Source organism: Phaseolus vulgaris, chromosome 1, assembly GCF_051622355.1.
Source record: "Phaseolus vulgaris cultivar YP4 chromosome 1, ASM5162235v1, whole genome shotgun sequence".
NCBI classification, from domain to species: domain Eukaryota; kingdom Viridiplantae; phylum Streptophyta; class Magnoliopsida; order Fabales; family Fabaceae; genus Phaseolus; species Phaseolus vulgaris.
Genome location: NC_143498.1, coordinates 12625139 through 12694441, shown reverse-complemented (window position 1 = coordinate 12694441; position 69303 = coordinate 12625139). Strand labels below are relative to the sequence as shown.

General features: G+C 33.9%; 1 protein-coding gene across 2 annotated transcripts; it reads left to right on the top strand.

Annotated features, from left to right (window-relative positions):
* Window positions 1-52768: 52768 nt before the first annotated feature.
* On the top strand, window positions 52769-66218 carry LOC137813569 (basic leucine zipper 9). 2 transcript variants are annotated; one of them, XR_016519561.1, is made up of 6 exons: window positions 52769-52999; window positions 59018-59147; window positions 59884-60040; window positions 64825-64896; window positions 65481-65606; window positions 65699-66218. XR_016519561.1 is itself a non-coding variant. In XM_068615903.2 (6 exons), the coding sequence occupies exons 1-6, from the start codon at window positions 52829-52831 to the stop codon at window positions 65999-66001; spliced, it is 963 nt and encodes a 320-aa protein (XP_068472004.1). In that variant the 5' UTR covers window positions 52770-52828; the 3' UTR covers window positions 66002-66218. The 2 variants fall into 2 exon arrangements, 1 of the variants encoding a protein (XP_068472004.1); XM_068615903.2 differs by having other exon boundaries at window positions 52770-52999; window positions 64825-64900.
* The last annotated feature ends 3085 nt before the right edge of the window (window positions 66219-69303 follow it).

Here is a 69303-nt window from a genome sequence, read left to right as displayed (position 1 = left end):
TGAATGTCCCTTCTAAGACCACTAACAAATCTAGCCATCTTAGCATCTTCGCTCTCATTCATATTAACTTTAATTAAAAGCGTGTCGAGTTCTTTAAAATAATCATCCACACTTAGCGTGCCTCGATGAAACCTTTGGAGTTTCAACAATAGGTCTTTCCTAAAGTGTGGAGGAACAAATCTATCGTGCATACAAGCTTTTAAATCGTTCCAAGAGACCACGGGCGGTCTCTTGTTTAGCCCAATGTCCACGAGAGTTTGATGCCACCATTGCATGGCATAGTCTAAGAATTCTAAGGATGCTAGTCTAACCCTTTGATCATCTAAAACCCCATTTACATCAAATATTTGCTCAACCTTGGCTTCCCACCCTAAGTACACATTAGGATCACCCTCACCACTAAAACTAGGCAACTTTACACAAGGTAAATAAGGCATAGCCACATGTTGGCGCCTTTCTTCATGATGATGGGGCCTCCTACGGTCATTGCCTCCATGAGAGTTGTGAGAACTTCATCTTTATATTTTCTAATGGAAAATGTTTTGAGGACTTGTTTATTAACTTCATCTTTGTCAAAATTACTTCTAAATCTTTGAAGTATTCATCTACACTCATAGGTCTTTGATGAAGCCATATGAGCTTCAACAAGAGTTCCTTCCTATAATGAGGAGGAACAAACCGCGCACACATGCATTCGTTTAAATCATACCAAGAGACCACGGTTGACATCTTGTTCAAACTAATGTTCATTACAACTTGATGCCACCATTGCATGGCATAGTCTAAAAACTCCAAGGAAGCTAACTTAAGTTTTGGTCCTCTTCGACCTCATACACATTAAAGATTTGTTCTACTTTAGCTTCCCATCCTAAATACAAATTGGGGTCACTTTCCCTGCTAAAGCTAGGTAATTCTACAAAAGGAAAAGAAGTCTTTGGTGGTTGGTGTCACTTGTATCACTCGGCTATTTAGTAAATGGAGGAGGAGGGGAGGATTAATTCACTCAAGAAACATTTGCACTCCAAAAGGTCTACACTTGGTAGCAACACTTCAAGTGAAAGATATCAAAGCTCTTATCACTTGCTCACCAAAGAACTCCCAACAAAACTTAAGAAATATTTGAAGACAAGAAAAAAAAGTTAAAAGAAAGAAAGCTAAACCAATTTGGAATTAAGATGACGACAAAACTTAAGATAAGACAAACAAGAAAAGCACTTTTGAAAACTCAAAGAAACTTACTTAAACTTTTAACTATGAAGTTTTTGATTTTTTTGAAATTGTAAAAGCAAAATATGAACACAATTTGCCACATAAAAAGAATTCTCTTTTGCACTTAAAACTTGAAATGTGAATTGCACTCCAAATTATTTTTTTCCTCTTTTTTATGGATTCAAAATATCAACATTGTTGGCATGCACTTATTTAATTCACTTTCAATTTTTTGCAAATTATTGGGATTCAATTCATAAGATCACTTGAATTCTTTGTTTATAACTAAATCAACTACCACTTAAACAAATTCTAATTGCTTTTAGTTCTTCACAATTAAAGTTAAAATAAGTAGAATGGATAAAAGACTCCTAGAATACTAAGAACAAAAGACTCAAGCAAAAAGTAAGGAAAGAAAAAAATGAAACAAATAATTCAAAAGTAGAATTTAAATTGCTTAATGAATAAAAAACGAAATTGTAAATGACAAAGAATTTAAAGGCGGAATTGAAATTGCTTGAAGATAAAAGCAAGAATTAAAATGTGCTACAATTTTAAAGGCAGAAATCAACTCAAAAGCAATTAAGCACAAAATAACCATGCTCTGAATACCACACGATGTGAGTTGACTTTAGGATTTTTCACATTTTATGGGTTTCACTTTTTTTTATGATTTTTGGATTATCAATTATGGTGAGAATCCTAGGAAGATTCCCACTGGACACGAACTTAATAAAGTGGTTAAGTAAGTGTGAAGGTGCACTTCAGAAAAACAATGAAAAAAGACAATTATATCTTGACAATGATGATGCAAGGTGTGGAAATTAAGACAAGGAACAAGTAAAGAAGAAGAGCAAAGAAAAAAAAAATTAAAGATTAGAAAAATACATATATGGAATGGAAAGGTTGGTGTAAAGAAAAATAAAAAGATCCAAGATGAGTGGTGCAAAGAGCCGCCACTTGAGATGTTACCCACCAAGGTAAGACCCAAATTTTAGAGTTCACAAGTCTCACAAAATCACTCTTGCAGAGTTTGTTTACTATATCAAATTCAATGTGTAAATACATGAGGCAAGACACTTTATTTATAGGAGAGAGTGTCTTGAAGAACAAGATAGAGGAGTAAGGTGTCATTTGTGATAAGCCTTCTAGAACGTAGGTTAATGAAACCCTAAACCTAGAAACACTTGTCATGAAAGGTGGGCTTGGCACAAGCCCAAATTACTAAGCACACCGTACTCAAATTACTAAGCACACCTTACTCTAGTTTATTCTTCTATTTGGACCTCTAAAGTGAGCCCAATTTATTTACAAACATTTTTGTCTTCTAAGAAGACCAGAAGGAAGAACATATGATTCTCTGGTCTATGTCCAGTTCTTCTTCTAGTGAGGTCCTTCGATATTTGATGGGGCCTTGTCTTGAATGCTGAGATGACTAATCACAGTGTGAATTGTATCTTGTGTCCTTTGTCATCTGCTTGGCTAATTGAGTTGTATCATCCACCTTCTCATTTTATATTTTGCATAAACTTAATTGTGTTACATTCACACTGATGGCAATTTTCATGAAGGTCTTCTTGAATCATGTAAGAAAAGGGTGCAAAAGCTATGAAGGTGTGTGAGCAAGATCCTCCTAAGAGTGGTGTTGATTTTGAAGGTGCATGATAGGTATGATCATAGGGAGGTTCGGCCAGCCCAAGGAAAGGGGAAGGATGTGAAGTTTAGAGCCTAGAGTTCTAGGGAGAAGCAAAGCTTGGCACAAAATGGCAGCATAACTTTACTCACAATAAACTTGCAAATACAAGGTGTAGGCCTTCCTATTTATAAGCTACATGGTCGTGGAAACTAAGCTAATAGCTAATGAAATGAAAGCCAAATGAAATGCAAATCACCAAGCACATGGCACATGTGCTCATGACCGGCCAAAACCAAGAGTTTCTAGAAAGTTCACTCAAATATGCTTTCTACACTACTCTAATTACTAAGCACCCCTAATGGGCCTCCATGTAACATGTACAAGGCTTTCTCTCTTCCATCCGTGGCTTCATTTAATTGGGCATGAATGTGCTTAGCCATTGATCTTGTAATTGGGCCTAGACGGTCTAGGTCTCCCCCTAGACGCTCCATGTGTAGCCTCCCCTCTTCACGTCCTAGACGCTCCTTCCTTGGGTCTAGATGCTCATCATGGTCTAGCTTTGGGTCTTGGCTTTCATGGTGAGATGTGCTTGGCCCTCCTCCATCATCCCCTCCCCCTTGGAAAGGATTTGTCCTCAAATCCAGCTCGTCATCGTCATTGGTACCTACAAATGGACAAAGATTAATTACATTAAAAGTGTCATGAACTCCATATTCAAGAGGTAGGTCCAATTTATATGCATTGTTATTGACTCGCTTGAGGACTTGAAAGGGTCCATCACCTCGGGGACTTAGTTTGGACTTCCTTTGAGTTGGAAATCTATCTTTGCGAAGGTGAAGCCAAACTAAGTCTCCTTCCTCAAAAATTATTTCTTTCTTCCCTTTATTGTTGTATTTTGTGTACTTCTCATTTTGTTGTTGTATTTGGAGTTTAATCTTCTCATGCATTTTTTTTACAAAGTCGGCCTTGATTACTCCTTCCTTATGCACAAAATCTTGTGGATTAGGAAGAGGTATCAAATCCATGGGTGTGAGAGGATTAAAACCATATACTACTTCAAAAGGAGAAGCATTAGTAGTTGTGTGAACTACCCTATTGTAAGCAAATTCAATGTGGGGAAGATATTCATCCCAAGATTTATGGTTGCCCTTCATGATAGCCCTAAGCATAGTCCCAAGAGATCTATTGACTACTTCGGTTTGACCATCCGTTTGAGGATGACAAGAAGTTGAAAATTGTAGTCTTGTTCCAAGTTTGCCCCAAAGAGTTTTCCAAAAGTGGCTGATAAACTTGGGATCTCTATCGGATACTATACTTCTAGGGAGACCGTGAAGTCTCACCACTTCTCTAAAGAAGAGTCTAGAAATATTTTTAGCATCATCTACCTTGTGGCATGGAATAAAATGGGACATTTTGCTAAAACGGTGCACTACCACAAAGATAGAGTCATGGCCTCTTGCAGTCCTAGGAAGTCCTAAAATGAAATCCATGCTAATGTCTTCCCAAGGAGCATTTGCAATCGGCAAAGGGGTGTAGAGTCCATGAGGCATTGTTCTAGACTTTGCTTTTAAACATGAGATGCATCTAGAACAATGTCTTTGGACATCTTTCCTCATGTGTGGCCAACAAAATTTTGCTTTTAAAAGATCTAGAGTCTTATCAACTCCAAAATGGCCCATGAATCCCCCCTCATGTGATTCTTTGACAAGGAGTTTCCTATGTGTTCCTTGGGGAATGCAAAGTTTTCCCTCTTTAAAAAGATATCCCTCGGACACATAGTAACCTCCTTGCGCTCTATGTAGACATTGGGCATAGATGGATGAGAGTTCTTGATCTTCTTGGTAAAGCTCTCTTATGTGGTCAAATCCAAGAATTTGGGCACCCAATTTTTAAAAGAGTGTATGCCGTCTTGAAAGAGCATCGGCCACTATATTGGTGCTTCCTTTCTTGTATTTGATTACATAAGGAAATTGTTCAAGAAATTCCATCCATTTAGCATGTCTCTTGTTGAGCTTGTGTTGGCCCTTTAAATATTTTAATGACTCGTGATCACTATGGATGACAAATTCTTTGGACACAAGATAGTGTTCCCAAGTCTTTAGGGCTCTCACAAGAGCATAGAGCTCTTTGTCATAGGTGGGGTAGTTGAGGGTGGCACCATGGAGTTTTTCACTAAAATAAGCAATGGGGTGTCCACCTTGCAACAAAACCGCACCTATGCCTACCCCCGATGCATCACACTCTATCTCAAAAGTTTTGGAAAAATTTGGGAGAGATAGAATTAGTGCATTGGTGAGTTGATCTTTTAGCCTTTGGAAGGCTTGCTCATGCTTTTCATTCCAACAAAATGCAACATCTTTTTTAACAAGTTTATTCAAAGGAGAAGCTAGACTAGAAAAATTAGGCACAAACCTTCTATAGAAGCTAGCTAACCCATGAAAACTTCTTACATCACTTACATTTTGTGGAGTGGGCCACTCGCGGATGGCTTTGATTTTCTCGGGATCTACATGCACCCCCTTCTTATTTACTATGAAGCCTAAGAAAACTACACTATCTACACAAAAGGTACACTTATCCCTATTTGCAAAAAGACTATTTTTCCTAAGCACTAGAAGAACTTCCCTAAGGTGACTTAGATGGTCTTCTAGGGTTTTACTATATACTAAGATATCATCAAAATAAACTACTACATATTTACCTATACAATCTCTCAAGGTGTGATTCATAAGCCTCATGAATGTACTTGGGGCATTAGTAAGCCCAAAGGGCATCACCAACCACTCATAGAATCCAAATTTGGTCTTAAAAGCGGTTTTCCACTCATCACCCTCCTTGATTCGAATTTGGTGATATTCACTTTTAAGGTCAATTTTGGAGAATAGAGTTGACCTATGCAATTCATCAAGCATATCGTCAAGCCTTGGGATTGGATGCCTATACTTGATGGTGATGTTGTTGATTGCTCGACAATCACAACACATGCGCCATTTTCCATCCTTTTTGGGCACCAACAAGACAGGTACAGCACAAGGGCTTAGGCTCTTTTGAACCCAACCCTTCTCCAACAAGTCTTGAACTTGTGATTCTATCTCCTTTGTTTCCTCGGGGTTGGTTCTATAAGCGGGCCTATTTGGTAGGCTTGCCCCCGGAATGAAGTCAATTTGATGTTCTATACCTCTAAAGGGAGGAAGCCCAATGGGACCCTCACTAGAGAATATATCTTCAAATTCACTTAAAAGGTTTTCTATGTGAGGAGGTAAATTCATAAGTTCACTACTTGTGGCAGTGCATGTAAGTGCTCCTTTACAAAAGATAAGGCTTGGTTGTTCAACAAGAAGCAAATTTTAAAAAACGTTTTCAAGAGGCTTTTCTTGTTGACCAACCTTGTGGGAAGGAACACTCTTCTCCCACGCCTTTCTATCCCTAAGGATTTTCTCTTTTTCTAGCGCTCTTTTTTTGTTTGTTTTCCTCATCCCTCTTTTGCTTCATTTGTATTTGGTCTTTTACCACTTGAGAATGTGGTAAAGGACTAAGTACAAACTTTTTATACTTGTGGGTGAAGGAAATCTCGTTAGTGAGACCATCATGCAAGGTTTTCTTATCAAATTGCCATGGTCTCCCTAATAAGATATGACAAGCTTCCATAGGTACTACATCACATAAAACCTTATCTTTGTAGTTCCCTATGGAAAACTTGATTTCCACTTGCTTGTCTACATGTAGTTCCCCATTTTCATTAAGCCATTGAAGTTTATAAGGTTTTGGGTGAGGAACTACTTGTAGCTTAAGCTTCTCCACCATCCTAGCACTACAACAATTGCAACTAGATCCACTATCCACAATGAGAGAGCATATGTTTTCTAAAACATTGCATCTTCTATGAAATATGTTCTCTCTTTGTGTTTCAATGGATGTGCTAGGGTGATTGTTGAGGGTTCTCCTAATCATAAGTAATTCTCCCTCTAGTGGAGCTACCCTCTCATCCTCTCCCCCCTCCTCTCTCTCACTAGGCTCATCCTCGCCATTAGTGTACTCATCTACACCCTTGAGAAACAAAGTCCTTTGGTTTGGACATTGTGCTTGCACATGCCCTCTACCATAGCACTTGAAACACTTGACATCTCTAGCTCGGATGGGTGGGGTGGAGGTTTCTTTGGTAAAAGGTTTGGTAGGTTCTTTTGGTTTTTCTTTTGATGTACTACCCTCCCTTCTAAACTCTTTCTTGGGATAAAAGTTAGAGTAAGGGCTCACCTTTTGACTTGACGTTTTGCGTAAATTTTGTTGCTAAACTTTAATGCAAAGTTGAACCAAATCATTCAAGTCTTGGTAAGGTAAGAGCTCCACTCTATCTCTTATCTCAAGTGATAGGCCACTAAGGAACCTAGCTATTGTGGTATCCTCCTCTTCTCTAATGGAGGCTCTCATCATGTAGAGCTCCATTTTTTGTCTATACTCTCCACACTCATGTTTTTTTGTTGGATTCTTTGGAGCTTGTCCATCAACTCCCTATGGTAGTAGGAAGGTATGTGTCGACGTCTTAGGGCTCCCCTAAGGTCATTCCAATATGTAATGGGAGGTTCCCTATGAAGACGCCTTTCTCTTTCGAGAGAGGTCCACCAATACATGGCGTTCCCTTGGAAGCTAAGGGCGGCTAAGGGTACTTTACGTTCCTCACTTACCCTATGGCAAGCAAAGAGTTGTTGTACCTTCATCTCCCAATCTAGATAGATTTCTACATTTTCCTTTCCATGAAAATGAGGTAGGTCTACTCTAGTTTCCCTTGGCACCTCTTGCTCCCTTTGCCTATTCCTTCTAGGGGGTGGTTGGTAGTAGTCATTAATTCTAAGGCTTCCCTCCCCTAGAGACTCATTACTCCTAGATGCATGAGTATGAGTTTTTTTTTATTTTTGTGAATTTTGGGATTTTTCCTCTTGGGCTTTAGCCAATTCATTGATTTTATTCTCATTCTCCAATTGTCTAAAGGAAATCATTTGTACAGCTTGTGAAACTTCTTTTAAAAGAGATTTTATAGATTTGACTTCACTTTCAATAGACTTTGGAGAGTGAGGAGTAGAAGACATGGCTAAAGTTTTTGTGTATATAAGTGTTTTACCTTGAGGAAATTTAGGAAAGTCAAAGAAGGTAGTTTTCCAGGTAAGGGAGGTGAGTCAATTAAGAGGTAATTAACACAAATTAAGTTGTAAGGAAATTAAGAAAAGCTCCCTTTGTTGATCCTCTTTTTGCTAAATGCACTCCTTGTTGTCTTTGCTTGTTGACCCTCCAAGTGTTTGTAGTGTTTTTCAAGAATGCTTGTTTCGGCCTTGGCTTTGTTTCCCCTTAGAATGAAGGTTTTTAATTCTCCAATTCCAGCACCTATCAAAAGACTAGACCTTACCCAAGTCAAGTTTCCATTCAATTAAGCACCAAGGGAGAATAAATTCCAGCACCAAATTAGAGGTCAAAGAACAAAAGCAAGAAACAATTTAATTGAATAAAACAGTACCACCAAAAGGAGTTAGATTATGACAACTAGAAAGAGGTCCAAGAAATATTAAGCAAGCAAATAAAAGGTACTCAAATAAAGGTAGGCACACAAAAGAATTCCTAAGAATGGCACTAGAATTAGATGACCAAATAAAAAAACAGCACCACTGGAAAATGTTGTGGGCCAGAAACGTGTTTTTCCCCAATTTATGCTGAGTTGTGTTTTTAAGATATGATTCTTAAATTTGATATGAAAGATATTCAAAATCTTAGCTAAAATCTGGCTTTGGAATCACTCAAAACGCATGCACCAATTTGTTTTAATAAATTTTGCAATTTTGGTGTTCAGTTACGCCAGCTGTAGCGCCTCAGATTTGCACACTGATTTTAAAAGATTTATCATTTTTTTTCTGTTGATTCTTTTGGACTAATTCTTTTTTTGTCCTTTCTATAACACTTCAAACTTGCAAATTCCAGAGAATCAAAATTTTCCTATGAGTGGAAATATTTTTCTGGAACAAAACAGCCAGCACAGAAAATTTGAAACAGGGGATTCTGGAAACTGGAAACAAAAACAGCAAGATACCAAAATTTAAACACAATGGAATTTGTGAAATAGAATTGTGTAGGATCTAAACACAATATGAACTCAAACTAAAATTAAAAAGGCACCAAAAGATCAAAGAACAGCAGATTCAAAGCAATTAAAGATACCCAAAATCAAGAAACAATCAAGCCAAATAAAGGACTACTAAGAATTGTTGACATTGTGGATGAACATGACTTGACAAAACATATAAGATTCAGAAATTAAAGACTCAAAAGCATAATGTGAACCAAATAAGAAAGCAATAAAGACTCAAAAGCCTAAAAGAAAATAAAAACTCAAAGGTGTATGGAATCCTATCACAATTTGCACAAGAACTTGTTCAAGATCAATTGAACAAAAGTGCTTCGGTTGGATCTTCCATAAAGCACACCAAAACAAAATAAAATGCAAAAAAACAGCAAGACAATTATGGAAATAAGATAAACAACATGAAATAAAGAAGATCTAGAAATGAAAAGACCAAAAGCAACTCATCTGGAAGAACCCAAGCTCATGATACCAAATGATGGCAATTTTCATGAAGGTCTTCTTGAATCATGTAAGAAAAGGGTGCGGAAGCTATGAAGGTGTGTGAGCAAGATCCTCCTAAGAGTGGTGTTGATCTTGAAGGTGCATGATAGGTATGATCATAGGGAGGTTCGGCCAGCCCAAGGAAAGGTGAAGGATGTGAAGTTTAGAGCCTAGAGTTCTAGGGAGAAGCAAAGCTTGGTACAAAATGGCAGCATAACTTTACTGACAATAAACTTGCAAATACAAGGTGTAGGCCTTCCTATTTATAAGCTACATGGCCGTGGAAACTAAGCTAATAGCTAACGAAATGAAAGCCAAATGAAATGCAAATCACCAAGCACATGGCACATGTGCTCATGACCGGCCAAAACCAAGAGTTTCTAGAAAGTTCACTCAAATATGCTTTCTACACTACTCTAATTACTAAGCACCCCTAATGGGTCTCCATGTAACATGTACAAGGCTTTCTCTCTTCCATCCGTGGCTTCATTTAATTGGGCATGAATGTGCTTAGCCATTGATCTTGTAATTGGGCCTAGACGGTCTAGGTCTCCCCTTAGACGCTCCATGTGTAGCCTCCCCTCTTCACGTCCTAGACGCTCCTTCCTTGGGTCTAGACGCTCATCATGGTCTAGCTTTGGGTCTTGGCTTTCATGGTGAGATGTGCTTGGCCCTCCTCCATCATACACATTACAAACACAAAATGCAAAGTGGATATAATGTTGCATCTTATAAGCCAAGTTCAAATTTGCGAAATATTAATAGTTTATGAAATGTTTAACTAATTCATCTCTCATTGTGGAAGTCTATGAAGAAGAAGGTTATCATGGAGGTCCAGTGGTCCAGTGGATGGGTAACTGTTGAAAGGTTATGAAGACCATGTGGCCATGCAATTATGGAATGATGTGGCAAGTAAATATGGTACTTGTTGATTGTTAATTTTATATGATTTTGCTTGGTTAAATTACAATCGAGGGGAGTTAAAATTGGTATCTCATGGTCGAAAAATGAATAAGATGGGTGCTCCTCATCCCCGGATACTACCTATAGTTGAATTGTCAAGTTTAACTGGGCTTGTTGGGGCAAGCTATGAGACGGTAGACAAAGGATTGTTGTGTGCGTTTGTAGAGAGGTGGCACAAAGAGACAAATTCATTTCATCTGTCTGTTGGTGAGTTGACCATCACATTGGATGATGTGTTGAATTTGAGCTTAGATGCAATTGTGACGACCAATTTGTTGGTTGATTTACTTTGCGTAGATCTAACAACTGCTAAGATTCGTCATTTTCAAAGTGAGCATGTGCGTCTAAGCTAGTTAAGAGAGGTTTATGAGGACACATGTACCGGAAAATAGTGGATCGTAGTTGCACAGATGATGATGGTGATCCCTCCACATCTGAGATCAACTAACGATGGTTAGATTTTAATGATAATCTCGTACAGGATATCACCTTAGCAGCTGATGTTGGAGCCTGTGTGCCTGCGTATATGGAGTGGTTTTGGTCTATATTACATTCATATATCATTCATATGGATGAGGATTGATATGATTCCAATAACATGATAGGGATATTCTGAGGACATGTTATGGATTCAACTTGAGTTGGAATATGATTAGGCACTTTTTAAGAATTGGATCAATGTTCTTAACATTCAAGAACTCACCAAAACACAAGTAACCAAGCCAAACTCACATAGAAACTCATTTTGAACAACAAACCCATGGATAGAAACTCAAGAACACAACATATAGCAATTATACCTATGGAGGACATGACAAAAATAGCAAGAACAACCAATTTGCACCGATTAAAATTGAATATAAGTGCAGCAAATGAAAGAGGACATCATAAGGAAGAGATTGCACCGATTGAAAGTGAAAACAAACAAGTAGAACAAAAATGGGTAATTTGGAATGAAGGGAAAATGGATGAAGAAGATGAAATGAAATAGGGAACTTATGTGGTTGGAGTTCTTGGAGATGAACACGCCACTTGAAGGATGTAAGGCTCCAAGATGAGTGTAGATGCCGCCCCTTGAGGTTCCAAGATGCACTCAAGATGAGACTAGAAGAAGAGAAGACACAAGTCTCGCAATCACTCACCAATTTGGGAGAATTTCTTTACTCAAAATATCAAATCTGTATTCAGAAGGACTCAAACCCTCCTTATATAGGAGAAGGACCGGTCATGTAAGTACAAGAGGCTTACAAAAGAAGCTAACTAAAGTTCCATTGTAACTCTCCCACTTCTACCACCTAAAGTGAAAGAGGAAGGGATATCTTCTAGAATTTTCTAAAGCTAATATCTAAAGATGCTTTACACAAGAGGTATTTAGCACCTACCTAAACACTATTCTATATTATTTACAAATTTATACAAAAGAAACTATAAAGAGAGATATTAATTGAAGCTCATTCTTAAAAGCTTGTAGTCTTCTTTTGGTTTTAGGCTTGGTCCTCTCTTTATTTAAATTCTTCTTTAATTTTTTAGAAGACTAGAAGGAAGAACTTCAAATGTTTGGGTGAATGACCTCTTCCTCCATTAGTAAAATCCTCTCTTATTTGATCTCTATCAAGGATAATCGACCTCCGGTGATTGCCCCTGATGAACGACGTCAGGAGGCGAATGATACTGACTTTAAGCATCCCAAAGTGCTAATAACATATTACTTGTTTATTTAAATAATACATGTTGAGGGGTAATGAAGATAAGTTTTTGTATGATTGTAAGGTCTCTGTAGAAAAATTGCATCCACCTTGTTGTTGATTGTAGACGATAATCATGTCATCGAGGGTTTATGTGAGAAGGCATACAAAAAACTTTGATTCTAGCCCAATCAGCCACCAAGGATATGTCTATGTATGTCCATAGATGAAGATGATGATCATTTTAGTTGTTGTTGTGTTTTGTAATTTGATGAAGGAACATTTTGTTTACGTTTTTTGTGAATTTGATGAAGGAACACTTTGGTTATGAAATTAGTGAATTTCTTCTTTCACATATATAATAGTCACAATGTATGTTTACATATTCAAGTATCAATTCTATTACCACTAATAACTACAAATGTCGCCTAATGGACATAATAACTACAAACTTAAATATTTTTCAAGTACCAAGCTCTTGATGTCAATTGTTAGAATATATGGCCTTAAACGAGAGAGGGGGGGGGGGTGAATTGTTTAAGAGGGTTTTTGATAACTTTTTCAGGTTTAACGAAATTCTTTGTATAAATCTAGAACAGGAATCAAGTTAGCCAAGAACTTAAGCAATTATTCAGCAATACACAGAAAAACAATCGGTTGTTTATATCAGTTAAGCTTAAAACAAAATTTAAATGAGTTCAAAGTAAGAGAGAAATACACAAACAGTTTATACTGGTTCACTCTTAAGCCAAGAGCTACATCCAGTCCCCAGAAAACCACTGGGTAATCCATTAAGCAATCAAACCAGATTACAAAACACAAACCACCAAAGTAGTGACCTTGAACCCTTCAAGAAACACACTACCTTTGGCAAACCACACCAAGAGTATTGATCTTGAACACCTCAAGAACACACAATACTCCTTGGCAACACAACACCATAAATACAATAGGTTTAGAAAGGATTACACCTGATCACAGTACAATCTGAATTGAATACAATTGTAATCCTATTCCACTCTCTCTTGAAAATCCAAAGCTTGGTGTGAATCTTGAAATCTTAGAATCAAATCTGTCAAACTGAATTTCTCTAAGCTGTTTTTTTTTTTTTGAAAACATAAACAAACCATTTATATTTTCCAAAGATTGGTCAAAGCTTTTAATGAAGGAGTGTATTCAGTTAGAAAACATTTAAAACATATTCACCATTCAAAACAGAATTATGTTAGGATTTTCAAAGAAACAATCGGTTGAAACCACGAAACAACCAATTGTTTTAGCTTGATTGTTAAGTCAACCAAACCAAAACAATTTTCAACCTTTTCAAAACTCCTAAGAGCAAAACAACCGGTTGATTCGACAAAACAACAAGTTGTTTTCACTTAGTTGAAAAAACACATGATTTCAAAAAGGTTTTAAATCACATCAGTTTTAGATTCAACAAAGGAGTGGATCACAGCAGCAACACCAGCCTTTCATCAAACACCTTGGATTTGGTTTCTTCAAAGCACATGATCACCCTTGTTCAACACAATCCACTATTGTTGGATAGACAACTTTGCTGAAGTATCACGAATTGAAATATCTAAAAGGCTTAATTATGTCCATATGAAATGCACTAACTGCAATGGTATACTACCTACACCAAAGGTATCCAATTCACAAGCACAAGGAAGCCCATGAGTAGATCTAATGGTGCACCGACAACGAGATCTATCTAAACCAACATATTCAACTCGATCACTCTCTTCTGCAATATTCTGCAAAGCATATTTCGATACAAAGGCAAGCAATTTCTTATATCTTGTCACATTAAGGACATGAGCCACCACCTGCAAACTCTTTTCAAATGAAAATTTAATTACATTGTTGCAAGATGATCATCTTGTTCACGGAATCCAACAAAAGCATAAGTCCCCCATTGACGTCTCAAGGATCCTTTTTAGAATCTAATGTGCAGACTCAACCCTATTACTTGTCGTGTTGCCTAAGTGCATTACCTTATCCGTCCAAGCCTTAACAAACTTTTCTTTGTATGGATTTAACCAGGTACTAATCACCTATTCAGTAAATATAGGCCATGGTGAACAAACAACATTAAATGCCACCACACGATGTTCATAGTGTTGGGTTCAATAGTGTCAAAGTTCAAGAGGGGGGTGAATTGACCTTTTAAAAGTTTTGCGCAGAATCAAATTTTATCACAGTACACAGAAAATAAATCGATTTATTTGGCAATGAACAGATTTATTTTGACACTGTTTATGTTTGAAAACGTTTATATCAATCAAGTTATTCTTGAGATTATACAGATTAGTTTGCAAGCCACACACACTGATATTAGAGAGAAAAACAATGAACAAAAAAACCAGTAACCTTCAATTTTTAAGCAAGTGATTAAGGTTCAATTATTAGCTTGACAATCAATTGGGTAACCTATCACAATCAACCTGTTCCAGTTGTATTTAACAGATCATATATCTTCTTCACAGAACTAAACTGATTTTCCAGAAAATAATAACTGTATGAACAAGCCCAGAAAGAAAAGATTTATTTTTAATTGAACAGATTCAATTTCTGGCATATTAGCAGATAAGCAAGAATTCGAGTGCAAGGATGAAGAGAAATGAACACACAACAGTTATACTGGTTCACTCAAATGAGCTACATCCAGTCTCACCTAATCCAAGGTGAAATCCACTAAACAAAATGTACCCAACACACTTACACAGCCACTATTCTTGAACCCTACAAGAAACTTGACACACTTGCTGAAAAACACTATTTCAACACACACACTCTTCAAGAAACCCTATCAAAAAGAGTTTACAATCACCCTTTTACAAGAAAACAAAAATGAAACGAATACACCTGATAGAGGATGCAGAAATCTGCCTTAAACCAGTAGAACAGATTGCTCAAACAGTAGCAGCACCTCTCACCAAGCTTTAGAACCAAACAAGAACAAACACACTTTTGATTTTTGAAATCTTTCAAGAACATATGCTAATTCTCTGATGTAAAACTTGTTTTCTCAATTGCGTGATTCTTATCTAAACGCAGGAACACGTTTTCTTTTTATAGAAAAACAACTTATAACAGATTTTCAAAAAACAGTTAAAGCTGTTATGAAAAGAAAAGATTGAAAATAAAAAGAACAGATTTATTTTCAAAAGCAGTTAGAGAATTTGTTATGTGAAGGAGACTCAGTCAACCATTCTGGTGTAGGGACAAAATGAAAAAATCGTTTAAGATAAACATGGCACAAGACTAAAAAGAATCTATTCATTTACAGATGAACAAATTTATTTTTCAAAACGATAACAGAAAAGACTTAACTATTGAAACACAGTCGTTTTGAAAGAGTGAAGACTTAGTCAAAATACTTGATGCACAAAACCTGATTTTCAAAAGCCTTAGTCAATGCATCAGTTTAAAAAAGAATCTGTTAATTTACAGATGAACAAATTTATTTTTCAAAACGATAACAGAAAAGACTTAACTATTGAAACACAGCCGTTTTGAAAGAGTGAAGACTTAGTCAAAATACTTGATGCACAAAACCTGATTTTCAAAAGCCTTAGTCAATGCATCAGTTTAAAAAAGAATCTGTTTATTTAGAAAAGAACAGATTTATTTTTATGTGGTAAAGGTGTTTTTGCAAAACATGTGAAAAACAGTTTCAGAAAATTTATGCTCGCTCTTATGACATGGTCAGGGGTTAAGAGGTGAGTTACCTAGCAAAAAGTCTACTCTTAAACAACCTCTAAACTATACCTAAGACATTCTTAAAGCAAATACAACTATACATGAAATGTACACAAATGGCTTCATCAAACACATGTCTTGAAGAGGCAGCAACCATCTTCAACACATAGGACTCTACATTATGATAATTGACAATAGCTCCCCAAGATTTCATCACTTGATCGCATGCCTCTTTTGGATGAACAATCATTTTACATTTTGCTTTAACATTTTTATCAATGTGGAAACGACATAACAAATGAGCAGCTTCGGAAAACACAACATTTATTGCATTCATTAGAACAATATCTCCATCACTAACCACAACCTTTGGGTATGAATCAACTCTAAAAAATAAACCTCTAAATTTCTCAAAGGCCCATACAAAGTTATGTTAACATTCTGATGCGAGTAACATAGATGCAACACTGAAGGTGATGTGAGTTGATTTTAGAATTGCACATATTAGGAGTTGCACTTGTGTTTATGATTTTTTTTATTTAGCAATTATGGTGATAAGCTCAAAGAAGATTTTCATTAGACACGAATAAGTAAGTGTGAAGGTTCTCTTCTAAAGAGCAAAGAGAAAACACAATTATATGGTGATGATGATGAGATGCAGAATTTAAGATAATATAAGATAGAAATGGAAAAAGATGACCGGATGGAAAAAAACATTAAAAGGACATGAAATGGAAAGGAAACAATGGTGCAAAAAGGAAAGGGTATAGAGAAAGAGCAAGAGAAGCTTATAGATGATGGAGGTGTGGTCATGCCACTTGGAGTGGTGGGAGACTCCAAAATGAGTGGTGAAGAACCACCACTTGAAGTGCATTACACTCAAGATAAGACCCAATTTGAGAGTATTCAAGACTCACTAAACACTTTGACAGAGTTTCTTTTCTATTCAGAATTCAAGGTTATTTACAAGAGGGGAGGCACCCTATTTATAGAAATGAGTGCCCTAGAGAGGAAGAGAGGAAGGGTAGAGGTGTAAATGACTACAAGCTTCTAGAAACTAGGTCAAATGTGAACACATGGGGTATTCTTTTAGAATCTAGGTCAAAGTTAAGCACATGGGTGTGTTTCTAGATGCTAAGTTAAGGTGGGTTTTGGTACAACCCAATTTATACTAAGTATACCATAATCTAGCTTATTCTTCTATTTGAACCCCCAAAGTGAGTCCTATTTATTCACTTAAACTAGTCTTGTAAAAAGACTAGAAGGAAGAACAATCGATATTCTAGTTCATTTTCGGTTTTCCCTTTGCTGAGGTTTTTCTGAGGTTTGGTGGGGCCTTGTCTTGTATGTTGAGATGACTGACCTGGCCGTGAAGAGTATGTGGTGTCCTTAGTCATCTGCTTGTCAAGGTGGTTTGTATTAGAAGGTCAACCCCATTGAGGTAACACCAACAACTTCAAGCAAGACTGATGGAGGAGGGCCAAGCACACCTACCCAAGGAAGCCAAGGCACAAGCCAAGGAGAGCGTCTAGACCAAGACCAAGACCACGGTGAGCGTCTAGGCCGTGAAGGAGGGAGGCTATCCATGGAGCTAGACCGTCTAGGACCCCTTACAAGATCAATGGCCAAACATATTCAAACACAAGCAAATGAGGCCACGGATGGAAGAGAGAAGGCTTTGTATATGTTTGCATAAAGGCCCATTGGGGGTACTTAGTAGATAGGATAGTGTAGGAAGCATTTTTGATGGAAACATTCTAGAAACTAGGTTAGTGTGGCCGGTCATTGCACATGGCACATGGCTTAGGTTTTACATTTAATTTTTGTTTTCTTTTCATTAGAAAGTAGCTTACCTTTTACGTCCAAGAAGGCCTATAAATAGGAAGGCTATCTCATTGTATTTTTCAAGTTTAATTGAGTATTGTTATGCTGCCCATTTTGTGCACTAGCTTTACTTCTCCTAGAAATCTAGGCTATAAACTTCACTCCTTTCACCTTTCTCCATAGAGCTGGCCGAACCTCTCTAACCCATACTCATCATGCACCTTCAAAGCCATCACAACTCCTAGGAGGGCTTTGTTTCACTCACCCATTGCTTCCGCATCACTTTTACTACTTTGATTCAAGAAGAACACATGAAATGCCATCATTTGGTATCAGAGCTTTTGGTTCTTCAAGATGAGTAGCTTGTCTTTTTAATTTCAGTTCTTCTTTATTTCATCTTTGTCATTTCAATTCCTTACATGTCTTGCTGTTTTTATATTTTAATTTGTTCTTGGTGTGCTTTGTGGAAGATCCAACCCAAGCACTCTTGTTCATTTGATCTTGAACAAGTTCTTGTGCAATTTGTGATAGGATTCCATACACCTTTGTGTTGCTATTTTGTTTTAGGCTTTGAGTCTTTATTGCTTTCATTATTTTGCTTCATATTATGCTTTGAGTCTTTAATTTTCTGAATCTATACATGTTTTGTCAAGTCATGTTCATCCATATTGTCATCAATTCTTAGTAGTCCTATTTTTTGGCTTGATTGTTTCTTGTTTTGGGTCTCTTTATATTGCTTTAATCTGCTGTTATTTTGATCCTTTGGTGCTTTTTATTTTTAGTTTGAGTTCATAATTGTGTCTTAGTTCATACACAATTTCCATTCTCACTTTTCCATTGTGTTAATTTTGGTTATCTTGCTGTTTTCTTCCAGTTTTCCAGATTTCCCCTGTAACACCTCTCTGTTCTGGGCTGTTTTGTTTACAAAATTTTTTCCACCCATAGGAAAATTCTGAATTTCTGGAAAATGCAAGTTTAAGGTGTTATAGAAAAGACAAAAAAAGAATGAGGTCAAAAGAAGCAACAGAAAAAAAATGATAAATCTCACAAAATCAGAGTGCGAATCTTGAGCGTTCCAGCTGGCCTAACTGCACACCAAATTTGCAAAAATTATTAAAAAAAAATGGTGCATGCGTTTTAGGTGATTCCAAAGCCAAAATTTAGCTAAGATCCTGAATTTTCTTGTATCCAAATTTCAGAAACAAATCTTACAATTACAGCTCAGCATAAATCGGGGAACAATCACGTTTTCTGGCCCACAACATTTTCCAGTGGTGCTGTTTTTTTATTTGGTCATCTAATCTAGTGCTTTTCTTTAGGAATTCCTTTTGTGTGCCAACTTTTATTGAGTACCTTTAATTGTTTGCTTTAATTCCTTGAATCTCTTTCTAAGTTGTCATATTATAAATCCTTTTGGTGGTACTGTTTTCTTTCAATTAAATTTGTTTCTTGCTTTTGTTTCTTGATCTCTCTTTTGTGGGTGCTGGAATTTAATTCTCTCTTGGTGCTTATGTGCATGGAAATTGACTTGGTTTAAGGTTAAGCCCTTGTGAATAGGTGCTGGAAATTGGAGAATTAAAGCCAACTTTCTAAGGAGGAGTCAAGCTAAGGCCGAAACAAGCTTCTTGAAACAAACACTACAAACACCTAGAAGATCAACAATCAAGACAACAAAGAAAGTGCACTAACCAAAAAGAGGAACAACAAAGGGGGTTTTCTTATCTCCTTTACAACTTGGTTTTTGTTAATTACCTCTTTTAAATTACGTTTTAGACGGTGAGTGTGTCTTCAAGGGCTCAAAGTGTCCAAGAAGCCTCACCTAGGTTCGAATAGCATATTAAATTTTGCTTAGTAATTTGTGCTTGTTTAAACTTGTTTTTCTTTGTTTCGGTAGAAAATTTTTGCATGTTTAGCTTTGTTTAACTTTGTGCTATACCGACTAGTTTTGCTGCATATCTAGCTTACATAGTTTTCTTGCTTTTTGATTTCTCAACTTCTTGTGTTCTAAGTGTTCTACTAAGAGAAAATTTTGTGTGAAGTCATTGGAGGAAAAGTTTTTGGCAAGGAAAAGGCTTGGTACTTAAGTAGTCCATTGTGACTCACCTCCCTTACCTGGAAAACTCCCTTCTCTAACTTTCCTAAACTTTCTCCAAGTAAAACACCTATATACACAAAGTTTTAGCCATGTCTTCTTCCTCTCACTCTCCAAAGTCTATAGAAAGTGAAGTAAAATCTTTGAAAACTCTTTTAAAAGAAGTATCCCAAGCGGTACAATTGATCTCTTTTAGACAATTGGAGAATGAGAACAAAATCAATGAGTTGGCTAAAGCTCAAGAAGAGAAGTCACAAAAATCACAAAAATCAAAAAAAACTCATGCATCCCATTCTCAAAGTATTGAATCTCTAGGGGAGGGAAGCCGTAGAATCAATGATTATTACCAACCACCCCCTAGAAGAACTAGGCAAAGGGAACAAGAGGTGCCAAGGGAAACAAGAGTAGACCTACCTCATTTCCATGGAAAGGAAAATGTAGAAGTATATCTAGATTGGGAGATGAAGGTAGAGCAACTTTTTGCTTGCCATAGGGTAAGTGAGGAACGAAAAGTACCCTTAGCCACCCTTAGTTTCCAAGGGAATGCCATGTATTGGTGGACCTCTCTTGAAAGAGATAGACGTCTTCATAGGGAACCTTCCATTACATATTGGAATGACCTTAGGGGAGCCCTAAGACGTCGACATATACCCTCTTACTACCATAGGGAGTTGATGGACAAGCTCCAAAGACTCCAACAAAGAAATATGAGCGTAGAGGAGTATAGACAAAAGATGGAGCTCTATATGATGAGAGCCTCTATTAGAGAGGAAGAGGAAACCACCATTGCTAGGTTCCTTAGTGGCCTATCACTTGAGATAAGAGATAGAGTAGAGCTCTTACCTTATCAAGACTTGAATGATTTGGTTCAACTTTGCATTAAAGTTGAGCAACAAAACTTGCGCAAAACCTCAAGTCAAAAGGTGAGCCCCTATTCTAGCTTTTATCCCAAGAAAGAGTTTAGAAGGGAGGGTAGTACATCCAAGGAAAAACCAAAAGAGCCTACCAAGCCCTTCACCAAAGAAACCTCAACCCCACCCATCCGAGCTAGAGATGTCAAGTGTTTTAAGTGCTATGGTAGGGGGCATGTGCAAGCACAATGTCCAAACCAAAGGACTTTGTTTTTAAAAGGTGTAGACGAGTACACTAGTGGCGAGGATGAGCCTAGTGAGAAAGAGGAAGGGGGAGAGGATGAGAGGGTAGCTCCACTAGAGGGAGAATTGCTTATGATTAGGAGAACCCTCAACAATCACCCTAGCACATCCATGGAAACACAAAGGGAGAACATCTTTCATACAAGATGCAATGTTTTAGAAAATATATGTTCTCTCATTGTGGATAGTGGATCTAGTTGTAATTGTTGTAGTGCTAGGATGGTTGAAAAGCTTAAGCTACAAGTAGTTCCTCACCCAAAACCTTACAAACTTCAATGGCTTAATGAAAATGGGGAACTACATGTAGACAAGCAAGTGGAAATCAAGTTTTCCATAGGGAACTACAAAGACAAAGTTTTATGTGATGTAGTGCCTATGGAAGCTTGCCATATCTTATTAGGGAGGCCATGGCAATTTGACAAGAAAACCTTGCATGATGGTCTCACTAACGAGATTTCCTTCACCCATAAATATAAGAAGTTTGTACTTAGTCCTTTACCACATTCTCAAGTGGTGAAAGACCAAATACAAATGAAACAAAAGAGGGATGAGGAAAACAAAAAAAAAAAAGAGCTAGAAAAAGAGAAAATCCTTAGGGATAGAAAGGCGTGGGAGAAGAGTGTTCCTTCCCACAAGGTTGGTCAACAAGAAAAACCTCTTGAAAATGTTTTTGAAAACTTGCTTCTTGTTGAACAACCAAGCCTTATCTTTTGTAAAGGAGCACTTACATGCACTGCCACAAGTAGTGAACTCATGGTTTTACCTCCTCAAGTAGAAAACCTTTTGAGTGAATTTGAAGATCTATTCTCCCAAGAAGGATCCATTGGGCTTCCTCCTCTTAGGGGGATAGAACATCAAATTGACTTCATACCGGGGGCAAGCCTACCAAATAGGCCTGCTTATAGAACCAACCCCGAAGAAACAAAGGAGATAGAATCACAAGTTCAAGACTTGTTGGAGAAGGGTTGGGTTCAAAAGAGCCTAAGCCCTTGTGCTGTACCTGTCTTGTTGGTGCCAAAAAAAGATGGAAAATGGCGTATGTGTTGTGATTGTAGAGCAATCAACAACATCACCATCAAGTATAGGCATCCAATCCCAAGGCTTGATGATATGCTTGATGAATTGCATGGGTCAACTCTATTCTCCAAAATTGACCTTAAAAGTGGATATCACCAAATTCGAATCAAGGAGGGTGATGAGTGGAAAACCGCTTTTAAGACCAAATTTGGATTATACGAGTGGTTGGTGATGCCCTTTGGGCTTACTAATGCTCCAAGCACATTCCTGAGGCTTATGAATCACACCTTGAGGGATTGTATAGGTAAATATGTAGTAGTTTACTTTGATGATATCTTAGTCTATAGTAAAAGCCTAGAAGACCATCTAAGTCACCTTAGGGAAGTTCTTCTAGTTCTTAGGAAAAATAGTCTTTTTGCCAATAGGGATAAGTGTACCTTTTGTGTAGATAGTGTAGTTTTCTTAGGATTCATAGTTAACAAAAAGGGGGTGCATGTAGATCCCGAGAAAATCAAAGCCATCCGCGAGTGGCCAACTCCACAAAATGTAAGTGATGTAAGAAGTTTTCATGGGTTAGCTAGCTTCTATAGAAGGTTTGTACCTAATTTTTCTAGTCTAGCTTCTCCTTTGAATGAACTTGTGAAAAAAGATGTTGCATTTTGTTGGAATGAAAAGCATGAGCAAGCCTTTCAAAGGCTCAAAGCTCAACTCACCAATGCACCCATTCTATCTCTTCCAAATTTTTCCAAAACTTTTGAGATAGAGTGTGATGCATCGGGGGTAGGCATAGGTGCGGTTTTGTTGCAAGGTGGACACCCCATTGCTTATTTTAGTGAAAAACTCCATGGTGCCACCCTCAACTACCCCACCTATGACAAAGAGCTCTATGCTCTTGTGCGAGCCCTAAAGACTTGGGAACACTACCTTGTGTCCAAAGAATTTGTTATCCATAGTGATCACGAGTCTTTAAAATATTTAAAGGGCCAACACAAGCTCAACAAGAGACATGCTAAATGGATGGAATTTCTTGAACAATTTCCTTATGTAATCAAATACAAGAAAGGAAGCACCAATATAGTGGCCGATGCTCTTTCAAGACGGCACACTCTCTTTTCAAAACTAGGTGCCCAAATTCTTGGATTTGACCACATAAGAGAGCTTTACCAAGAAGATCACGAACTCTCATCCATCTATGCCCAATGTCTACATAAAGCGCAAGGAGGTTACTATGTGTCCGAGGGATATCTTTTTAAAGAAGGAAAACTTTGCATTCCCCAAGGAACACATAGAAAACTCCTTGTCAAAGAATCACATGAAGGGGGACTCATGGGCCATTTTGGAGTTGATAAAACTCTAGATCTTTTAAAAGCAAAATTTTGTTGGCCACACATGAGGAAAGATGTCCAACGACATTGTTCTAGATGTATCTCATGTTTAAAAGCAAAATCTAAAACAATGCCGCATGGACTCTACACCCCTTTGCCGATTGCAAATGCTCCTTGGGAAGACATTAGCATGGATTTCATTTTAGGACTTCCTAGGACTGCAAGAGGCCATGACTCTATCTTTGTGGTAGTGGACCGTTTTAGCAAAATGTCCCACTTTATTCCATGCCACAAAGTGGATGATGCTCAAAATATTTCTAAACTCTTCTTTAGAGAAGTGGTGAGACTCCATGGTCTCCCTAGAAGTATAGTGTCCGATCGAGATCCCAAGTTTATAAGCCACTTTTGGAAAACTCTTTGGGGTAAACTTGGAACAAGACTACAATTTTCAACTTCTTGTCATCCTCAAACGGATGGTCAAACCGAAGTAGTCAATAGATCTCTTGGAACTATGCTTAGGGCTATCATGAAGGGAAGCCACAAATCTTGGGATGAGTACCTTCCCCACATTGAATTTGCTTACAATAGAGTAGTTCACAAGACTACTAATGCTTCTCCTTTTGAGGTAGTATATGGTTTTAACCCTCTCACGCCCATGGATTTGATACCCCTTCCTGATGGCATTTCATGTGTTCTTCTTGAATCAAAGTAGTAAAAATGATGCGGAAGCAATGGGTGAGTGAAACAAAGCCCTCCTAGGAGTTGTGATGGCTTTGAAGGTGCATGATGAGTATGGATTAGAGAGGTTCGGCCAGCTCTATGAAGAAAGGTGAAGGGAGTGAAGTTTATAGCCTAGATTTCTAGGAGAAGTAAAGCTAGTGCACAAAATGGGCAGCATAACAATACTCAAATAAACTTGTCCAATACAAAGAGATAGCCTTCCTATTTATAGGCTATTTGGGCTTAAATGTTAAGCTACATTTCTAAGGAAAAGAAAACCAAAATTAAATCTAAATTCTAAGCCATGTGCCATGCAATGACCGGCCACACAACCCTAGGTTCTAGAAGGTTTCCTTCACAAAGTTCTTTCTACACTACCTATCTTACTAAGTACCCCTAATGGGCCTTTTATGCAACAAAGCCTTTTCTCTCCCAAACCGTAGCTTTGGCCCTTGTGTGTGTGAAGCTAGACGGTCTAGGACTCTTCATAGATGCTCCTCATGTAGCCTTGGCCTAGACGCTCCTCATCATGGCTAGACGCTCCCTTTGTGAGGCTAGACGCTCATTGTGAGGCTAGACGCTCCTTTTGGAAGGCTAGACGCTTCTTTGTGAAGGCTAGACGGTCTTGGTCTTGGAAGCTTGGCTTTCATAGTGTGGTGAGCTTGGGCCTTCCTCCATCATCCCCTCCCTCTTGAAAAGGATTTGTCCTCAAATCCAAGGCTTTGCTTAGGGGGTGGTTGTGGCTGGATGGTGTCCATCATCTCCTCCGGCTTGAGAAGATCTATCCTCAGATTTGCATTCTTGATCTCGGATAGCAGCCTCTTGCTTCGTCAAGGTGTGTCCTCCCGGATCAAATGTCAATCTATGTGACCCTTGAAACAAAGCAAAGGAGTTAGGGTGATCTTTTGAAAAACAAATAAATGTGGGAAGTTGCCATTTTTGTTTTTCTTTTGTTGTGGCCAACTTCTCACAATACCTCCCTTTTGAGGGTTGTAGGTGCCCTCTAATCCTCTTATGTTTTCTAAAATTTTCAAAAGGAGTTACTTTTCCCTTAGGCATAATCTTTTTAAGACAGAGTAACAACTTTATAAAGGCAAGAGGACATAGAACACATACAACTTCGAATGGAGAAATATGAGTAATTTTGTGGATTACTCCTTTGTATGCATGCATAAAAAGAAAAGGATTCTTATCCCAAGAATTGTGGGTGTCCCTCATGATTTCGTGAAGCATAGAAGGGAGAGCTATGTTTTCAAATTTTGGAGCTCTATCCCTTATTTTTGAAAATAAATCATGGAGGCTTGTCACTTTTCTTAAGAAGAGTTTATCCACTTCCATGAAGAAAGAATCAAGACCTTTTGTTGTCCTAGGAAGCTCTAATATGAAATTTAGGTTTATGTCTTCCCAAGGATCATTTGCAAAAGGTGAAGGAGTATAGAGTTCATGAGACATCGCCTTAGATGTATTTTTAAAACACGGAATGTATCTAGGGTAATGTCTTTGAACATCTTTTCTCATGGGTGACAATAATTTTCCTTTTAAAAGCTCTAGAGTTTTATCAACTCTAATTTGACCCATGAGTTCTCCTTCATGAAGAATTTCTCTTTTATGTGTGAAGGTAGTCTCGTTGATACAACCTTTGTTCATGGAAATTTCAATTCGTTGCAAAGGTTGACTCCATAAGACATGACAAGTTTCTTTAGGCACTACTTCACATAAAAAATTGTCTTTGTAGATGCCTATAGATGACTTGACCTTCACTTGGTGATATCTTGGCATGTATGTAAAATAATCTACTATATTTTTATCTATGCAAGCCTTTTTTAAGGATTCTTCTTTTTTTTCTAGACTTGCAAGTGTTCCTTTACAAAAGGTAAGGCTAGGTTGTTCAACAAGAGGTATATTTTCAAATGTATTTTCAACTTTTCCTTCTTGTTGAATGACCTTGCGGGAAGGAACACTCTTCTCCCACGCCTTTTGTTTCCCAAGGGTTTTCTCTTGCTTTTCTATTTTTACATTTTCTTCACTCTCACTAGCTTCTTTTTCTTGGCTACTATTCTCATCTTTGTCCCTTAAGATCATAGATCTTTCATTGAAACATTGAGATGCTAATTGATCATTGCCAAGGTATTCTAAACATGGAATTTCTCTAGCTTGAGTGTGAGAGATATGCTTGGTTAGGTTTTCTTGTCTCTCTTTCCTAGCTCTCCTAGGGAATTGTTGATGATATTCATTTTTCCTAAGACTTTCTTCCCCAAGATAATCATGATGTTTAGAGCTAGATGCATGAGAATGTAATTTTTTTGAAAATTGAGACTTCTCATTCTTTGCTTTAGTCAATTCATTAGTTTTGATCTCATTCTCCAATTGTTTAGATGAAATTGATTGAATATCCTTAGTAAGTTGTTTCAAAAGAGATTTCAAGGATTTCACCTCACTTTTAAGAGATTTAGAGGAGTGAGAAGACATGACTAAAGCTTTGTGTGTAGAAGTATTTTACCTTGAGAAAAATTTAGGGAAGTCAAAGAAGGTAGTCTTCCAGGTAAGGGAGGTGAGTCACAGTGGACTACTTAAATACCAAGCCTTTGCCTTAGCCAAAAACTATCCCTCAATGTCTTCACACAAAGCTTTCTCTTAGTAAACCACTTGAAACACAATTAAGTTGAGAAATCAGATTTTAATGCAAGAAAACAATGCATGCTAACTAATCAACAAAGCTAGACGGTTCAAATTTAATCAAAACTAACCATGCAAACGTCACTACTAAAGCAATAGAAAAACAATTACAAACAAGTAACAATTACTAAACAAGAATGCTATACTATTCGGCCCTAGGTGAGGCTTCTTGGACACTTTGAGCCCTTGAAGACACACTCACCGTCTAAACGTAATTAACAAGGTAATTAACAATAAACCAAGTTGCAAAGGAAATAAGAGAAAACTCCCTTTGTTGTTCCTCCTTTTGGTTAGTGCACTTCTTTGTTGTCTTGATTGTTGATCTCCTAAGTGTTTGTAGTGTTTGTTTCAAGAAAGCTTGTTTCGGCTTTGGCTTTGTCTCCTCCTTAGAATGTTGGCTTTAATTCTCCAATTTCCAGCACCTATTCACAAGGGCTAAACCTTAAACCAAGTCAAATTCCATGCACATAAGCACCAAGGGAGAAATTAAATTCCAGCACCCAAAAAGAGAGGTCAAGGAACAAAAGCAAGAAACAAATTTAATTGAAAGAAAACAGTACCACCAAAAGGATTTATAATATGACAACTTAGAAAGAGATTCAAGAAATTAAAGCAAATAATTAAAGGTACTCAATAAAAGTTGGCACACAAAAAGAATTCCTAAAGAAAAGCACTAGATTAGATGACCAAATAAAAAAAAACAGCACCACTAGAAAAATGTTGTGGGCCAGAAAACGGTTTTGTTCCCCGATTTATGCTGAGCTGTAATTGTAAAATTTGTTTCTGAAATTTGGATACAAGAAAATTCAGGATCTTAGCTAAATTTTGGCTTTGGAATCACCTAAAACGCATGCACCATTTTTTTTTAATAATTTTTGCAAATTTGGTGTGCAGTTAGGCCAGCTGTAACGCTCAAGATTTGCACTCTGATTTTGTGAGATTTATCATTTTTTTTCTGTTGCTCCTTTTGACCTCATTCTTTTTTTGTCTTTTCTATAACACCTTAAAATTGCATTTTCCAGAGATTCAGAATTTTCCTATGGGTGGAAAAAATTTTATAAACAAAACAGCCCAGAACAGAGAGGTGTTACAGGGGAAAACTGGAAAACTGGAAGAAAACAGCAAGATAACCAAATTAACACAATGGAAAATGTGAGAATGGAAATTGTGTATGAACTAAGACACAATTATGAACTCAAACTAAAAATAAAAAGCACCAAAGGATCAAAATAACAGCAGATTAAAGCAATATAAAGAGACCCAAAACAAGAAACAATCAAGCCAAAAAATAGGACTACTAAGAATTGATGACAATATGGATGAACATGACTTGACAAAACATGTATAGATTCAGAAAATTAAAGACTCAAAGCATAATATGAAGCAAAATAATGAAAGCAATAAAGACTCAAAGCCTAAAACAAAAATAGCAACACAAAGGTGTATGGAATCCTATCACAAATTGCACAAGAACTTGTTCAAGATCAAATGAACAAGAGTGCTTGGGTTGGATCTTCCACAAAGCACACCAAGAACAAATTAAAATATAAAAACAGCAAGACAAGTAAGGAATTGAAATGACAAAGATGAAAATAAAGAAGAACTGAAATTAAAAAGACAAGCTACTCATCTTGAAGAACCAATAGCTCATGATACCAAATGATGGCATTTCATGTGTTCTTCTTGAATCAAAGTAGTAAAAATGATGCGGAAGCAATGGGTGAGTGAAACAAAGCCCTCCTAGGAGTTGTGATGGCTTTGAAGGTGCATGATGAGTATGGATTAGAGAGGTTCGGCCAGCTCTATGAAGAAAGGTGAAGGGAGTGAAGTTTATAGCCTAGATTTCTAGGAGAAGTAAAGCTAGTGCACAAAATGGGCAGCATAACAATACTCAAATAAACTTGTCCAATACAAAGAGATAGCCTTCCTATTTATAGGCTATTTGGGCTTAAATGTTAAGCTACATTTCTAAGGAAAAGAAAACCAAAATTAAATCTAAATTCTAAGCCATGTGCCATGCAATGACCGGCCACACAACCCTAGGTTCTAGAAGGTTTCCTTCACAAAGTTCTTTCTACACTACCTATCTTACTAAGTACCCCTAATGGGCCTTTTATGCAACAAAGCCTTTTCTCTCCCAAACCGTAGCTTTGGCCCTTGTGTGTGTGAAGCTAGACGGTCTAGGACTCTTCATAGATGCTCCTCATGTAGCCTTGGCCTAGACGCTCCTCATCATGGCTAGACGCTCCCTTTGTGAGGCTAGACGCTCATTGTGAGGCTAGACGCTCCTTTTGGAAGGCTAGACGCTTCTTTGTGAAGGCTAGACGGTCTTGGTCTTGGAAGCTTGGCTTTCATAGTGTGGTGAGCTTGGGCCTTCCTCCATCACTTCCTAATCCACAAGATTTTGTGCATAAGGAAGGAGTACTCAAAGCTGATTTTATCAAGAAAATGCATGAGAAGATTAAAATTCAAATACAACAACAAAATGAGAAGTACACAAAATACAACAACAAAGGGAAGAGAGAAATAATTTTTGAGGAAGGAGACTTAGTTTGGCTTCACCTTCGCAAAGATAGATTTCCAACTCAAAGGAAGTCCAAACTAAGTCCCCGAGGTGATGGACCTTTCCAAGTTCTCAAGCGAGTCAACAACAATGCTTATAAATTGAACCTACCTCTTGAATATGGAGTACATGACACTTTTAATGTAATTGATCTTTCTCCATATGTAGGTACCAATGACGATGACGAGCTGGATTTGAGGACAAATCCTTTCCAAGGGGGAGGGGATGATGGAGGAGGGCCAAGCACACCTACCCAAGGAAGCCAAGGCACAAGCCAAGGAGAGCGTCTAGACCAAGACCAAGACCACGGTGAGCGTTTAGGACGTGAAGGTGAGTGTCTAGGCCGTGAAGGAGGGAGGCTATCCATGGAGCTAGACCGTCTAGGACCCCTTACAAGATCAATGGCCAAACATATTCAAACACAAGCAAATGAGGCCACGGATGGAAGAGAGAAGGCTTTGTATATGTTTGCATAAAGGCCCATTGGGGGTACTTAGTAGATAGGATAGTGTAGGAAGCATTTTTGATGGAAACATTCTAGAAACTAGGTTAGTGTGGCCGGTCATTGCACATGGCACATGGCTTAGGTTTTACATTTAATTTTTGTTTTCTTTTCATTAGAAAGTAGCTTACCTTTTACGTCCAAGATGGCCTATAAATAGGAAGGCTATCTCATTGTATTTTTCAAGTTTAATTGAGTATTGTTATGCTGCCCATTTTGTGCACTAGCTTTACTTCTCCTAGAAATCTAGGCTATAAACTTCACTCCTTTCACCTTTCTCCATAGAGCTGGCCGAACCTCTCTAACCCATACTCATCATGCACCTTCAAAGCCATCACAACTCCTAGGAGGGCTTTGTTTCACTCACCCATTGCTTCCGCATCACTTTTACTACTTTGATTCAAGAAGAACACATGAAATGCCATCAAAGACCATCCTATACCTATTAATTGTGTACGTACTGTTCATCATCAATACAAGCATTCAATAGCTTCACTGAATCAGGGTGTGTCCAAAATAAATCTTGCACGACATTCGTCCCTTCCTCAAACCTATACCAATGGACATACATATCTCGCTCAAGTAACATCATCAGTTGTTGCATTTCAGTTCTATCACCTCATTCAGAGTTTTTATACACATATCTTACATTGTAAACTTTTTTTATTGAGGTCACAATTTTCTCGTTATGCTTTTTCATTGTTGGCGAAATATTTCTAAGTTTCACTACATTGTCTGTCATGTTCATAAACTTCTCAGTAGATGTGAACCTACTAGCATATGGATGACCAACTGATGTGAGTTGATTTTAGATTGGCACATTTTAATGGGTTCACTTTTGTTTATGAATTTTGGATTAACAATTTAAGGTGAGAACCCAAAGAAGATCCCCACTAAACACGAACTTCACCAAGTGGTTAAGTAAGTGTCAAGGTTCACTTCTACAGGGCAAAGAGAAAATACACAATACGATGATTATTATGATGAAAGTAAATTGCAGAAATGGAAGGAACATAAGATGAATAAAGAGAAGTGATAACTAAAATTAAAAGACAAGCATGATATTATAAAAAGGAATGGAATGGATAGCACAAAAAGAAAGATAAAAAGAGGAATGGGTCAACGTGATTTATTTTCCCGTATGAGGTGAGGTATTGTTACCCGATTTATCTTTTCTTTCTTTATCTTTTTCTTTTTCTCTTTTTGCTTTCATTTTTATTTACCTCTTTTGGAGATAGAGGTTTCAAAACGATCTTATGGCCTTGGAAGGTAAAAGATATTTTATTAGTAAGGCCATCATGTAAAACTTTTCTATCAAATTGTAATGGCCTTCCTAATAGAATGTGGGTGGCTTCCATTGGCACAACATCACACAAGACCTCAACTTTATATTTTCCAATGGAGAAAGCTATGAGGACTTGTTTATTGACAATGATTTCTCCCTCTTCACTAATCCATTGTAATTTGTAGGGCTTTGTATGAGAGATGGTGGGTAATCCAAGCTTATCCACCACTCTTGTACTTGCCACATTTGTGCAACTACCCCAATCTATAATTAATGAACATAATTTGTCATCAATAAGGCATCTTGTATGAAAAATATTTTCCCTTTGACTTTCATCAAAAGGTTTTTGAGTTTGTCCAAGCATGCGCCTTACTACTAACAAATCACATTCACAAGGCAACTCGTAATTTTCCTCACTTTGGCTTCTTGAAGAAGTAGGGGAGCTAGACCTCGAAGATTTGGAACTATGGTCACTCACAACAATCTCCCCTTTTACCATCGTTGTTCTTTTGGTTGGACAATTGACAGCTATGTGCCCAAAACCTAAACATTTGAAATATGTACATGAGGTTTTGGTGGGTGATTTAGGGGTAAAGGTGGAAGGTTTGTCTTGAGAAACTCTATGGTGAGAAGTGGTTTCTTTTGAAAATTGGAAGGAAAAGTTTTTGTAGAAATTTTGTTTTGATCCTTCAATGAAGATTTGTAGAAGCCATCATTATTATTAGTTTTTAAATTTATTTTTGTCTTTGTTTCTATGGATTTAAAATTTCCATATCCTTTTTTTTCATGCATATTTTAATTCACTTTCAATTTTCGAAAAAGATATTGGATTGGGATTCAATTCATATGAACACTTGCATTCTATGTTTGGAATTAAATCAACCACTACTCAAATAACTTCTAATTTGTTTTTCGCTCTTCAAAATTAAAATCAATATAAGTAGAATGGATTTAAAGACTCCTAAAACACTAAGAACATAAGACTCAAGCAAAGAGGTAAGGTAAGAAAAAATTGACAAAAAAAAATTCAAAAGCATAATATAAAGTGCGTAATGAATAAAATGGCGGAATTGTAAATGATAAGAATTTTAAAGCGGAATTAAAAGGTGTTGAATGTAAAACGTAATTTAAATTGCTGGAAGATAAAAGCAAAATTAAAATGTGCTGGAATTTTAAAGCAAAAAATCAACTCATAAAAGATAAGCACAATTAAAACCATGTTCTGATTACCATATGATGTGAGTTGATTTTAGATTGACACATTTTAATGGGTTCACTTTTGTTTATGAATTTTTTTATTAACAATTTAAGGTGAGAACCCGAAGAAGATCCCTACTAAACACGAACTTAACCAAGTGGTTAAGTAAGTGTGCAAGTTCACTTCTAGAGGACAGAGAGAAAAACAAAATATGGTGATTATGATGATGAAAGTAAATTGTGGAAATGGAAGGAACATAAGATGAATAAAAACAAGTGATAACCAAAATTAAAAGACAAACATGATATCATAAAGAGGAATGGAATGGATGGCACAAAAAAGAAAGATAAAAAGAGGAAAGGGTGAAGAAAGCTTATGGAAGAAGAAGGGATATCACGCCACTTGGAGAAGAGAGGACTCCAAGATGAGTGGTGCAAAGAGCCGTCACTTGAGATGTTACACACCCAAGATAAGATCCCAAAAGAGAGCTCACAAGTCTCACAAAAACACTCATGCAGAGTTTCTTTACTATAAAAATTCAATGTGTAAATACATGAAGGAAGGCACCCTTTACATAGGAATGAGTGACTTGGAGAGCAAGATGAGTGAAGAGCAGAAAGGGAAGGGGAGAGGGGCAGCCTAGGGTGTTGACCATGGTCAAAAATGTCCCTTAGGCATAACTTCTAGAAGCTAGGTTAAAAACCCTAATTCTAGGTGCCTTGTCTTGAAAAAATGGGCTTGGTGCAAGCCCATTTTGCTAAGTACACTCCCTTTTATGCTATGTGAACCTACTCTAGTCTATTTTGATATTTGGACCCGTAAAGTGAGCCCAAATTATTGACAAATATGTTTTTATCTTTTAAGAAGACCAGAAGAAAGAACAGTTGATGTTCTGGTCTATGCCCAATTCTTCTTCTAGTGAGGTTCGTCTGATATTTTGTAGGGCCTTAACTTGATTGCTGAGATGACTGCTCATAGTGTGATTTGTCTCTTGAGTCCTTGGTCATCTCTTGACTACTTGGTTTGTATCACCAACCAACATATTTGTTAGGTCATGATTACGAGACCGACAAAGTAATTTCAATATCCATCATTCACCACCCTTTACTGGATACCCTCGTAATCTAAAAAGACAATCACATTTCTCACTTTCATTCTCAGTAACCTGTAATTCCTTCTTATATCGCCTGTATTTATCTCCTTTCTCACAACCTAATAATACAAATGTCTTCCTTCCTCGTTGGCTAGTTGAAGTATCCAACCTCAATATCACAATAAAAAAACCAAAATGAAACACAATTTTTCTAACACATCAAGAGCTCATCCCGAGTACAAAATATCTACAAAAGTTATCACAACTGATTATTTAATTTGCCAAATAACAAACAACATAAACATACTTTACAAACTTCAATTTTACCTCATCTGTAGTAAACACATTCGTACATTCATATCCCTCCCAAATACCAAATAACAAACAACCTAAACATACTTTATAAACTTCAACTTTACCTCATTTGTACATTCACTGTTATCATCATGTAGACTGTCCTACACATCAACTTCATCATATAATCCTTGTTTGATTTCTTCACTATCGTCCATACTTCTACAAATTAACATTTTACCATCAAATTTCAATAATTTATTAAAAACCACAACAAAAACAACAAAACTACTGGATGGCCAAGAAGTCGAATGGTCAACAAAGCCGAATGAACCTAAGAATAGACAATAAATCCATGATTAACTGTAATTAAACCAATTTAATTATAAACTATAATTAAGGCACAATTGTGCCCTCGTCTGAATCCAAGAGCAGACCAATAATAGTTGAGGCTCATCCCAAAGTTATAAATACCATAGGAGACCCAGCGTCAAAGGAAATCTTTCACTCTTAACTCACCTACATATTGTACTCGAACTAACTTGAGCATCGGAGCACCTTCGCAGGTACTCACCCCACTCATCTCGGATAAGGGAAGTACAAACCGAAAATCACTAAACCTAGAAGCCGAAAGGACGAGAAGACGAAGGCAAAAGGAGTTATTGTAAGAAGAACCCAACCTTGTAAGAACACCAAATATTTATGTTTTTGTATTTTTGTCACTACAATGTAGAACTTATACAAATTAAGAAACCTATAAAATAACACTACTAACTAATGCGAGAAGCTATTGTGCATTTATTATATTATATGTATATCAACTAACTATATAATTTTAATTTTTTATTTGTTACTAGTTATTAAAGTGTATGTATATATAGTAATATATCGATAATATACGATACAACTATTTTACTTATTAAAAAAGTAATTGTGAAAAAATAGTATAACCCTTAAAAGCCTGGAACTGAAATTATTCTGGAAGTGTTTGATGAAAAAGAAGTCTGTAGAAAGAAGAAAGAGGAAACCTAAAAGAGAAGAGTATATGAATGTGAGCTAAAACACGCAAGAGAAAAAAAGCTTGTTATTTTATACTTTTTAGAGTACTAGATCACGCATCAAACATCTTTAGTAAAGTCCTCAAAAGGAAAAAAAAAAATGCATTAGCCTAATCTTTTAACTTCTAAATTTTCATTATCTATTATGCCAGTCATTATCATTTTGCTAAATGCTTTAAAAACTTTCCCTATCTAAAAAAAGAAGAGATAAAACATTGGTGTTAACAAAGCCAGAATTAATGGTGGCACATATTTGTTTGCTTGACCAAAATTATTTTCTTGTGTTCAAAATAATCCAAAAGTAAACATCAAAGAACCAATTACAATAATTTTAAAAATAAGTTTAATTACATTTTTTCTAATTTCTAAGTATTTCGATTGTGCAATTTTAGTCCCTTAAACCCCAATTGAATCAATTGGTTATTTCAGTTACTACAAATGTTTTCATTCTATTTCTTTAAGTTCCAATTGCTAATTGAGTTTTCCATTACACAACATTATCAGTTGATGTCAACTGATAAATTAAATTGTACAAAAATAATATCTTATGGATTAAAAATATATATTTACGATTCAAGGAATATCTCATGAAGGAAGGCAATTAAAAGTTGAAAGGCTAAAATCGTAAAATTACGTCCAAGAATATAAAAGTGTAACAAAATCTGACCAAAATAACTGTTGACTGTGCTGGATGATTTCTTTTTTACTATGGAAAGGTGTGGATAAATTTATTCACCTTCATAGTAAAATTTTAATTATTATATAAAAAATTACATTTTAAAACATTTTTTAACTTTAATATCGTATATTATATATTTACGCAACAGATTAATTGTGCTATGCACAAGTTAACACACCGATAACATAAATAAGCTTTTCATTATTTCTTATGTATAATAATTTTAGGGTGTTTTCACTAACATAAAAGAGTACTTATTTTTTTTTATTTTAAATGTAATTTTAATTATCTTACCTATATTATATCCATATCAATTTTCTCTCTTCATAATTACTTTTACAAAATAAAAATACCAGCTTAACTAATTTATGTATAATTTAATCTGTGAGAATATTTTCACTAACTTCTCTAAATCCTTACTCTTTTTAAACATGTGTATAAACTAGTATTAACTTATAAAAAGATTAACTTTTAATTGTGATTTCTAGAATATACAAAGACTTTCCCAAAGGTACTTAAAGTTGATTTGTTACATTTTTATTTTGTTTGAGGACTAAGTTTGTAACTTAATAAGGTTCCATGTATATGAGCAATATCTAAAAACATGTAGTCGTAGTATAAATAAGAAAACGACAGTATATATATTAATAAAAAACAACTTTAACTTTCTTTTGCTCAGAACCATACTTTTCAAAAGTTATGAAGAATATGGATGTGGCTCTAATATTATAGCAGGCTCTTACCAGCATGTGCTTTGTGCCCACAAGTTTACATGAAAAATGTGATGGTGGTTTTAACGTGCAAGAATACTGGGTGATCTATCTCATAAAGTTAGGTATTGAGTGATGATAACAAGAAAAAAAGAAGAGGTTAGAATAATAATAATAATAAACAAATAAAGCAAAGTTTGCCAGTTACCATGATACTTTGGGGGAGTGGGAGTGGAGAAAACAAGGCAAAGTTGCCAACTTTTTTTTTTTTGTTTAGGGTGGGTGCATGTCCCAATCAATCTGCATTACTTTAACCAGAACTTACACCTTAAGAAACTAATTTTAATTTGCTGAAACCCTTTTGTTCTTTGCTTCTGATACATATATTACAGTGCTTGCATAAGCCATGAAGGTGCAGAAAATGGCTTTAGTGCTTTTCCAAAAAGAAAAGTTGTTTGCACGGCTTTGTTTTGCTTTGTTGGGTTTGGAATTTGGACCTCCTTTCATTGGGTGGCTGCTATATTGTTTAGTGGCACACTGCTTTCTTAGATTTGTATGTATATCCATTGCATGGTGCTTCCCCACTCCCACTTTGTTATCACAAGCTGATAAACTTTTGCATGATTGAAGTTTTGATTGCCAACTGTGGTAAAATATGGCTCCTGTAATGTTTCTTTCCACCAAATCTTCATTGATTATTGCTCCATGGTTTCTTCACTTGCCATATGTTCCTTGAGGGAGACTTAAGACAAAATATGTGCACCTGACTTTTCTACTTTTTTAGCCTACTTGATTCATTTCATTTGCATGCATTATGAGTTACTATGAAACTATAAATGGGCATGATGAAGTCTAAAACTGAAAGTTAGATTGACCTAATCTTTTTATGAATTACTTATTTAATATTATAATTGTATTCCTTGATTGGATTCAAATTCGTCTCTTTATTTTTAATTTATATTTAACTTAATAATAATAATAATAATAATAATAATATAAATAATAGTAATAAGTCGGATACGATAGTTTGTTAATCAATATTTCTTCCCTTGAATTTGGTTGGTCAATCCATCCCAGTAATCTTTCTAAATAATTATTAGACCAATTTTGAGAATTGCTTTTATCAGAAATAAAAAATAAAATAAATGAGAGAATATTGGATTACTCCAACCTGTATAAACATTTAACAAAATATAGAGGTAGCCTTGTTCTTGATGAAATTTAGTTAAGCACAAAGATGTTTGGGGCTCCTGAGATTGTAGCCCGAGTCTTGGATAGTTTGTGATTTAAGTTTTTATCCTATTGTGATGGTCTTTTTGAAGGTTTTCTTGAGGGGTGGGGGTACGTCTATTTGTGGCTTTTTGTTAGTATGTCATTTTCTTTTCTTTTGGATTGTGGATTTGAACACCCTTAAATGTTTCAATTAATTTATTTATTTAAAAAAAAAGTGTAGATGTAACATCAAAATACAGATACAAGCACCAGGCATGAACCAATCATGAAGTACATCCCACCCAAAAAGAACTAACAGATTACATTCACTTGTGAAGCTCTTGACATAATAAAAGGTATTTACAAAATATGTTGAATATATGTCTTAGATTACACAAATGCTTCGCCATACTCCCCTGCAAACTAGACGGAAGATTCATCTACAAAGATTATCCGAAGACTTTAGAGTCCTAAAAGTCTCTGCAGCTACACAAAGTACCACAACCAGTAATCAAATTCCAACCCAGGGATAATCCCTAACATATACACAAATCATACAATCATATGAAGCATTATTTAAGGGAATTATAAAATAAAACAATTCATTGAAAAATCAGTAAAGGCAAAATGTATCTAACAACAAAGGTCACTTAATTGATTTTAGGCAGGAAACTAAATTTATGCACCAATTAGAATAGGAAATTTATAGTTTACCCATGTTCGAGCTTTCATTTTTGTCACTATGAAAATTTCTACTGGATCCACCATTGCAACATTAACATTGAGTATCACTCTATTTCTATGATTCCGAATTCTCCATCTAACAAATATCTACATACATCTCCATATATTGTTACCTATGATATTTATACCCATAAGATCTATTTGAACAAAGTGTTGTTATCTCTATGTACAAATAATTTTTTTTTATCAACAATCAAGAATATATATATACACAAGAATCACTTCAGAGGTGATTCAACACTTATACAAAAAGTATGAGTAACCTAACCGCATAACACTTTTCAAACAGCTCCCGGCGTATCCTAACAACCCACAAATCAATCATATGAAAATATTTTAGTGATTTTCTATGTTAATTAATCCAATTTGGCTCAAGTTAAATTATTTTTCATAAAAGATAAAGAAAAATCATTAGTGTTGCCGAAAAGTTGACATTCCTTAATGTACGTGGTTTAAAAGTAACATAATCTTCTCCTAATTCATATTTATGTTCCATGTTTGAGATAATTGAAACATTTCATTACTTTGAAATTTTCTCTATTCACATATGAGTATTTCTAAAAATATTTACGGCTATTAAATATAATTAGTAATCTTTAATCAATTAATTGACTATAACTAACAACAAGATTAATGAATTGACTATCAATAACACGAACTTAGTGTTGACTAAAGTGGATGAATTTGATGTGATCAAAACTCAACCTTGAAGTCTACAAAGTTATGGATGTGTGTGTCTAAGTAGATTTTGATGTATTTCTTTCACTAAATATTATGATTCAAGATCTCCAAGAAAAATAAAGACATGTTATGTTTTTAAACTAGTTGATTCAATTTTTAATCGGTTAAAATCACTTAAGGTGAAGGTGAAGCCTTGTGTCTTCAGTAAAGTATTTTAACAAAATGATTTTTCATATCGACTGACTGAAAATACTAAAGTCTTTTTAATGATTTAAAAGTCAAATGTTTTCAATGTTGACCTTAAGCCTTGAATATTAAAAGTTTTTGTCTTTTTTGTTTAATGAAATCAACTAGTTGTTTCGATAAATAAACCAAATGTTTTAGTTGATTTCCTTTTTTAAATAGAAACAATCAGTTATTTCAGTAAATCAACTAAATGTTTTAACATAATTTTGTTGTGTTTTTCTAACTGGTTTTTAATTGACTTACTGTTTTCTTTAAGTTTACAAACTATTTTTGCAATCATTTAAAAACTATATAAAGGTGTTTTCTAAACCTTTTGGTAATAACACATTTTATATTAGAGAACAAATTCAAACCAGTCTTTGAAATTTTTGGAGAGTACTTTCATTCTTGAATCACATTACTGTGTGAAAAAACTTTTCCTAAGTTTGTAATTCGCTATATTCATTCTTTGTAATAATCTATGGTGATTTCGTTTCATACTTTCTTGTAATTTGTTCTTAGGCAAGTCCAAATAGGGTTTTGGTTTTTATGTTGTGTTTGTAAGAGTTTGTTTTTAGGGTTCAAGAAACAAAATGTTATTCTTGTAATCTTTCATTTTGTGTTTAGTGAATTCTCATTGGTGTATTGAGAACTAGATGTAGCTCTTGGTTTAAAGTGAACCGATATAAATTCTCTGTGTGATTCTCTTTATCTCTATCCTTTTACTGTATTATTGTTTTCTGGTTTAAGGGTAGCAATTCAATCGGTTAATTAAGCATAACAACTGGTTTATATTTTGTTTTTTATGTTTGTTTCTCTTTTCACAATCGATTGAACAGTGATATTCCAGATAGTTGATTTTTGTGAAATTTTCATTCTGACTTAAACAATTGTGAAAATTGCGAAAATATTTCAAAAACAGTTCACCCCATCATAGAGGGATTTGGGATGCTATTGTAAATAGACCTTTCATCCTTAAACATGAAGTGGAAAAATTAACTATTGAAAAATCTTAGGTTCAGTGGACTGAATTAGAGGGAAAGAAAGCTTAATATGATTGTGTTGTTAAAAATATTATAACCTCTGCTTTAAGTTCTGATGAGTTTTCCAAAGTATCTCAATGTTCATCAGCAAAGGAGATGTGAGACATTTAGAGGTAACTGATGAGGGAACATTTGATGTTAAAAGGGCAAGAAAGCATGTTTTTCTCAAAAAATATAAGTTGTCCAGGATGCTCAAAGGTGAGACCTTTGCAAATGTACAAAAAAGATTTACTCACATAGTAAATCACCTTATTGGTCTTGGAAAAACCTTTGATAAAGAAGAACTCAACATCAAGATTCTGAAATGCCTTATAGAACATGGCAGCCAAAGTTTACAACAATATCAGAGTCAAAGGATTTGACTACTCTGGCCACTACTTCACTGTTTGGCAAACTCAAAGAACATGAGATAGAAATAAATCAATTGAATGAGAAATAAATTAGAGAAAAACAAATCAAAAGGATAGTGATACTAAGACATTGAATTTGTTGACCAAGAAATTCAGTAGATTCTTGAAAAAGAAAGGCAAGGACAAGGATCAATCATAAAAAAAGTATAACTGCAAGAAATTAACTAATTCTAACTATACATGTTTTGGATGTGGAAAGCAAAGACATATCAAGATTGAATGTCCCAATGCTACAAACAAGAGAAAGGCTATGACAGGAAATTTGAGAAATGAGGAAAATGGAGAAGAGCCTACATAGCTTGGAAAGATAATGATGACTCTTCTTCCAGCTCAACATCAAGAGAAGATGAAGAAGTTAATTTGTGTCTCATGGACAAGGAAAACTCTGACGCAAGCAATGTGAGTTCTAATTCTTCATAAAGCTTTGAAAATTCTAGTTCTTTGCTTGATGCTTTTAAAGAAACTCATGAGGAGGCTAACAGGTTGGCCCTGCCAAACAACATGTTGAAAGGTTTAAACAACTGACTGGAAAACAAAGTTAAAATCTTAGAAGAATAGTTGAATAATACTAAAACTGATTTTGAAAACTTGGAAATTATTTACAAAAACTCATCCTATAATGATGTTAAAGTTTGCGATAACTTCAAAGCTCTTAAATAGAAAGTTGAATATCTTATAAAAACCTTAATCAAATTTTCTAAAGGAAAAGCAAATCTCAAGGTTGTTCTTGATTCTCAAAACTGTGTTTTTGGAAAGGCTGACATTGGTTAAATCCTAGTGTAAAAACAAATCCTTTGTAAGTTTTTTTGAAAACAGACAACCACTACGAAAACCTTCAACAACCTAATATTATTGTTTGAAGAAGGGTCATACTATTAGAAATTGCAGAATTAGGAAGTTTGATTTTCCACAAGGGATTATTAAAAAGGTACCTGAAAGTATCATTAACACTATTGGACCCAAATTTTAATAAGGGGAACAAATCTTGCTCCTTAATTATCTATTGCAGGAATCTTTGATAGCCAAGAAACACTTATGGTATTTGAATAGTGGTTGTTCAAAGAACATGACAAGAGACATGAGCAAATTTGTAAATTTGCATCTTAAGCATGAATGTCATGTCGCATATGGTGGCAACAATAGAGGAAAAGGCACAATAGGTGACAAAAATACATTTTTGATCAATGAAGTGTTGTTCGTAGAAGGTTTAAAACAAAACCTCCTAAGTATAAGCCAGTTGTGTGACAAGGGTTATCAAATCATCTTCAAACCCAATACATGTGAAATCAGCTTGCCTAACTCACAGAGTATATTGTTGATTGGTAAAAGAATCAACAATATTTACTTGCTTGAGATTTCTGATTTTGCATCTGATATAAATTGCCTCCTAACCAAATATGAAGAATCATGGTTATAGCATAGGATTACAGCTCACATAGATATGCATAATTTAAACAAGTTCATTTCAAAAGAACTGGTTTATGGTCTACCTAAACTTCAGTTTGAGAAAGACTATATCTATGGAGCATATCAAAAGGAAAACAAGTCAAAAACTCTTTTAAACTGAAAAATGTTGTTTCAACAACTAGACCCCTTGAACTACTTCACATGGATTTATTTGGTCCTTCAAGATCCATGAGTCTTGGTGGAATTACTATGCTTTTGTTATTATTGATGATTTCTCAAGATTTACATGGACATTATTTCTTAAATCAAAGAGTGATACATTCTCTACATTCAAAAAGCTTGCCAAGATGTTACAAAATAAAAACTACAGTAACATGTGTGTCATTCGCAGTGATCATGGTGGAGAATTTCAAAATGAAAAATTCAGTTGTTTTTGTGAAAAACTGGGTATTCTTCATAATTTTTTTGCTCCTAGAACTCCCCAACAAAATGGGATTGTTTAAAGGAAAAACATATTGAGGAACTTGCTAGAACTATTTTAAGTGAATCTTCATTACCAAAGTATTTTTGGGCTGATGTTGTTAAGAAAACTTATTATATAATGAATAGAGTCTTCATTAGACCAATTTTGAAGAAAACTCTTTATGAATTGTACAATGGAAGAAAACCCAAAATTAGTCACTTAAGGGTGTTTGGTTGCAAATGTTACATTTTAAATAATGAAAAGGAAAACTTTGGTAAGTTTGATGAAAAAGGTGACAGTGACATCTTTCTTGGTTATTTCTGAAGTAGTCATGCATATAGAGTCTATAACAAAAGATTGATGATTGTTGAAGAAAGTGTTCATATTGTATTTGATGAGACTAACCATATAGAACATGATTCTTTAAAGAAATTTGTAGAAGAAGATTATCAAAACACAATTTTGCCAAAGTTAAATTTTTAGTTTAGAAAACAACCGGATGAATCTCCAGATCAACCAATTGAAACTAAAAGTCGGACTAATCATTCTAAAGAATGAAGAACCCTAAGAGACTTCTCTGGACAACATCATTGGACAAATAGATAAGGGAGTCTCTACTCGAAATTCTCTTACTAATTTTTGTTATCATGTGGCATTTTTTCTGAAATAAAACCTAATCCATATGTGAAGCTCTTCATGATGAAATGGTTTGCTACCATACGTGATGAACTGAATCAATTTACTCGAAATGATGTGTGGTTTCTTGTACCTAAATCATATAATATGAACGTTAATGGAACAAAATGGTTGTTCAGAAATAAACTAGATGAATCTCGTATGATCACTAGAAACAAAGCTAGATTGGTGGCTAAGGGGTATAATCAAGAAGAAGACATAGATTAAGATTAAACTTATGCACATGTTGTATGAACTTATCCCATTCGAGAATATTCACTTTCATTATGATTCAATAGTATACACTTTAATCGTCATCCCTTATATTTCATGAAATTTTGGCATCATTGCATTGGTCTTCAGGTGGCACGAAGTGAAAGTGGTGGCACAAAATTTTCACAATCAAATATGCACCCGAAGTTCAAAACAAAATGTTATGAACCAAAGTTACATAAAATATATGAAATGTAGATTAACCATTATGTACTATTGAATTAATAAAAAAAATGTTCTTCCCAAACTATTCAGCCAAAAAATTCAAGATTCAATACAGTTATTGACAGTACAACCTCCTTTACTTTTTATAAAATATTTTTTTAAAAAAAAACAATTGGAGGAGTAGTAGACAAATACATGTATTAAATCTCAAATGAAAAACTAAGGGTCTCTCATTGAACTTAAATATAACAATATGTGTGCATCATAATGCTTGAAACATGAACTTCCCAAAAAAATAGAACAATATTCTTCGAGAGTCAAACACCCTTGGACCCAATACCAACTCGTATCACACAATTAAAATACATCAAATCCAATAAAATTAATCAATTATAATTTACAAATCTAACTTTACAAATATAACTGATAATCTAACTAATGGATAATTCTAACATAACAATTCCAATTTAACAATTTAAACTAAAATAAATTATACTTATAATTTAAAATATAATAACCTCATGAAAAATAATAATTTTACCTAATAATCGTCACCTATTTCAAAAATTTGAACAATAGACTAGTTTTGCATAAAATCGTAGTTCATGTCAAGCTTATAGACTACGATTCATATAAATAATCATAGTCTATGAGTTATAGACTGCAATTTTAGATTGAATCGTAGTCTATATGATCATGTTAATTTCAAAATTTTCACCATATCTTATTATACATTGCCTCCTCTATAACTGGTGTCTATAGAAATCGTCAAAAGATCTTTTTGTACTAGTAAAAATAGAAGATTACATTTATATATATTTAAAAAGTTGTTGAAATTTTTTATTTAAATAAATGGTATAGGTGACCATAGTTTTATTTAATTAATTATTTAATGTAGAAAATTTAATTTGAGTATTCCATAGATATAAAAATGTTTATAACAAGAACAATTTAAAAAAGGTAAAAAAATATTATAATAAGCCTTTAAGCGTGTCATGTAAGACATCTATCTTAAATTAAAAAAAAAAAAAACAAATGCACTAGACTGAACCACATTAAATAAATGGTTATTTCTCCCTGCACTCAATCAATTTTGAATCTGGTACCCAATTTTCTATATGAAATGTCTATCACACCCTTAATGATCTATGTGAAATGACCATAACACCCTTAATGAAGTGAAATTAGGCTACATGCACCCAACAACCAAGCACAGTGTCGTTCAATGTTTCTTGTGGACATTCTCTTCCGAAAGCCTTACACACACACGCAATCACCGTTCAGCGTCGTTCAGGCAGCGGTTTTGAGCCCGACGGCGACAGAGAGCGAAGGCACCGAAGAAGGAGATGCGTTGCAGAACGAAAAGTTTTTGCGTTTCTTGTGGGTTCTGAATATTTTTGTCCGTAACTGTGTTATGATTTTTGGATATAAACATCCGTATGCATCACAAATAAGCTAATCCGAAAGTCTTTTTCATTAGGTCTAAATTTGAAAATCTAGAAAGTGTTTATTGGGTGCTTTTTTTATGCTTTCAATGATGTTCTATATCTGCCCTTAATGGTTAATGCATTTGGAAGTATATAAATGATAATATAAATATTTTAAAATGTAAAGCAAGTGTTCTGGTTTTATGGATACCTTTTAATGTTGATTTTACTTGTATTCTTTAAATTGGTTTGGTTTAGTGGTTTTAATCCATTAAAAGTAACAAAATCATCACACTGTCAAAAAAAAAGTTCAGGATGATTGGCTTCCGGATATGTGTATCCAGAAGCATGATGGTGCCTTCCAGATAAAAATGTTCGTAGTAAAAAAGTGCCAATTCTGGATGCCAATGTCCGTAGGCAAAGCTGACACTTCCGGATGCCAATATCCATATGCAAAACTAACACTTCCGGATGTCAATATTCGTAGGCGACACTTCCGTATATTAGTATCTGTAGACAAAGTTGTCACTTCTGGATACCAATATCCATAGACAAATATGTCACTTCTAGATATTGACATCCATAAACAAATGTGTGAAAAGAGTAGAATGGGATTTTTAAACTTTCGTTGGGAGCCAGTCAAAATTGATTGGATGCAGGAAGCAATTGCCTAAATAAATTGAATATGGTAACGCCAAGTTCAAGTCCGGGAATGTAGAATCTTTTATGTCCCTAACATCACATCGAGTGCCGATCCATTGAGCTTTCCAACATTGTTCAAGCTATCAGCCTGTGTTGAAGCCATGGAGGCACGATTGGTGTCAAACAACAACAACACCTAACCAGTTGTTATTTAATATTTAAAGTTTTTATCCTAATAAAAAAAATATTTTTATTATAATTTTTTTTAATTTTTTATTTTTTCAGTTTATCTTTTTATATTTTTCTTAAATTTATTTTACTTTATTTTACTTAATATTTTTAATTATAAGAACAAAATTGAATGTCTTACTACATAATGGATGGTGAAGGGATTTACAAGTTATATATGCATGTTATAGTTCTCACAAGGTATTGTACTTTATATATGAGTTTTATGTTTGGAACATTACATATGTTTTATTTTTTTTATCAGCATTAAAAAATAATTAAAATGAAAATAATAAGATACTCTAATCTATATACAAATACAAAATATCCTACGAAAAATACTTTTTACAATATATAGGATACTAGAAAATGTTTTCAAAAATCGCAGATTAGTTGTTCAGGTTTCCAAGATCCTCATTGAATATTTTGGTCAAACCACTCAAAATGCGTTGAAGGGATTTTAGGGATCCTCAAAACCGATGACTAGAGATCACCCTTCAAGTGATATGGTATTTGAGGGGTCGATCTCCTCAAAACTGATGACTAGAGAGATCACCCTTCGAGCGATAATCGTTCATGATTGACTACTTATGTCTGACCACCTATGTTTGATCTCCCCTATCAGGATGACAGTTATTCAAATTTTGTGGATTTCGATAACACGTAATCTCACTAATGTTGCAAGATACATTTGAAAGGGTGATTTCCTTATGGTCCACTCTTGGTGGACGCTCAGGCATGATACAAAAACTTCTGTCATCCTCCCTACCCAATTAAACTTCCACAACATAAACTAGTCTTAGTTTTTTTAAAAAATACACGTTGTTGTGCATATGCATTTTCTATATGCTGTAGTTTTGATTTATTTCCTTATTTAGTTTTGCCTTTATTAGTTTTATATATCTCATTTAGAGAAAACGAGAAAAGGGAGAAAAGAAAATAATATATTTTATTAATCAAGAATTGTTGTTCACTTACATTATTGAGTATTATATTTATATAGCACATAAAAAAAGATAAAAGATAAAAATAAAAGAAACTTATAGAGCAATTACAACTGATAATCTAATAGCACCCCACAAGCTGAAGCATGTATATCTTTCACGTTCAGCTTGGATAAGTTGTCACAAAATAACCGAGGATGCAAAGGTTTGGTCAACATATCAAGCACTTGATTAGAGGAAGAAACTAGGATAAAATGAATGAGATCTTCTTTAAGTTTAGTATGAACGAAATGAAAATTAATTTCAATGTGCTTCGTCCTCTCATGAAACGTGGAATTATTTGCTATGCATATAGCATATTTATTGTCACAATAGACAATAAAAGATTCAGAGATATTAGTATGCAAGTCATGGCACAAATATTGTAACCACTGAAGTTCTCAAGTGAAGCTAGTGCTCTATATTCAACCTCTGAAGAAGATCTGGACACTGTAGACTGCTTTTTAGACTTCCATGAAATTAAAGAGTTTCCCATAAACACACAATAACCAGTGATAGACCTTCTACAATCAATGCAAGTTCCCCAATTCTATATCAGAAAAAGCTTTGATAACAGTTTGATTATTACTGGAAAAGAATAGATGATACAACCCAAGTCGCTATGAAGATGACCAAGGAAGCAAAAGAGAAAGCATCCTTTTCAATATCATAATACACGAAGACCTATTGTCATATGAGGTTCTCGTGGATTTGAAATAAATTGTCTGAGTTTATGAACCACAAAACTGATATCAAGCCTAGCGTGAGTAAGGTATAATAAACGTCCAATCAATATTCTATATTCACCTGGATTCAAAAGTAATGAACCTTCACTTTCAAAGAGAGGAGTAAGATGGTTCCATGGGAGATGAGGCAGGTTTGCAAGCCAATAAACCACTATTAGAAAAAAGATCTAAACAATATTTCTGTTGATTGAGAACAATACCAGAAGGTGAACGACTTATCTCAAATCCCAAGAAATAGCGAAGAGTACCAAGCTCTTGATACTAAATGAGTTATGAAGATGAGTTTTAACACACTAGATTTCCTGAAAATTATTGCCAACCAACATAATGTCATCAACATATATCAACAGAGCGGTGAAAGAATGATTGTCTATGCGAATAAATAAAGAATGATTAGTTGTACTTTGAACATAATCAAATTGTATTACAGTCTCAGTTAATTTTGAGTTCCATTGTCGACTTGCCTGCTTTAGTCCATATAAAGATTTTCTAAGTTTACAAACTTACGTTGGATGAGAAAGAGTAAAGCCCGCGGAAGGAGTGATGTAAATTTCTTCATCAAGATCGCCATGAAGAAAAACATTATTCACATCTAGTTGATTAAGAATTCATCCCTTATCACTTGCTAAAGACAAAATAAATCGAATGGTAGTAATTTTAACTACCAGAGAAAAATTCTCAAAATACTTAATACCTTCGGTTTGAGTATATCCTTTGGCAACCAAACGAGCCTTGTACCTATCAATGATACCATATGGTTTATGCTTGGCCTTGAAAACCCATTTACACCCAATCGAATGCTTTCCAGAAGGCAAATCCATCAAAGACCATGTGTCATTAGACTCAAGAGCATCAAGTTCATGTTGCATGGCTTCTTTCCAACGATCATGTTGTATCTTTAAATGATTTAGGTTCTTGGATAGAAGAAATATTATGACAAAAAGAAGAATATGTAGGAGAAAAATTATGATAAGAGAGATACTTTTGAATAGGATATTTAGTACCTGAAGAATGATTGGTAACATCTTTTGAAGAGAAGAAAGTAGTGTGATAGTCCTTCAAGTATCCAAGTTGTTGTTTGAGATGAGTAGAAACTCGAATAGATGAAGGTTGTGGATCAAAATGTTGGTGTTGCAATATCAATTAAATGTAATGGTGTAGAAGAATCAATAGCCGAAAGATTGGATGGTAATACAGTTTCAGAAATTGAAGAAACAATATCACTAATAAATTTAGGCACAACAATATCATTATCAGAAATAGAAAGAAGCAAATGCTTAGACATATCATATGTGTCCAAATTGGTATCTATGTTGTCCTTATAAAAAAATGATTTTCATAAAAAATAACATCGCGTGTCACAAAAATATTTTTCTGATTCATATAAAAAAAAAAGTAAAACCTTTTACCCCATCTTTGTAACTAAGAAAAACATATTTTTTGGGTATAGAACTAAGCTTTGTTCTCTGAACACTAGTAGTAGTAGTAGTAGCGAAAGCCAAACAACCAAAATAATTTATATGAGATAAATCTGGTATGTCTGGCGATTTATCATGTAAAAGAGGAGTAGGAGTTCTATTAATTAAATGAACAGAGTGTTTGACAGCATATGACTAAAAACAAAGAGGAAATTGACACTAGAAAATCAGTACACAAGCGACATTCAAAATATGTTGATGTCATATAATAGCCTCTCATACATGTTTCCCCTTTGATTGAGTTTATTTCTAACTGTTAGGAAAACCCTCATATCCACCACCTATGTCAAGAATTATATACTAATTATTGAATTTGTAGGTTCTCTCATCAATTTCCATGCACAAGTGTTACTTATTGGTCCTTCATTGACCATCATCAATGTTGGCCCCATGCATGTCTACTTTTGCATAGATTTTATGCATTTAGAACCTTATTTTTTTATCCAACCCAAACTTTCATTTATGCTAGACTAAAACCCTTTTCTATATTTATCCTCCCACCCGTGAATATAATTTTATTCATTTGATTCCAAATGTCAATCCACATATTTCTCCAAGAGATGCTTCCATAACTTTTAAGACTAGTGTTAGAGAAAAGTACAACACCCAAGATTTTTTATTAAGTGTTGAAAACAATAAAGAATAAAATATGGTCATGATTCATCTGTAAGACACAAGTTTTGTTCAAAGAGCAAATCATGAAAGATTCAAGAGTTTTTTTTATCAAGCGATATAGTACTATGCAGTCTTGCTTTTACGTCCGATAGCATTTACATGCTCAGATGATATTTACATTGTCTTAAGGTAACATCATATTTCATAAATGTATATATGCTTATTATATGTTGTAGAGAATCTTTTTTCCTTACGTTTGACTAAGAATATTTGCTTAAAGTTTATGTCACATCAACTATCTCTTGGAACTCAAGCAAAAAAAAAATTTCTTCACCAACTTCTTGGCGCTTGCTTTGTCAACTCTAGAAGGATTGTCTGCTTGTACGAAATTTTGCTTTACTTGTTTCAAGTTAAAGGCTCTCTTATTAAGATCTAAGTCCAACCAGCTATTGGGATGTTGCTTAAAAAGGATAAGTGCATTTAATGAATCTTCTATGTCAAACCTGGTGAAACACAAGAAACATATTCAAGTGAGTTTGAAGTTGGCTCCATGGGCAAAAAAAGAATTTGCAAAAAGAATTTGAAAGATTTTTGCAAGTATTGAAGGTAGAGTGAAAAGCTATGAAGAATTAATCAATTAAAAATTTGTTTAGCGAAATAGAAAATTATTTTAGTTTGATTCCAAAAAATCAACTAGTTGTTTTCACGAAACAACCGGTTGTTTATACCAACAGATTTGAAAAACAAAGATAAAATAGTTTAATGAGTGTAGGGATAGAGAGATTCACACAAGATGTTTATACTGGTTCACTCTTAACCAAGAACTACATCTAGTCCTCGGCTAACCACTGAGAATTCACAATGTAATCAAACTTAGATTACAAACCACACACCAAAAGTGATGAGCTTGAACCCTTCAAAAACACACACCACTTTTGGCAAACCACACAGTTTCTAGAAAAACCTTTTGAAATTGCACCACCAGAACGCATAGAAATACAATGTTCAAGGAAGAAGGGAATAGAATACACCTAGGTAAATCAAAGATTAAAGTTCAAAATTACAAGACCCAATCCTATTCCACTTCCAAAAGCTCTTTGAAATCTAGAAAACTATTTTTGATTAATCTCTCTTTCTTAGTTAATGCATAGGAACGTAAAACAACCTTTTTATACTCCAATCAAATGGTCAAAGTAGTTAAATCAACAACCAAAAGTTGTTGAAATTATTTAAAACAGATTAAACCACCTAACAGAATTTTGTTATGGTTTTCACAAAAAACAACTAGTTGATTTCTCGAAACAACCAGTTGAATCTGTTTGACAACAAAGCCAAAACAAAACTAAACTTTTCCAAACCATTTTAAAAATCACTAAGTGTCAAAAAAACAGGTTGAATTGACATTTCAACATATTGAAATTTCACATCCCTTTAGAAAACTCATCTTTTCACAAAGATTAAGGAGTGAATTAACAATTCAAAGACTACAAGACAACACACATAATCAACAACAAGATCTTCAAGTTTTTCTCATAGATTTGGAGACATCAAAACATCTTGTTCAACAAAAACATCTTGAGTAATTTCTTCCCTTTCTCATCTTGGTATATTGCATGTTAATTTTTTTGCACTTACTTAAGGAAGGAGAAAATTTTTTAAAACTTAGTTTGTGAAAATTTTTGTCAGTTTATCTGACTACCAAAATTTATCTCTAACTCGTGTTTATTCATAGAAAATCTACCAAAAAGTTTTCAAAAACACAATTCAAACTTTTCTTATTGTGTTTTCCTATTTTTTCACAACTATTTTTTTCACAACATGTTCGTCTATGACTTCATATATCTATTTTTTTTATGTATTTACTTATCTCAAACATGCATATATTTTGAACGTATTTATCTTGTGGTTTTTACTTAAATTTTTGCTTGTATTTTGTCAATAACTTTAAATTGATCTAATATTATATTTTATTTATATTTAATACATTTTTCACTCTAGACAATTTTTTTTTTAAACAAACTTGTTTGTTATGATACGAAAATTTGAATCAATACTTGTGTTTCTAGGCTATTTTTTACCTTGAGAAACTTAATTTAATCATCATCTATTAAAGGCTTAATTAATTATATGTCTATTAAATGGAATCTCATAACTCATTCTTTCTCTTTTCGTCGTTTTTTTATGATTTAAAACATTAGAAACTTCATTTCAGGAAAATATCACAAACCACAATTCCAATAATTATGAACTTCTTTATTTAGATATATAAATTAAAGTACTTAATTTCTTACTCATGAAACTTTTTCTTTGCACATATATAGATCTTGAACTCATATACACAGTTATAAATTAGGTTATATTGTAAATAATAAACGTACAACACATGATTCACAGTAAACTCGAATCTTTATTCTTTCCACTTTCTCAAAGGCTCAACAAGTAATCACACGTGACAGATCTGGACCATTTCGCGCATCTCGTGGCACTCAGTTTTGACATCATGTGCCGTCCAATTTTATTGTTTTACTGATTTCAGTTTTTAAAAACTAATGCTGGAATCAAATTTTCTTTATTTCTGATATTTTACTGTTTACTGCATTAAAAAATAATCACGTTAACAGAGTTCAAATTTGTTTTGGTATGTCTTTCACTGTTTTTGTTTCGATTAAAAAAATCATGGGAAGATTGTTTGTATTAAATTAAGAACATATGTATCTAAGTTTCTTGATAATTACTTAAGATTTGTTTTATCATTTAATAGTACAAAAAACTTTATCTTGAAGACTCTTTTTATTGAAATATTACTTTTAAAAACTATACAGATTAGGCTGTAAAAAATTAAACAAATTAACGAGTAAAACACATATAATGAAAAGGTAATGTGATAGAAAAATAAATAATATATACATTGACCGTTTAAAATGTTTTTCAATTTAATAAAAAATCATCATGATAAGTTTATTGATTTTAATATAATTAATTTAAAAAATTATACTATAAATAATGATTTTGATACAACAGATGCCAACAGAATTTAAATACAAGTTTAATTAATATTACAAATCTATTTTTCACGCATTCTAAAATATTATAAAAATAATAAATTCATAATATATGCATATATATAATTGGACAAAACTGTATCAATTTCAATAAAGTTTATTATATACAAAAATATAAATCAGTTTATCAATCACAAATTATTGTAAGTAATATTTTTTTATTTTATTTATGTTTTAAAAAAACATATTATAATATTTTGCTGAGAAACATTTGGATTAACTTCCTAGTTTTTATTATTATTTTGAGTGCCACCACATGCTTGGAACTTTCTATATATACCCATCAAACAGCTTCTCTTATCCCCTTTTCTCTCTTTCTACTCTTTCGTTTCCTTTACATTTTCCGGCGAAATGGAGGCCAAGTTGGGCGGCGGTGGCGGCGGCGTTATGGCGGCGACCTTGGACGATATCAAGTGGATCTCCTTTATGTTCGATCACGACATAAACGACGACGTCAAACCCTGCAAGCTCGACCACTTCACCGGCGCTTCTGGTCACCTCAACGACGCTTTCCAAAATCTGGTTAGTGCTCTCTCATCACTCTTTCTCCAACGCAACACTCATAAACTCTCTCTTCTTCGCTCACCTTCTATTCTAACCTTTTTTACGCTCCAAGTTCTCTTTTTCGCTAAGCACTTCATTGCACTGTTCAGTTTATCAGAGCTAAGACCAACGCAGCTTCTATAAGTAACAAAAACAACGTATATTTTTTATATTTAAAGATGACTTTTCTTTATTTGCTGGTGGAAATTTTTCAGCACATATAAATTAAAGTTGAACAATAATTATTGGACAAAACCTAGAACGATATTTTTAGGGAATAAGAAAGTTTTATTTAAGAATCTATTTTCGTGTTTAACCTATATATCTTCACTTTTAACTTAATTTTTTTCATGTTGATTATTGAGATGAAATTAACACATAATAATTATTTATTCATACGAAGTATCCTCTAATTTTAATCGTAATCGCAAAACTTAACTTATTTTTTAGTAGAATCAATTATTTATCAAGATATTGTATACAAAAAATTTGAATCCAGTTAAATGAATTTGGTAACTATGAAACTTTTACGCCTCACAAAAAAAATTATACATATTGCTTTGTTTAAATAAAAGAAAAACACAATATTTAATTTTGTGGGAAGAGAGATGGTGTTGAAAGGATGAAACCTGGTTTTGGAGTAGAATTATTAGTTTGTATATTCAAAACATAACAAGGAAAAGAGATTATTTATAGAGTCTAGTTGAAGTAAAAGTAAATAGAAAAGGTGAAGGCCACGTCAGCATAAATTGTTTTGTGACAAAGACATGCTGCTTTAATATTAGTAGCTTTTCTTCAGAATCAGAACTAAGCATACTTCAGTTCAGGGTTGGTTGGGTCTACATTTCTCTTTCTTTTTTCCATTTTTAACCCTTTATGTGAAAATTGAAACTAACTTTCCACTTTTAGAAGGGTTGTATTTTTATCGCCAGTCTTCACAATTTTAGTTATATTTTTTATTTTAAATATTTTACACACTTAATAAAAATGAGACATATAATTTATAGAGGAGGTTACTGTTAGGAATTAAAAGTTAAAATTAATTTTGGTATAAATGAAAAAGCATGGTCTATAATTTTTCTAATTTATGTATTCTAATTTAAAAAGTAGTAAAAAGGATTATTTATGTACAATTTTTAAATATTTCATTTTTTTAGTATTGAGTGGTTGACACGGAAACTAGGATGACTTAACTTCCAGGAAATCAATTTCTGATGGTAATTAAAAAGAGTTCAAATTTATATGAATATCTATGTAACATATATGAAAATTTTAATTATTATCACTTGTTACTTGGTATCATGGTATTTATGTTTATATGGTATTTATATACATAGGTACATATTACGTACTTCACTTAAAACTACGTGTGTGGAAATAAAAAAGTATATAATAATAAATCTAAAATGACTGAAACAAAAATACATCATATTCTAAATATTTTAGTGTGGATGATAGATATTTATACCCATAGCATTCAACTAATTATTTAAACATCTCGTATCGTAACATTACATTCTAGTTTCTGAATTACCATTGTAATAAAATTAATTAATTTTTAAAATCTTAAATTATCTTGAGTCTATTACTCTCGATCAAATCAGAACCCTAAACCCCATTTGTTTCAATTGCCCACAACGAACATCTCTAACTTGCCATGGAGAGAGTTGAAAAAGGGATCCGATTTTGTCCTTGACATGAACCACCTTCACCTCCAAAGAGGAAAAGAAGGAAGAACAAATTCTGAACGAAAAATTAGTCATGTTTTGCTCTTTTTTTTAATTAATTATAAATTGGGGTTAAAATCTACATAACTATATAATTGTAACATGGATTTTTTACTTATTTTCCTTTTTTCTAACCTATGATTAAAAAAGAAATAAAATTGCTGAGTATCTCTCTCCGAACCATGGACCATCGTGTCATCACCATCAGGTTCTTCGACATCGCCCTCTCCTCGCCGGCGACCAAGATCGCTGTGAACGGCGTGGAGTGGACTGGGCAAAGTACATGGTATCATAATTTACGTTTTCGTTTCCAAACTATAATGTTTATTTTACAATTAAAATTAATAAAATATGGTTATCATAAATAGAAAACTATATGGTAATTAAGAAAATATTATAATTAAAGTGTTTTAAGTTATTATTCCTATATATCACCTCAGTATTCTATCTCAAATATTTAAGAAAATATCATTGTTACAATTAATTAATTTTGGAGATAAATATTTTTATTACGATTTTTTTAACGCCTTCAGAATTAAGGGGAGAATGATTTTATAAACTACTTTTTAGTCTCCATCAAGTGAGATAAATTTTTTTTAAGTATACTAAAACAAATATTTTTCTCAATAATAAATAAATTAAATAAAGAGAGACTCTTCAGGTTGTGAGCATAATATCTAAAACAAACATAACAAACAGAGTTTACATATGCAAGCAAACTTCTTAACAACCTCCTATCACTAATGAAAAACGGATCAGCAATACCATTCTAAACAACAAAGTGTAATCAAAGCTACCTATAACTCTTGCCTCGTCAATACCAACTCAACCTCCTTTGTGTTACACGTACATAGGCTAAACAAATGTACAGATAAACCACTGTAAACTTTAAGCACTCTAAAACTCACACTTTTCTTCCTTCTCATGATGACTTAAAACTACCAAAGATACCTCTCCAACCTAGAGGTAGAATTAGTACTAACAACCCAGTATATTAAATCCAAACAACCATATGCTTATCCACATGTTGTAGAACATCCTCCACAAACTAACATTCCTGCATCTGTATAAAATGAATAAATCATGCTCTGAGTCAAAAACACCACCCATACCACACTCACCTATCCCCCCAAGGAACAACAACTCTTATCCTCACTACCACCCCCAAGAGACAAAAAAAAACACACATCTAATCACAAAACCCTATTATAATCCATCTCTCCCTCCCATTCATCTCTTCTTACTAAAAGATTTCAAGCATTCCTTAGGTTCCATCCACCACTCGAAGTAGGTGATAGCAACTAGGCTTTCTTTACTAGTTATCCATGATCACGCCTTGAGTTGTGCCAAAGTAAAAATCTCAGAGCTATCAACTCTGTCATTCTTTAAAATAACTAGATTTCTCTGTTTCCATATTTCCCCTACCACTATGATCCACATACACCGTCACAATCTATTTATCTTTTTTGTTGCCCAACCTAACTTAAAAAGCTTAAGTCGGCTCTCGCTTCCTAATGGTGCACCGTACTCACCATTATCCACTGACTACACATACCCCAAACCCTCAATGCAAATTTACATTTAAAGAAAATATGATTACTTATTTTCTCTTCTTCCCTGCACATAACACAAACTTTGCTTTCCAAATCTAACCCTCTTTTTTTCCATATTAACCCTTATCGGGAGTCTGTCTGCCAGAACTCTCCAAGCAGTCGTCATCTTAGATGGTAATGCCTTAATGCTCCAAAAAAAAAACTCATATAATGTTCTTAATTCTCCCTCTTCCTCCATTCTTAATCCCTTGTAAGCCGAACTGGCCTTGTATACTAGATTTTCATCTGCCTTCCATAACCAATGGTCTCTAATACCTTTTGATGAAGTTTAGTCCTCAATAAGATGCTTTAGAATGTTCGCCTCACCCACTTCCCATTTGAATAGATCTTGTCTCCACTCCATCTTCCATTACCACTGATTATTGTTCCAAGCTCTTGTCTGGAACAAATAACCTATTTTCTGTGGAGATTGAGAAAAGCCTTGGGAATTTAACACATAAAGCCTCCTTATCTATCCACTTATCCTCCCAAAACCTTATTAGCTTTCTGTCACCTATCCTCCACGTAACATTATCTTCATAATTGTTCTCCAATCCTCTTAAATTCAAATTCTCTTTAAGTCCTTCCACCAATTATTCCTTAGAGTATCTCCCTGCATTTTTTAGTTCTCTCCATCCTTCATACTTTGTGATGTGAGTTGATTTTAGATTGACACATTTTAGAGGTCACTCTTTTTTTTATGATTTTTGAGATTAGCAATTATGGTGAGAAACACAAAGAAGATTTCCACTGGACATGAACTTAACAAAGTGGTTAAGTTAGTGTGAAAGTTCTCTTCTAGAGGTCAAAAAGAAAACACAAATATGGTGGTTATGATGATGAATGTGTGAAATTAAAGGACATGAAAAGAAGCATAAGATGATGAAGAAAGCCCAACATAAATGAATAAAAGTATGGAAGAATGGTGAAGGAAAAGGAAAGAAAAAAAAAAAGGTGAAGAGATTAAGAGATGCTTATGGAATAAGGAATCACGCCACTTGGAGGGGGAGGAGACTCCAAGATGAGTGGTGAAGAGTCGCCACTTGAAGTGCACAAGCACTCAAGATAAGACCCAATTTCTAGGAGACAAACTCACTAAACACTCCTGTAGAGTTTCCTTTCTATTTAAAAATTCAATGTGTAAAATACATGAGGCAAGACACCCTCTATATAGGAGATAATGACTTGGGGAGCAAGAGTGAGGGTGGTAGGGGTGTCATTTGTGAGAAACCTTCTAGTAGGTAGGTCAAAGAAACCCTAAACCTAGGTGCACATGTCATGAAAAGTGGTCTTAGCACAAGCCCAATTTACTAAGTACATCCTACTCTAGTTTATTCTTCTATTTGTAATTTACTAAATCCACCCCATATTATGCTATATATACCATAATCTACTGAAATTAAAAATAAAGAGATTAGCTGGTGCTCAACTCCCATCATGTGGGTTCTGCTTCTGGTGGTCATCTGAGGAATGATAGGCTTTGAGGCCTGGTTATGGAGTGATCCTGACCTAGCCCTATGTCTGTGTCATGCTATACTCATCCTTCTAGAAGGTTGGGCTAGCTCAGTGGGTTCTCTATCTCTCAAGGCTTCATCACTTTGACTCTAGGATCTCTTTCTACAATCAACCTCCTCTGATTGTAAACGCCAAATCCATTTTCCTAGTAGTGCTTCATTAAATAGTCTTAGATCTTTTACTCCAAAACCTCTTTTCTCTCTAGATTCACATGCTTTTTCCCATGGAATGCATGTATTCATGCAACCTCCTTTTTATTTGTTTCTATAGGTGATGTTAATGTTCTAATTTTATGTTCTTTATAAGATAATATTTGGAGGGTTAATAATATTTGAGGTATTATTTACTTTAAAATTCAGTGTTTATATTATTATAGTTTTATCCTTAAATGAGGCATCGATAAATTAATGGAAAAATATGCATATTAACTATCTTTAACCCCAATTTTAAGTGTTTTTTTTTTAATTATTGAGTGCAATGAAACAATAATTTATATTTTAAATTTATAATAAATAATTTTTTATTTATCATATAATATTATTTTAAAATTATTAAAATTTAATTTAGAGATATATACTGGTTAATTGAAAGAGAAAAATCACATAAAATAATACTAGAATGTAACATTATAAAAGTAAGATGTGTATAAATGTTTATGATTACAATAGATAGGGCACTAAAATAAGTTACACAGAACTTGTACACTAAAAAAATTTGCCTTGCCCACTATCTAAATGGGTCCTTTTTGTAAAGGCTTTTCACTGGTGGAGGTGGAAATGTTTTGTTTCTTCTTGTATGAATGATGTGATTTGCTTTGTACCTTTTGCATGATACACTTAAAAATGAGAAAGGGAAAGATGGCACTATTTGACATAAAGAGATTGAAGAAACAAATGTAAATATATACATTAATATAAATTTTATAAAAGATAATGAAAAGTAACATGTGTTAAATAATATTCGAATATAAGTATTTATAAACATCATGGTTTGAATATAAGGATGATATATAGTGGTTTTATTTTCACTCCTCAAATGTAATTTTACATTATTTGGATGTAATTTTTGAAAAATATTTTTTCATCCTCAATGAGTTTTCAAAATTACACAAAATAAAACTTGCAACTTATATAGAGATCTTAATATTGTTGTTAATATTGCAGGACGCAGTAACTGCATTTTCAACTTGTGGTGGAATAACTGATAGTATCCTCGCCCACTTTCAAGATCTCACTCCCATCCAATCTACTATCTCTGCAACTATTGATTCTCAGTCTTCCATTTGTGGTCCTGGTAATTAACCAATATATACATACATACATATATATATATATATATATATATATATATATTATGCATATGAAGTTTTGTGTCTAAAAAAATTAGAAAAGTCATATTTGTAAAAATCTTAAAGCTCATTCGAATTTAATTTATATATACACACACACACATATATATATATATATATATAATACACACACAGATTACTTTTCTAATTATTATTAATTTTTATTTTCTAAATAATATAATTTATTATTTTTATATCTTGATTTTCATAATTTTATATTACTTTATTCTTTATATATTATATAGTATTAAAATATAATTTAAATTATTGTCAATTTAATTCAATTTAACATAATTAAATCAATAAAGTATGAACCAATGTTTTAAAGCATTGATGGTAAAAAAGTCTTTCCCAGCACTTTTTATATTAGACATTCATATCCAATCTGATTTGTGTTTTGTGTCTCACATGATCGTGAGCTCTTTTCTATTTCAATATAAAATATGTCCCTGTATAATGTCAATTATTTGAAGTTTAAAAAGTAGAATAAATTGTTTGGGAATTATTTGAAATTCAAACAGTGGAACAAGTAAGTACTGCGTTATTGGGGAGTATATTTTTGGTACAAATAATAAGCATCACTAATATTATATTCATATAGGTGATATATATATATATATGTATGTATGTATGTATATAGTTGAAGATTTAGGATTGAATGGTTGTTGGGGATGCATGCAGTTGGGAGCCCAGTTTGTGGTAAGAAAGCAAATGGAAGAGATAATGAAGTGAAAGGGGCGACCGCAACAAGTGGTTCCTCACGCGAGCCATCTGATGAAGATGATGAAGGAGGTAACTGTCAACGAAGCACACCTGTTGATACTAAGCGTCTTAGAAGGTACATACAAGTTAGATACATATTTTTGTTTTACCATAGTTTTACAATTCTTCCAAAATAAAAAATAATAATAAAAATAAAAAATAAAATAAAAAAATAAAAAAATTATATATATATATATATATATATATATATATATATCAGCAATTAAATTAAGTTACATACTATTCTAACCCGTATCCATCAACTACATAATTACTTTTCCGTAAGACTTAGATAAGACAATCAATACGTGACTTAACCTACATATAAAAAAAAAAAACGGAACAACAACCGTACTTAGTCAACACCTAGACCTAATACTAAACAGTTATATATATATATATATATATATATATTATTGAATTAAAGATCTAATTTTAATTAGAAAACATTAGAAAAAACTTGTAATATAAGAAATGATAATAAAATATAATAAACTTTGTACTTAGTTTTTATCATTATGGGTCAAACTATTTCGAGTGGGCTACCATTAGGTGTATCCTGTACTTCTCTACAATATTCATTTAGTGTAAGTGAGATTTTTTAGGTTGAATTTTTTGGGTTAATCATATTATGTAACAGTCCAGTCGAATGTAAATATAACTTTAGGTCAGATAATTTAGTTGATGTAGAAAATATTTCTACCTCGATTACTTTACAACTAATGGGAATGGATATTAAATAAAGAATTAATTATAAAGCTATATTTACATTGGACTATTCAATGTAAATTTACATCAAATTATGTATTGTTCAACCTAAATTTGAGTCAAATTTGATCATATTGATGTAAATTTCTGTCAAACAATACATAATCCAAGTAAATATTGACAAATTTTTAAATTCAGTTTATTTTTACTTAATCTGAAATGCACAGAAAAAACAATTCAAATATACATAATATTAACACAAACATTTGTAAAAAAAAGTTCAATAAAAGAAAGTTGAATCTAACCTAAAAATAAAAATAAACCTAACTATAATATCTATGTTAGAGAATAAAGGTTGTTGATTGTTCTCTTATTTCTTACCTGGAACAATTGAGATTGATAATTAAATGCTTAAAATATTTGACTCATGTTATTATGAAATAGTCATAAAAGTAAAATACACTTTAAAAAATCTTGAAATGTGTTATCTTTGTCCAATGATATCAACAATATCTGCACAAATGATAGCTCTCATACAGTACATAGTGTACTAGTTACATTTGAACAAATATGTTTTCTTATTACACTACAATGAGAAACAAGTGACAAAATTATTTCGATGAAACTTATAAATAAAATAATTATTGTATGTATAAAAGTTGTCTAACCTCAAGGTACATGAATTGCAATGTTCTTGTTCTTCTCCTTCCACTTAAAATATTTGTGTTAGTCACAACTCTAATTTATAGTAAGGACATATGTTAGTCGAAATACACTTTATCCTTCTAATAAACTTTTAGTTTTCTGATTGAGTTTTCCTTTAAGAGAACAAAATCAATTACTGTGTAATCCACACTAGTGTTAAACAGTGCTATAACGATGGTTAAAAAGGTCATATAAAGACGATTCAAAAACCGTCGTTATAAATCAACTGTTTAAAACGACGGTTCTAAAATCGTCGTTATAAATGAAAAATTAAAAACATGTATTTTTAAAGACGGAACCGTTGTTATAAATGCTTTTTAAAGACGATTCTCAGATGGAACCGTCGTTATAAATGTATTTGCTTAAAAAAAATTATTATTATATATATACTCTATAATTCTGCATAAAATATCAAATTTCCAAAATATAACAATAATGCAAGTAATATCATAATTTAAATATGAAAGTCTACATACAATAAATTAGTACATATAACATTCTACAAAAAGTTCTATAAATATATGAAAAAGTTTTATGTCATTCTAATAAATCATCTATCCTAAAGTGTTATACATGGTTACCTTAAGGTGAATCCCAGTGAGTTTTTTTGCATTTGCAATTCTCCTCCCACTCAACATGTTATATCTAGAATAAGCACTAAAATAATAAGATTTCATGTTAGAACACATAACATTATGTAATGTATGAGTAATAAATTTGTGAATGTAATATAATCATAATGGTTTGATAAATATCTAATTTATACTAGGAAACATCATGCAAAATTTCAGAATTTTCTAACAAGTGAAAGTATGGGAACTAAAACCTTAAAATACCTGAAAAATACACAAGTGAAGAGAAGAAGGAGCAGGCAGTGGGAGAAGGAGGCAGTGGACAGTGAAGAAGGAGAAGGAAGTGGGTGTGCAAGTGAAGAACGAAATGAAAAAGCGCAAGTGAAGATGAGGACGTGGGCGCGCGGGAGTTAAAAAGGGTACAAATAACAACGATTCTAGGGTAACAATCGTTATATACCCCTCAACAATGCATATAACGACGGTTCACAGAGGAACCGTCGTTATTTTAGGGTCAAATTGATTTTTTGCGATGGTTCATAGGGCAACCGTCGTTAAAAAAGATATTTACAAATTTGCCACCGCCTCTTTTTTAACGATGGTTTTATAAAAACCGTCTTTGTTTGGGATCGCCTTATTGATATTTTGTACTAGTGGACCCTATGTATAATTATAGGTAACTACCAATGGGACCTACATTGAATGATAAAGAGTTAGTTATATAATTAACTTAAAAAAATAAGTTAGAAAATTTACCCTTCAATGTATGGAGCCAAGTAAATATAGTTTTGTAAGTCACTTCACTCATCCATGTTTGTAAGTATTGTTAGATTGACCTTAGTATTCCCATATTTCTGGATGGATTAAGGCTAAAAAAATCCATTTATGTTTTATTTTCGTTGCTCCACACTCAATTTGTCTATGTATCCAACATTATGATTTATAAGTTAAATGAAATTATTATAATATGATAAACATATATGAAAATACAACTTACATGGCTCATAGTTGTATCACTAAAATGTTATGGAGGTTTCCCTAACAACCTCTAATGCATTTGGTAAGGAAATGAATAAAGGCACAATAGAATTATCGTCTCCAAAAACCCTATTGTCCCACTATATTATTTACAGGGATCTCCTCCTCAATCTCGATAATATGGTTAAAAGCTCGGATATAGGATAATCTTAAGCTTATGCCATCTCATCTTCGTTAATAATAGGCTCTCTTATAACTTGTTTATCATAACGAACAAAATCCTAAACAAAGGAAAAACATCAGTACAACATTGAAAGAAATTATAACAATAAAAAATATACAAAAAATAACACAGGACAATACCTTTGTTCGTGCTAAGAGATCAAATGTATAAGCTAAGCCAAAAATGAACCTAAAGCCTCCCCACCAATTGAACCTTTGTATTGGGAAAAGACACTTGAGTTGTAGCATCTCGACCTTCATCAATCGCCACCTGTTTCTTGTTAGACTATCAAGGACATCATGGATGGTTAACCATCCATCTATTTCTTGACTAATTATCGTGGGGGTTATTTTCAAGATATAACTCACATTGGTTTGGTACATTAATGTGAGTACGATCTACTAAGGGATCTGCAACAATACAACTTCCTTTTGTACTCACTCGAACAACCTCCAGAACTATATAAGGTGTTCCTTGATTTTGTTGTTAAGAACGAGCAAATGATTTTAACTTCTCATCAAACTCTTATTGCAAGGACTTCCATATTTGATTTCAATTTTTCTTTAAATAGCATAACCATTTTATGCAAGGATTTATGACTCCAAGAGTTGTCTCTGTGATGGTGGACACGTCTAACATCTAGTTTATACCAATAAGGAAGATTAAATATATTGATTGTTTCATCCAAATGTTCTTCTCAGTGGACTTTTTTTTATCTTTCCAAATACAATGTTAATGTTTTCTACATGCTCATGTACTTGTTCACCATTCTGGGGGTGTCAATGCAACTTCATCCTTCTAATGCTTTCTTCAATCTACGATATAGATGACTACGAACAAGAAACTTTTGATGTCTAGTGTATACAATTTTTTGTCAATGTTTTAATGGGGTATAATTAGTGTTTTCTCACATTTAAAACATACATAATGACCCTTCACACTATAACCGTAAGTTACTATATGCTGAAAAATAATTTATTGTTGCACAATAAAAAATTATCTTCGTAGTATGCCTTAAAACATCCACTTTTGTTTCTCACAAAATCTTCAAATCATCAATGTCTAGTTCCTGATTGTCTAGTTCCTAAAATAATCAATGCCATTTTTTATTGTCTAGTTCCTAAAATAATCAAAGACAACAATATACTTTTTTTTCATGCATAATCTGATGAATGTTAATCCACAAATGCTCAAATCCAATTAGAGTGAAGCATCCATTGCTACAAATGACAAACACTTAGGGTATCAAGCACAAATGCTCTCACCATCACCGTTACTTGAGAAGGAGAACAATATCACACGGCGAAATGTGAAGAAGAAAAACTATAGTGTTGTTTAATTTTTTTTTTCATCAAATGTCCTGAGTTCCAATGTAAAATTGTTTACTTTCCTTACAAAAGTACCACTGTTTTTTTTTGTCATATATGTGTATGTCAAATGCTTAAGACATAATTGACCCATTTTTCAGTGACTTTTTTTCACTATTAACAATTAGAAGTTACAATGGAAATTCAAAGAATCTTTGTTTCTTTTTCTTGAAATAAAATGAAATAGAACGCGCCAATTATTGACGGGAACAACAATTTAGAGACATGTTTTGTATGAGTTTTATCTATTTCAATAGAGTTGATTTGAATATATTAATGAGCATCATATGATTCATATCCATTGCAGGAAGAATTCTAATAGAGAGTCTGCAAGAAGGTCCAGAAGAAGAAAACAAGCCCATTTGGCTGACTTGGAGTGGCAAGTAATTTATCAAACAACACTCTTCTCACGTTTTCACTTTTTCTTCTTCTTCTTCTTCCTATTTTCTTATCACGCCATTCATAATATTTTTACACTCATTATCTTCATTTTTTTATCTCTTTCTTATTAGGGTGTATTCAACCTAAAGAGAAATGCTAAATAATGCTATTACCCTATATTCTAAACGAATTTTATTTTATAAAATTTTGTAAATATTGTTTCTTATTTAATATCTTTTATTTATGAGTTTATAAGTTTTAATAAATTGATTAATAATAATAAAAAATGTTAAAGAAATGTATTAGAAAAAAAAAAGCTACTAGTACTCCTTAACCTAAAAAGATGTAAAACATTGTTTTTTTCCTTTATCTAAATTTCGTACTTCTCTTTTTCAGGTAGAAGGGAGTGGCCTAGGCATAGTCCTTGCCCTTCTTTCTAAAAGAAATCCTCAAAAAAGCTTGCATGCATAGACTCTAGTTTCTTACAATATTATATATAAAATATCAAATATATTTTATAATTTATTATAATTGGGTATATTATAGTGGTATATTATGAAATTTGGAATTTTGTTTTGTCAGGTTGAACGGCTGAGGCAGGAAAATTCACACTTATTCAACCAGCTTAACGATGCAAGCCAACAATTCCGTGATGCTGATACCAATAATCGAGTGCTAAAATCAGATGTTGAAGCTTTAAGAGCTAAGGTACGCATAATCATAACTCCTTCAGTTTTCTTTCAGTAATTGCACAATTCTCATTTACTTTTAAAACATTATGCATTTTTCACTCCATTTAGGTAAAGTTAGCTGAGGAAATGGTGAGAAGGGGTACAATCACCCCTTTCAACAACCAGATTCTTCCAAGCCAGACTCAATTAAGCACCGTTTCAGTTCTCAACACCAATAATAATAATCTTCGTCGCATGGCACATGTCTCACCAACCATCACTGTGCATGGGAATGATGGTGCTTCATATGGTGGTGGAATCAGTGTTAGTGGAGAAACCTCATCACCCCTTCTGCTTGGAAACTTGGATATAGCTTCCAGTGATTTCAATAGTGATAATGGTGTGAGCTCTATAACTAGCATGTGGGCTTAATCAATGCACCACACATTGTAGTGGTGTCAGTTAGATCCAACTTTATGTGTGCCTTGGATAATTTAGATTAATTTGTAGGTTAAATTGTGGAAACACTCACTAAAGAAACCCTCTAGACTAGCATGTTGTGTGTTAAATGTTTTCTTCCTTTTTTTTTTCTTTTGTTTGTTATTACATTTAGTTAACAAAAATGAAGAAAATGAAGTGGGTTGTATCATTCGTAACTGTTTTTTAGTTTGATATAATATCATTTGTATTAATTATCGAATGAGTAAAAGAAAAAGTAACAAATAGATCAAATTTAAAAATAATTGAATATTATTACGTAAACAAGATTATTCATTTAGCACATCTAAAAAGGGGGACAAATATCAAGTCCCCTTTTAGGGTTTAGGGATAGGTTTGAGTGGTAAATTTTGTTGGAAGCAAATTTTATCCAACTCATATCCTGGGTAAGCTTGTCAAGGGAACAAAAAGATGTTCAGACGTGGGGTGTGAAGATTCGGGGTCCTTCTCTGTTATTTCAGCATATGATTCCTTAACTAAGTAGGTCAGAAGTCCGCATCAGGAAGTGTTTGAGTCTCTGTGGAAAATCAAAGCTTTTCCTAATGTCATAACCACAACGTGGAGAGTCCTCCTAGGTAGACTCCCAACTAGAATGTGCTTGAGGAGGAGAGGGGTGATGCTAAACACAATCTTATGTGCTTTATGCCAAACGAAAGAGGAATCATGTCATCATATCTTCTTAGAATGTCCTTTTGCTCAGAATGTGTGGACGTTGTGCTTTAAATGGGTAGGTATTTTGTTTGTTCAGCACAATGTTTTATTGATGGACTTTGAAAACTCTTGCTTGCCTCAAACGAGTAGTAAACAAAATCTTTTGTGGAAGGGAGTATGGGCGTTTATTGTGAGGTGTATTTGGGAGCATAGAAATTCTATTGTGTTTAAACAAGGTGTTGTTGATGTGGAAGAGACTTTCCTGATGGCTCAACTCAAGTCATGGCAATGGTTAAAGCACATGGGTCACCATTTCAACTACACTCTTGCTGATTGGGTTCTAAATCCAGTAATCTGTATTAGAAGTTTCAAGTAATTGGATGTTGATTGTGTACATATAAATACTTGCAACAAGGAAAGGTTTGTTGGTGTACTGGAAGCAAGTAAAGGAGCAATGAACAAATCTATCGGGTCACCCATGGGTTCTGGTTTTTGTTCCTAAGTAGGGTCTAATGCAGTACCAGCAAAAGTTTTTTGTCTTAAAGGTGCTGAGGGAGCTGACTGAATGGAAGCACTGGAAGTTTTCTATAAGCAGGGGTAATCCTGATGAGCGGTCAGATGTGTTGCAGAAACAAAGGTAGAGGTAGAGGTGCTACTAGCAAAATCAGTTGTGAGGTTCTGCAAAAACAATTGAATGAATGCATTAAATATGTGATTAAGGTGGACTTTAGGTGTTGCTTTTTCCAAGCTGTGAAATGTTTTGGTTTGGAATTGGTGAGCAGAATCTAAGCAGTGTACAGGTTAAATCAGGGGCTGATTTGGTGTTGGAAGGAAATTTGTTGTTGGGTCTAGAGTGAGTGCAGGGTGCTGGTGTGACACATGAGTAGTTGTTGTAAGCAATGGAAGGTGTTGTGGTGATGTGAATGATAATGTTTTGTTTAAGACTTGTATGGAAACCAGTAGTAGCAGCAAGATAGCAAGGAAGGTTGGGAAGCATAATGGAATGCTAGTTTGTGGAAGATAGGTGTATGTGAGTGTTTGCAGTCTTAACTATTCCTGCAGCTTGGGTGCTTAATTGTTACACTTTTTGAAGTCAAGGCTTTGGGGTTTTTGTTGTCTAGCAGTTGAAGTTATGGTAGCTTTGTTTGGCCTAGTCTATAGGTGGATGAAAGATGGATTTTAAGCTTGCCATCCATCTTATGAACAAAAGATTTTGTTCTTTTCACCTTCTGATGTAAGCTGAATGATCTTGCAGGTTCGATGCTGCAGTTTTGCTGCTTGTAAGGGCAAGGTAGAGAGCTTAAGGCTTGAGTTTTACCATAACACACAATGCTGACTCTAGTAAGGGATTGACTCAGAAGATTTGTGGTTTTAGTGGTCGTGATCAAGGGTATCTCCAAACTAGTTTGTGATATTGACTTGCTGATCTATGCAGCAAAGTTTAAGGTGCTAGCAAATTTGGAGTGAGTTTGTGTCTAATACATAGTAATTCTGATGGGCTAGGTGCTTAATTTGCTATGGTAAAGGTCTGGATGGTGCTGGAATGATGTTGTAGTATGCTGTTTGGCAAGTTAATTGCTGCATAATTTGTTGCATAATATGTTATTTGGTTTGGTTGTTTCCACAATCAATTTTAAGCTTTTTTGTGATGTTGGTGCATCCTTTGGATGTTGTTCCTAGTGGCTCTAATTACATGCTTTGCTCCTCCTTCAGGTTTGTACTGCAGAATGGGTGTAGGTGTTTTCTAAGTGTTGATGTAGATTTGTGTAACCAGTTTTGGGTTTGTAATGATGTAGATTAAGCCATATAATGGTTGTTTTACAAGGAGGAGTAACCTTGTGGTTTTTGTATACGGGTTGGGATACCCCTGAAGTATCCCTCTTAATTTAATTTATTCATTGCTGATAAAAAAAATCAAGTCTGGTTTTCTTCATGAATAAATATCATAAACTTTTTAATTTTATTTTAATCGATTCTTCATTCTTATCTAATTAAAAAATAAACTATTTTTTGTGAGAATAAATTTTGTAAAATTCATATTAACTTCAAAACAAATACGATTATGAGCTTTTTTTTATTAGAAGAGAGCGTTTCGACTATGAGGATGACTTTACCTCATAGCCGCCTTCTTACAAGAAGCGCTTTGTTATAAGAAGGCGACTTTACCCCATAGTCGTCCTCTCAGATTCTTTTTATTACCATAATTCATAGCGTGTTCTGGCGTTTCGTTTTCCTCTTCTTCTTTGTGCTTCTTATTTGTTTTCCTCGAGTCATTGTCTTCTTCGTGTCATTGGGTAAGTTGCTTTCGAGCTCTCTACTTCTTCTTCACAATTGCTTTTTGTTATTTTTTGTTTATCTTATTTATTTATTTTCTGTCATTGTTGTGAAGGTCACCATTCCTACTATTTCATTGCCTTCAACGTTGTTCTTTGGATTTTCGTTGTACCTCCCTTTGCTCTGTTGCTGTTGTCGATGTCGCCGCCGTTTTTGCCGTTCGTCACCACCACCGTTGACTTTACGCACAAGGTTGACAACCTGTTGAAATTTTAACAGCTTTTTAGAAAACACATCTTTTTAAAAGGTTA

Bases quoted from the DNA above. Each gene is read 5' to 3' on its own strand.
- LOC137813569 (XM_068615903.2), top strand. From the start codon at position 52,829: ATGGAGGCCAAGTTGGGCGGCGGTGGCGGCGGCGTTATGGCGGCGACC. The intron at 53,000-59,017 runs GTTAGTGCTCTC...TTAATATTGCAG, and splicing joins ACGACGCTTTCCAAAATCTG to GACGCAGTAACTGCATTTTC. The intron at 59,148-59,883 runs GTAATTAACCAA...GGATGCATGCAG, and splicing joins GTCTTCCATTTGTGGTCCTG to TTGGGAGCCCAGTTTGTGGT.